General features: G+C 38.6%; 1 protein-coding gene across 6 annotated transcripts; it reads left to right on the top strand.

The window, feature by feature from the left end:
- The first annotated feature begins 43253 nt into the window (after positions 1–43253).
- LOC104095393 (pentatricopeptide repeat-containing protein At1g74630) lies at positions 43254–48289 on the top strand. Of its 6 annotated transcripts, none has more exons than XM_033655898.2 (3): positions 43254–46660; positions 47002–47164; positions 47493–48289. In XM_033655898.2, exon 1 carries the CDS (start codon positions 43337–43339, stop codon positions 45269–45271), a length of 1935 nt encoding a protein of 644 aa, XP_033511789.1. In that variant the 5' UTR covers positions 43254–43336; the 3' UTR covers positions 45272–46660; positions 47002–47164; positions 47493–48289. The 6 variants fall into 6 exon arrangements, with proteins under 6 accessions (XP_033511789.1, XP_009599818.1, XP_018626025.1 ...); XM_009601523.4 differs by having other exon boundaries at positions 43254–45456; positions 46519–46660; positions 47002–48204; XM_018770509.3 differs by having other exon boundaries at positions 43254–45456; positions 45547–46660; positions 47002–48204.
- Positions 48290–72089: the final 23800 nt, after the last annotated feature.

Below are 72089 nucleotides of genomic sequence, written 5' to 3'. Positions count from 1 at the left end.
AGTTTTTAAATCCTCCAACTTCTATATTTTGCGCCGAAACGTATCAAATCAATCCGGAATGACTTCAAATTTTACACACAAGTCATAATTGACTTAATGGAGCTATTCCCATTTCCGAAATCAAAATCCGACCTCGTTATCAAAAATTCACCCTTCAGTCGGACTTTTCCAAAATCTTTTATTTTCTAACTTTCGCCAAAATGTGTCGAATTGTCCTACGGACTTCCAAATTCAAATCCGAACATACGCCTAAGTCCGAAATCATCATACGAAGCTATTGCCATTCTCGAAATTCTATTTCGGAGTCGTTTGCTCAAAAGTCAACTCTTCGGTCAACTTTTTCCATTTAAGCTTCTAAATAAGAATTGCTCTTTTAATTAAATTTTGAATCTTTAGTAAATCAACTCGACCACACCCGCGGGTCATAATACATATTGTGAAGCTGTTCGAGACCTTAAGCCACTGAACGGGGCGTTAATTCTTAAAACGACAAGTCGGATAGTTACAAAAACTCTCTGAAATCTCTTCTCTAATTATTTTTTACCTTCCTCTTAATTTTGTTTTCTTCTCTCAAATATCGTTCCCTTTTATTTTCTGTTTCAACTGTCTCCTTTTCAAAATATTGGTCTCCATTCCCTTTATGTGAATATGTGTGTATTTATATATAGATGTGTGTGTGCAGATGACCGTGTGTGTGTGCGCAATGAGGTGAGACGTGTGAGAGACATGAAGTGGGGAGTTGGGAAAAGATGAGAATCAGACCTTTTTATTTTACCAAACTTTATCTATTTTTTACGTAAGTTTACTTCATTTTGTGTTCTTCCTTTTTTTTTTTAAAGATACATTAAATTATGAAGATAAGAAGATTAACCAATATTTCTTACAATATAGGAAAACTATATGTTACATGTACTTTAAAAGATACTAAGAAAGATTTTATAGCTTACTCATTAAAATTCTAATTAAAAGACAGCAAATATTTTTTGTAAAATTTCTTTTTCTCTTTATAAATAAAAATAAAATTTGTACTATAAGTATGTGAATATTTTTGTAATTTTTTTTAATTAAATTAAATTTGTTTTTTAATAAAACCTATTAAGAGTAAGATAAAAGTTTAAAATATTAAAACTAGACCTAAAAGAAATATTTACACTAAAATAGTATAGAATTTGGGTGTGGTTAAAAATTAGTTGCTCAGAGCATGCCCCTCTTTGCTTGGAAACATAAAAAGTTTTCAAGCAAAGAAATGGAACAAGGTGACTGATTTTTTACCTCACTATTATTTAACAAGGAAAAGAAGATAAAAGAAAGAGATGTGACCGAGCCTTGGTTTTAGGCAGCCTATATATCCCGGGTTATAAGGGAATCAGGTCATGTGTAGTTCAAGTGAAAGAAGAGTGATGGAGTATGCTTAGAGGGAGAGTCGAGTGAAGTTCCGTCGAGGTTCTGATCCGCGGTTCTTACTATTACATCAAAATGAAAAGAAGATAACATACTCTTGAAATCTAAGAGTTAACAAAATGCCTATCTTAATGCCATTTGAAGTCTTATTTTGATTTTTGACTTGTTTCCCCCATTGACTTTAGACTAAAACTTGATCCCCTTGATGCAACAGACTATGAAATATTCTTACAGCTTGTTCCTTGATCAGATGATAAGAGGATGGATCTTGAGACTCTATGTCTTCGCATGCATGCATTATGTTAAAGCTGGTTGCGACTGGTATTTGAGATCAAACGTTCCACTTTCTATGGCGAGAGCTTGGATCTTATTTTTGCACATCCAGTCCGTACTTTTCAGAAAAACATGCAAGACATCAAAAACAAACAAAACGAACAAAATTTTTCTGGCCTAGTTTGCACTAGAATTATTTTGTGAGTTATTGAAAATACAATAAACTATCTTTCTATTGCAAAATAAAGAATTGAAAAAGTTTTTTTTTATTTTATAATATTTTATAATAGAGAATGTCGTACCCTATGTTAACAAGAAGGAAGGCAACCAGGGGATGTAGTACCATGCGTTGACAATAAGATGAGGCTCGTGGTAGTCTAGGATGCTATTAGGGAATGCCGTACCCTATGTTTGCAATAAAAAATGCAACCAGGGGATGTAGTACCCTGTGTTGGCAATAAGATGAGGCTCGAGGCACTCTGGGGTGCTACTAGAGAATGTCGTACCCTATGTTTGCAGCAAGAAATGCAACCAGGGGATATAGTACCATGTGTTGGCAATAAGGTGAGGCTCTTGGTACTCTAGAATGCTATTAGGGAATGTCGTACCCTATATTTGCAACAAGAAATGCAACAAGGGGATGTAGTACCATGTGTTGGCAATAAGATGAGGCTCGAGGCACTCTGGGGTGCTACTAGGGAATGCCTTACCCTATGTTTGCAACAAGAAATGCAACCAGGGGATGTAGTACCTTGTGTTGGCAACAAGATGAGCCTCTTGGCACTCTGGGGTGCTACTAGGGAATGTCGTACCCTATGTTTGCAACAATAAATGCAACCAGGGGATTTAGTACCCTGTGTTGGCAATAAGGTGAGGCTCTTGGCACTCTGGGATGCTACTAGGGAATGTCGTACCCTATGTTTGCAACAAAAAATACAACCAGGGGATGTAGTACCCTGTGTTGGCAATAAGGTGAGGCTCTTGGTACTCTGGAATGCTACTAGGGAATGTCGTACCCTATGTTTGCAACAAGAAATGCAACCAGGGAATATACTACCCTGTGTTGGCAATAAGATGAGGCTTGTGGCACTCTGGGATGCTACTAGGGAATGCCGTACCCTATATTGGCAGAAAGGAATGCATCCAGGGGGTGTAGTACCCTGTGTTAAAGATAGGGTATTGGTTCCCTAAAATGAAACTAAAAATAAAATGATTACATGTATATTGGAAGAAAATCAAGGATTTGAGAACTTCACTTGGTGGTGTTCGTCCTTTCACGAACTGTTTCCTACAATTGTTTTGTTCCTATTCTGAACAAAGAAAGAATCGTTAGTTTTAAATTGGAGGTCGGTTTGTGGCCTTGATTATTTCGATCTCTTGTTCTCGTCTCATCGTCTTCTCAACTGCAACTGATTATTTCCTGAATACCAACTCCATTTCTAACCCCGGAGAACCTTTGGCATTTCCAAACTTTGCCATGACGGTTGGTCGTGTGGGACTTAACCTTTTTCAACTTTATTTTTTCTTTGTGGGCATTTTTCTTTTGGCTTCTTTCAAAGTTTTCCATTTCAAAGCATCGGGAAATCATGGCCAGTCAGGGTCGACTTGATGCCCTTGCTGAGGCTGGGCACCTTTTGAATATATCAGCTCGCCTCAAATGAGAACCCTGTAAATCGGTTTTGTCGTCTTTTCTTTGCCTTATTTTTTAAACAAAGTTAGAACGAAAGGTATTAAAAGAAATATAAAACAATGGAATAGAGAATGAGTTTAAAACAAAAGGTGTCCCTTTCAGGGAATATAAAGACGGAAACTTATCTGGGAGTACATGCGGACTTCAGTGAACATGACATGCCTTTTGGATTGGATAGTTGATCTGTGTAAACTATTCGACTCTTAGAAACTCATCACAACGTTTGACTTGAAACCGAAAAATCTTGCTCAGGACTGTGTTGATGCCATGGCTGCGTGGTTCCTCTTTTCGATCAACAATTCCCTTTGTGGGTTTTCACTAGATGATCTCTCTCATTTCTCTTCTCGCCATCGCTTTATAGCGCCCTTTGCGGGTTTTCACTAACAAGACTCTCTCATTTTTATTTTCTCTATTCACCATCGCCCTACAGTGCCCATGAGAGTTTTCACCAATAGGACTCTCTCATTTTATTTCTCTAATTTGGTTGCATCGGATCCTAGTAATCGTATCCTCCAACTCTTGAACATTCTCGCCAATTGATCGGAAGGACTTGAAAGGATTTGGGTAAAAAGAATTTGGATTGAATTATAACTTTGGACCTTTCAAGCGAAATAATCGCCGTACCATTGTGACATATGTCCTAGTTTTCACTTTTTGGGGAATGTGGATTTTTATTTTGGTGTAACCGAACCCTAGATTGAGGCTGCCTACGTATCCTTTCGGAATCAGGTCGAACGTAGTTCAATTAACTTGAACTTGTTTTGATTCTTGTTTTGTTTTCTTCTGTTTTGTTTTCTTTTGATTCTTTTCTTTTTTCTCCTTTGTTTTTTCTTCTTTCTCTCTTTTTTTTTGTTTTTTTTTTCTTTTATATTATTTTTTTTCTTTTTGTTTTTCTTTTTCTTTCTCATTACATACAAGGTTCTAAAGAGGGTGGCCAAGGAAAAAGTATCCGGCTCAAAGGGTTAGCAAAGGGTTAATAGTATTTGGGTACTGATAATGAAAGCCTTCGTCATCCCAATTAGAGAGCATTAAAGTTGTGTAAAGGATCAAACATAGTACCTTTTGACCGCTTTTGCATTGACAGTTGTATCGGGAACACTTCCTTCGATGTCTCCCAAAATACAGTACTCCCTTTGGCAACACTCTTGTTACAACGTATGGACCATCCAATTCGGAGCAAATTTTCCTTTAGCTTCCTCGTGATGCGGAAGAATACGCCTCAATACGAGTTGCCTACTTTAAATTTCTTGGGCCGCACTTTCTTGTTGTAGGCACAGGCCATTCTTTGTTGGTACAACTGTCTATGGAAACCTGCAGCCAATCGCTTTTCATCAACCAAAGTGAATTGCTCCAATCGGGTCTTGACCCAATCTTCACCCTCGAACTCGGTTTCAACAATGATTCGAAGAGAGGGAATTTCAACTTCTAATGATATCACGGCATCAGTGCCATAAACCAATCAAGTAAGGGCGATTTTTGTTTGTACTTGGTTTAGGCTTGTTGTCCTTTCTTTGTTATTTTCTTCCAAGCCTTATCTTCGACACATTATACTTCTTGATTTATTATTTCAAGGTCTAACATCATTTTAGGATCTAAGCATGAAATCTGCAAGCATGTCATGCTATTAAAATATGCATTAACAAAACTGAAAAGAGAATAAGAAAGGTGACAAGATTTATAAAAGAGACATTTATGGATAATGAAATATTAATTTTATTTATTTGAATATTTTTAAATATATATATATATATAAGGGTCTACATCAGAAAGTAAGAAAATAAAGTAAAATATCTTGATTACACCCTAAAATAATTCGAACGCAGAAAGGACAGCAAGACCGACTACCGAGATTCCCATCTGACGAAGAACTTTTCATGGCTTGGCGACCATTTTAGATTTCTCTTTTGTCGCGACAATGGCTACAATAGATTTTAGTGCCGGATCAAGCTCTTCAACTACCATTTTGAGGGTCCAACAGTCCTCTGTATCATGTCCCACTGCTACATAGTAGTATTCACATCTAGCATCAGCTTGGTGCGAGGAGGACTCAGGATTTGGCCGGTTCGGGGCCACTGGCTGCAGCAGACCTAGCCCGATTAGCTTTTGAAACAAACTTGAATATGATTCACCAATACGGATGAAATGATTCCTTATGATGGGCTCTCTTGGGTGAGGATTGTATTGGGGAACATTTGGTTGGGGATTAAATGAAGCTTGGTATGGACGGGCTTTTCTGGGAGGTGGAGCTCGGCTTTGGGTATAATGTAGTGGCCGCGTGTAAGGTTGCGTATTCATCACCGCATAGAGAGGCAGTGCCATGACATAAGCAGCATCTTGATGGGATAACAGTGTTGTGGGACCTTAGGAAGCATATATGATTGGTTGAATGACCTACGGGTCCCTCTCGAGCTCAAAGCCATCATGGCTCCCTCTTCCCTCCTGTTTCTATTCATCAAACCCCCCGAACCATTCTAAACGGTCTGTGATGTGGCCTTAAAGGCAACATGACTCAATATTTGGCACGTTTTTAAATCATTTTCGACCATCTCCCCAATTTTGATAGCCTCAGTGAACAGATTACATATAACGGACATCATATTGTGGAAGTAGTCCACCTCTTAGGCCTGTAGGAAGACCGTAACCATTTTTGCTTCATCCATTGGAAGCTTTACCCTGACGTCTTGCTTGCGCCATTTGACAGTATTCACGGAGACTTTACGTTGTTTTCTTTTTCAAATTGCACAAAGAGTTCTCTTTTTGTATTTTTTCATTCTTTCTTCTTTTTTTTTCGTTGTTTTTCGCTCTTTGATTTTTTTTGTTATTTTTGTCACTCCTTTCTTTCTTTTTATTTCTTCTCTCTTTTTCACACAGTTTATTTGATGGCAATGATCTAATCCTATGGGGATTGCCTACGTATCATGACGTCGCATGAATCAGATCTTACGTAGTTCGGGAGGATCAGGAATGAAGTAAATAAACTAACTCTCTCTTCTTTTTTTCTGAAAGAAAGAACTCTAAAGAAGATAGAACATATTTTTGAATTTTTAAATTTGATGTCTCGAAGAAAAATTTTCTAAAGAAGGAATTAAATAAAAATATTTTTGGATTTTTGAAAATTGAGGGCCGGAACCGATAAGGTTTGCCTACATATCTCACATCCGGTGAGAATCAGACCCGCGTAGTTCAGTTAAAACAATTAAATAAATATTTTGAAAATTGTGATTTTACACACCAGAACCCTTTAATTTTTTTTTAATTTTTTTAAAGAAAATGGGTACTTTATGAAAATTTTGAGACAATTTTCTCTTTTTCTCTCCTCTGTTCAATCAAATTATCCTAAAGCCGGTCAACATTTGAGTAAAGCCTACCAAATAATGTTACATATAGCACAGAAAAAATGAATATGTTGGTTTGAAAAATTGGTACATGTCCTAGACAAGCCCGACCCTTGCGCCGAGTCGCGCTAAGTCCAATGCACATGATGCACATAAAGCGTAGCCTACTAGGGATATTCATTGCTTGTGGCTTGTTCTTCTAAGTTTTCAAACCCTAAAGGAGATGGTATCTAGACCTAGCTTACCCGGGCGGACGACCCGGACCGAGGAGCGTCACCAGTAGTAGAACAACACTGGCTAGCTAACGGCTCTCCCACCTACACATGTGTGACAAAATCCTTCACCAGAAGCTGGTAGGCTAACTGGCTTTATCTCAAGACAGAAATTTTGTGATGCTGGTAGGCAAACACAACATAACTACCTATCAGAAGACTCAGAGGGGTGCGAGAGAGGATACAATTTATATCACAGTTGAAATAAATATTAAAGCGGTAAATAAGCGACAAATAGCACATTAGGCTCCCTAACACAATAATATCCAAAACATGATAAAAGCTAAACAAGAATCAATGTACAAAGCTCGAATTCTTATTAATTATCCCCAGCAGAGTCGCCAGAGCTGTTACACCTCTTTTTTCCCGCAACCCTTATTACGATGTTGAGTTAGAAGAGTTTTTCCAATTAAAGTGACGTTTTAAAAAGAGAATATTTATTATTTAGAGCCGCTACTTGGAATTGAGTTTTGGTGTTCCAAGTCACCCGTTATTTCAATCCCTTATCAAATGGAAGGTTTGACTCCTTATTTATGGTCTACGAAAACAGAAAATCGAGTAAGGAATTTTGTTGACTGAGGGGAAGGTGTGAGGCATCCCTCGAGTCCCGTAGTTCTAGCACGGTCATTTTATTGACTCATGTCCGGCTTAAATCAGTTCTTGGCTATTCTTGTATTTTATTGGTTATGGCTTGTCTATTACCACTTAATTCATTATTATATTTTATTAACTATTTTCACCAAGATGCAATACGCACACAAGGTATTCTTCTTTGAAGTTGGATGTTAAACCAAGGTATGGGAATGTACACATGGTTAAAACATAATTATTTTAAAGTCATTTTTTAATTTATTTATTTAATAAGTAATCAAAACTAACAATAGAACAAATATAAATATACAACCTCCCAATACTGGTAGTACTGAGTCACGAATTCTAACTGAATACATGAAATGATCACGAGGACAGAATATACAATATTGTTTGATTACAATTTGTCACGACCCAACTTGTCATGACCCAAAAGCCCACCACAGGCGTCGTGATGGCACCTAGTCTCTAAGACTAGGTAAGCCGATTTCAATTACATTTTAAAGCCATTTTTTAAAAAATTTATTTATTTAATAAGTAATCAAAACTAACAGCGGAAGAAATATGAATATACAACCTCCCAAGATTGGTAGTACTGAGTCACGAACTCTAACTGAATACATGGAATGATCACGAGGACCGAATATACAATACTGTTTGATTACAAATTAACAGTACAATGTAATGAAAAGACTCCAAGGGACTGCGACGATCAAGCAGCTCTACCTTGAATCTTTACGATCCCGCTTTAACTCTGCTCAAGTACGATATCTCCAATACCTGGATCTACACAAAAATGTGCAAAAGTGTAGTATGAGCACACCACGGTCGGTGCCCAGTAAGTATCAAGAATAACCTCAATGGAGTAGAGACGAGGAGCAGTCAAGACACTCACTAGTCTAATAACCTATGCAATATAATATACAAAATTGTCACAACCCAAAATCCAACTAGTCGTGATGGCACCTAACCCAACCCGTTAGGTAAGCCAATTACCAACTATCCAATTTCAATAATAATTATTAAAGAAATTTAAGTGAATAAAGGTCTTAATCTTGTACAATCCCCAAGAACTGGTAGTACAAAACATGAGCTTCTAAGAATAGAGTATACAAAGAGGAAATCAAATAAATACATAGTCTGTTTAAATAGTACATAAACAGAGCTTTTATTAAATCTAAGGCTACCCTGAACAAGAGGCAGCTACAACAGGAACGCAGGTACATCGTCAAGTCCTGCAACCAACAAGCACATCAACAACAATAGCCAACATCTGCACGCAATGTGCAGAAGTATAGTATCATTACAACCGACCCCATGAACTGAGTAAGTAACAAACCTAGCCGTAGGTTGAAAGTAGTGACGAGCTTCCACCAAGGTCGGGTCCAAAACTAATAGTCCACTACAATCCATAACAACATAAAGCAAATAATACCAAAAGTAACTTAGGGATAAAATACTCATCCAAATAATGATTTCAAAAAAAAAAAGTTCTTTCTTTCAAATACATCAGTGAAAACCCAAATCATTTACCGAAGTTGCCAATAATATGAATAGTTTGAAAACAATAAATTTCTCCAAAAATCTTTTCAATAGTAAATAGGATGTTTCATTTTCCTTCCGAATAACCCGTATAAAAAAATACATCACTATGCCTATATACCATGTGTGCATGCCAATGCGATGCAACTCAGTGAAAACAAATCATAAACAGCCCCTCATGCAAAACAACACTCATATACAACCCCTCGGGCATACCTCACAATCACTCTTGCCACTCGGGCATTGTAATGACCCAATCGGTCATTTTGACTTTTAGAACCCCGTTCCCCTAAATAAAACTCCCTACATGTGCTTATAATAAATTATGACTTATGGGGATGGTTGGTTCGGGATTTGGAAGTGTTTGGGTTGAAATCGGAACACTTGGTTCCTTAAGTTGGATTTAAAAGGCCAAGTTTGACTACGGTCAACATTTTGAGAAACGACATCGGAATAGAATTCTAATGATTCTAACAGCTCCGTATGGCGATTTTGGACTTAGGAGCGTGTTTGAAATTTTATTTGGAAGTCCATAGTTAAATAAGCTTGAAATGGCTAAAATAGGAATTTAAGCTCGGAAGTTTGATCGGGGAGTTGACTTTTTGATATGGGAGTCGGAATCCAATTCTGAAAATTTTCATAGCTCCGTTATATCATTTATGTCTTGTGTGCAAAATTTGAGGTCAATCGGAGTTGATTTGATAGGTTTCGACATCGAAGTAGAAGTTGGAAATTTTAAGTTTCATTAAGCTTGAATTAGAGCATAATTCATGGTTTTAGCATCGTTTTAGGTGATTTGAGGTTTCAAATAAAATCGTATGACATTTTAGGACTTGTTGGTATATTTGGTTGAGGTCCCGAGGGCCTCAGGTGAGTTTCGGATGGTTAACGGATCAAAAGTTGGACGTAAAAAGCTGCTGCAATTTTTCCTTCTGCTGGATATTCTGGGTTGTGATCGAGCCCAAGATCGAGCCCAGATATCGAGCCCAGGGTCGACGGCCTGAGTCGAAGCCAGGGACGAAGCTCAATATGGAAGCCACGATCGAAGGTCCATTTCGAGGGCCATGATTGAAGGCAAGGCTCGAGGGCCAGGATCAAGACCCACGATCGAGTGTCACGATCGAAGTCCCAGGCTCGATGACATGATAGAGGCCATGACCGAGTCCCAAGCTCGAGGCCATGATCGAGTCCCAGGCTCAAGGCCATGATCGAGTCCCAGGCTCGAGGGCTACGATCGAGGCCCAATTCCGAAGGCTGCCTGGGCAGTTTATAAAAGAGGACATTCGTCCCATTTGCCATTTTTGACGAACTTGAGCTTGAGCAGAGGCGACTTTTGATAGATTTTCAAGGGAAAAATATTGGGGTAAGTTATTCTAACTCGGATTTGGTCTACATATACAAGTATATCATTGTTTTCACCATAAATTAGTGTTTTGAGATTTAAATTTGTGAAAATTTTAGAAATCTCATATAAATGAATTTTTGAGATTTCAGTATCGATTCGGAATCGAATTTGAGTGAAACTGGTATGGTTGGACTCGTAATTGAATGGGTTGTTGGATTTCATAACTTTTTCCATATTCCGAGATGTGGGCCCCACTGACAAATTTTTAATTAATTTCTGGATTTTTATTGAAAATGTAGTATTTCCTTATAGAATTGATTCCTATAAATTTAGTGATTATATCGAATATTTTTGATTAGATTCGAGCCAATTGAAGTTGGATAATCGAGGAAAAGGCCTACTAATGGATTAAATTGTAGCAAGACGAAATAAGTCTCTTGTTTAATCTTGTGAGGGGGAAATTACCCCATAGGTGATTAAATTAAATAATTGTTGCTAATTGTGGGGGCTACGTACGCACGAGGTGACGAGAGTCCGTGCGTAGCTACTATTAATGCTAAAGTCCGGGTAGTTTAGGACTCAAGAGCATGAATTACTTGTGTAAATGGTAGTCTTTACTTAATTAAATTATTTGATATATTTATATATATGTTGTGAATTGTTAGATAAAAATATTAAAGGATGAAAATCTCATATGCTTGAATTTCTGTTTAAATTAATTAATTTTTAAGAGAAATTGTTCTTCCTCCTCAATTTATCTTATAATAAATATACTCTCATTCCGGAGGTACATAAGAAAATATCCTCCTTTCTTGTGGAGCGGGCCGAACGCCTCGACAGGATAGATGCATCTATAGATCGTGTCGCACGTCCCTCAGTAGTGTACACGAAACTCTGGATCGGGCCGTACGACCTCGGCAGAAATCGTGCTTAATAATAATAATTACACGATACTTTGATAGTTTATTTTAGCTTGTGAAGCTAATTGAAATTTGGAAATTATTGGAATTTAAAGAATTTATTTATCTCTGTTTGTTAAGGAAATTATTGTTATTTCTGTAAATGAGGCTAATTGATAAATTGGAAATTTATGGGAATTGAAGGAATTTAATTATTTCTGCTGGTTAAAGAAAATCATTGTAAATTCTATAAATCATGTTGATCTAGATATTGCTATTTTTATTTCATTTATTATTATTGACTCTTAGTGAGTGTGAGAGTCGGCCATCTCGTCTCTACCTCTTCGAGATTAGGCTTGATACTTACTGGGTACACGTTATTTTCGTACTCATGCTACACTTGCTGCATATTTTATTGTGCAGGTACATATATGTCTAGCGACCTTGTGAGCGTAGAGGTGTGGTTACAAATGTGGGTACCTAAGTGAGCTGCATTCTATATTACAATCTGCAGCCAACAGAGTCTCCTTTAGAGATATTATATTTTTCTGTCTAATTTATATTCTGGACATATGTTGTATTTTAAATTTTAATTCCCTAGTAAATGCTCATGTACTTGTGACACCGGGTTTTGGGAATGATTGTGAGTTGTTTAGAAATTTAGTTGCTAATAATATTTATCATTTACTCTATGAGTTTTATTTTTATTATTTCATTAAAGAAATTTTGATTTTAAATCCATTAAAATGGGTAATTAAGCTAAGTATGTATTGTTGGCTTGCCTGACAGTGGTGTCCGGCGCCATCACGACCTTTAATGGATTTTAGGTCGTGACACGCATACCTCACAATCACTCTTGGCACTCGGGTATACCTCACAATCACTCATGCCTCCCAGTCACTCAGCACTCGGTACTCGGCACTCGCACTCAGTAGGTACCTGCGCTCACTGGGGGTGTGTACAGACTCCGGAGGGGTTCCTTCAGCCCAAGCGCTATAATCTGCACGGACAACTCACGTGCTATAATAATAAAGTATGCTACAGGCGGGCATCCCCGATCCACACTCATCCTCATAATCAAGCCCTCGGCCTCACTCAGTCATCAATCTCTCTAGTCTCTTGTGCTAACAATGTCATGAAAAATAGCCCAAAAATGATGATATGATGTATCAATAAATAACAATAGAGAATGAGATATGATATGCAATGAAATGAATGTGACTGAGTATGAATTTTCAATTTAAAACAAATAATTCACATCAATATGACCTCTGGGGGTCCCAATAATACTGGCACATAGCCTCAACATGATTTTTAATATGCTTTTCAGCTCAATATCTTTAACTCATAAAACTGCATGGAAAATGCCAAGATTATTTAACTACAAATTCCTCAGAAATAATTATATCACAATTTCTATGGTGCACTCCCACACGTCCATCACCTAGCATGTGCGTCACCTCCCAACAATTCACAAAATATATATATTCAGGGTTCATACCCTCAACTCCAAGATTAGAAGAGTTACTTACCTCGAACAAGCCAAATCCAATATCGAGCAAGCTAAGCAATGCTCCAGAAATTCCATTCTGCGCGTATCAACTTCCAAACGGCTCGAATCTAGTAACAATTAATTTGATTCAGCCCACAAATATTATAGGAATTAATTCCATATCAAAATACTAACATTTTCAAAAAATCCGAAATTACGCCCCAAAAATTACTTGTGGGGCCCACGTCTCGAAATCCAACGAAACTCACAAAATACGACAACCCATCCAATTATAAGTTCAACCATACTAATTTCACTCAAATCCAACTCCAAATTAGTATTCAAACTTGAAAAAATCATTTTGTGACATTATAGAAATTTCCTTCTATTTCTTTTGAAGATTCAATAATCTTACATCAACAATGAAGATTAATTCATGGAATATAATCACAAGGGAGTTAATAACACTTACCCTAAGTTGTGTGGAAAATTTCCTCTCCAAACGTGCCCAACCCGAGCTCCAAAATCCAAAAATGGGTGAAAATGTTGAACCCTCGAATTTTAAGGTTCTGCCCTAGCGATTTCCGAACCTGCGAACAAGATTTGCGCACCTGCGCCTCCGCTTGTGCGAGCAAAACGTTGCATTTGCGGACTCCACTCACCTGCCCAGTTTCCGCTTCTGCGCGCATCCATCTGCATCTGCGCTCACGCAGGTGCGGAATTTTCCCTCGCACCTACGACCAATGCCTCACAGCCCTCTGCCCACATTTGCGCTCCTTCTCCCGCAGGTGCGATTCCGCACCTGCGAAGCATCTTCCGCACCTGCGCACCTCGCTTCAGCGCACCCCTGCTCGCACTTGCGAGCTCGCACCTGTGACTACTTTTCCGCAGGTGCGATTACACCAGAAGGCTTCAGTTCCCGCAGTCTTCCAAATTCAAAAATAAATCCGCTAACCATCTGAAACTCACCCGAGGCCCTCGGGTCCCCGTCCGAACATATCAAGAAGTTCCATAACATAACACGGACCTACTCGAGTCCTCAAATCATACCTAAGGACCTCAAAAATACGAACTACGCACGGATTCAAACCTAATAAATTTTTAAATTCTACAAACGACGCCGAAACCTATCAAATCACATCTGATTGACCTCAAATTTTTGCACACATGTCACATTTCACATTACAGACCTATTCAAATTTCCGTAATCAGATTCTGACCCCTATATCAAAAAGTCAAACCCCCGGTCAAACTTCTCAAAAATTCAACTTTGGGCGACTCAAGCCAAATTCCACTACGGACCTCCAAATAATTTTTCGGACATGCTCCCAAGTCCAAAATCACCATACGGAGCTATTGGAATCATCACTTTTCGAATCCGAGGTCGTTTACACATAAGTCCGCATCCTGTCACTATTTTAACTTAAGTTTTAAACCTTGGAAATAAGTGTTCCAATTCCTTCCAAAACCTCACTGGACCCGAACCAATTACCCCGGCAATTCACACAACAACTGTAAAGTACAGTTTGAGAAGTAAATGGGGAAACAGGGTTGTAATACTCAAAACGACCGGCCGGGTCGTTACATTCTCCCCCACTTAAACATATGTTCGTCCTCGAACGTGCCAAGAGTTGTTTCCAAGCCATCAAATCACTGTTTCATCTTACCACATACGTACCCGGGGGTGAACCCACGTCACCCTATCCCACATAGGCTTGACTACACAATGCAACTGAAAATCATTAATTTAACCTTAGCCCATAAACCTTGGATTTTAATTTCCAACCTTTAAAATTTCTTTCAAGACACAAATCTTACATTTACACACCGTATAAGTTCGAACAAGTTGCATCGAGCTATAACTATAACCATGGATATAATCAACCAACATATTACACAACTCGCATGCTCGTAGCACCATTCCTGATCGCAGTAACTACTCCAAAACCAACTGCATACTAGTATTAAACCCATATCGAACCATACCTCATCCCAAAACCTTCGTACACTGCTGATAATAAAAGAAACATGCGAAATTTCATGACCACTTACAAGATCAACAAGTCACGGAGCCCTCTCGCCCCAACCAGAACCATAATCCATTTCTGAGCTGACTTTCAATATTATACTCTCGGATTTACCGAAATCAAACCTAATAGTACCCATTCTAGGTCCAATGACCTTATATTACTAAACACAACTGTTCCATAGGCATGCCTCACCAATATAACTCAGAGCCACAACTCGTGCCATCCGTGCACCAATACGCAACAATTCAAATGTACCCAGTCATGGAAAAATGACTCAAATGAGAGAACTGCCCCGCCAGATTAACAAGTACTGCCACAACGAAACGCTGAAAATTCATCATACACCGTAGAACCATCACCCGATTCTAACACGAGGTTCATGTTATATACTCCGAGCCACCCTGCTCCACAAAAATACCACACAAAACCTGAAAGGACATAATTATTGTGCTATCAATCATGCAATACCCAAGTACTTATCGCACTCAAATTCCGCTATAAAGCTCAAATAGAACCGCACCATATGTGCACATAACCAATTAATCACAACTCCTCGTAGAATAAAGGAGTAACTCACAGATCATTTGAGAACACGAATAAGTTCAACATCAACCGGATGACATATCCCTCAATAATAGCAGTATGGAGCCAACCATTCTGGCTCGTTGTAGAATACACATCTTAATTGGGCCTACCTATGGACCCCCAAATCAACTCGGGTTACCCACAAATAGATAAAGATTCCCTCCGAAAATCCATAATGACTGAATCATAATACATACTATCATGTGGATAGCTTCGGCCACGACCTCATAGTCCACCGCCATGAAACAATCTACTCCTGACAACTCCTAGTCTCCAAATCCATAGAACACACGCACCACCATTTTTGGTCCCATCTCCACCGCCTGAATGTTTAACACACCTCTCATACATGATCATCCCACGAGGAATATTTCTAAAATTCTTATGTGCCACAAGGAAAAGATTTAGACATCAGCAGTCGATCAACCAGGAAAATGTCGCAATACCTATGAAATATCCATAATTCAAAACATAGTGCGCCTTCTGAAATGTACACTCTGCTCACGCAATACCAAATAGTTATAGCATTCATCTAATCAACGAAAACCATTCATGCCCTCTAAGAATTTATGACCTCCCCTTCAAAGCCAAACCATGACCTTGTACACTCCAACCTTAATCCCACATAACACACTGCATCTATCTTGCCCTTATGTGAAAAGCATAAGAATCTTATTATCAACTTTGAGTCACCAATAATTTACATACCCACGTTTCTCTTGCTTCTTTCTAGGAGAAAATCACAATACACAACACGCTTCCCCATATCGGTAGAAAAGTATCCGGCTCAAGCCATCCAGAGTACTTTGGAATCCATTTGCACATAATCAAGCCCTTAGAACTAAATTCCTCTAACTCGACCAATCCTCTTAGGTCGCCAAGTCCAGGTGTATTGCCACAAGGCACCTGTAGAAAACCCCCACATCATAAGCACCCAAAGAACCGATCATATCCATTACCATACTGATCCAACCTACTACCCAGTTGTCCTATTTTCTCTGAGTCCCTTCCGAATTTGTCTTCAGATTGATACTTCTTTTTGCTAAAATACCATGATCTTTGACCACAACTCACCCTACAAACCTTAGCATAGAACCACAATGCCTTACGGCCCATAAGCAACTGTATTCTTCTTAAGCACCTTCAAAATACCACAACTATAACACTCACTCTGAGAATACCTTATGTGAATTTGAAATGGTTCTTCTTACCTTCCTTATGCTAAAATGTAGAATCCCTTAGTCATACAGAACTTTCGTAAGTCCAGGCACCATCAAATATAAATCTCAGGTTTTATCGATACACAAGTCCGGAGAACTTCTCAATTGCTATATAGAATTCTCAAACCCACTAGAATTCTCTCGGAAGTCACCCACTTTGCTCAAATCTAAATTGCACCGCCCAAATGGGCCAAAAGACACATGCCCCATTAGCACAACAACACTCAAAGAAGTAACTCTATTCTAATACCCTTAATCAAATTCATACTCTGTGCGTACTACATATTTTGAAAATAACAACTCACTCATCCCGCGAATTTCATTTACTCATACGTGCAATATAATCCTTAACCAGGAATTTCCTTATTCGAGTCATCCTCGATCTCAACTTCTGCAAGTCATAGCTAACCCACAAGTATACCTCAAACCAAAATTAAAATTTAACACCTAACCATGAAATCAAATTGTCAATAGCGGACTCCCCTATTTGGCTCAAAGCCATAGATTAAAACATTCCATAACTCACAATACCAATACTCTCTTACTACCATAATGTCATAGTCAGTCCAACGAAACTTCTTCCCTAGTTCATACAACGCTAATCATAAAAATACCTCAATCATCCGCTAAGCTCGTATTCATCCTCTTAACACACAAGTCAACTTTCTCAACCAAATTCGAATTCAAATCTCCACACATACACCCCACTGGCAGAAAAGAAACCCTCCACTTATATTACAAGGAACACACCTACGTAGATTACTCTCCAGGAGATAACCCACCTCCCTAGCTTCAAATTGGCATCTTGTTATATCTTTTCGTAGCCACAATTTCTACGCAATCACTAAATCTTTCTGAGTCCAAACTCGTTAACCAGACCTGAGAGTTTAATTTGTCCCACAATTTAAACACGTGAAAGATCTTTCAAAATATTCACACTCAAGACTGTACGTCACATCAAATCAAAAATCAAGCATCCAATGGCCTTCCTTTTAAATATGAAGCAAACACTTCTCGTTATGTTCAAATCATCTTAACACATCCCGCGGTCACATCATACCCATCATACCGCCATTTCACCGCTCATCGAGCCACAAATTTCACTGTAGGGTCATCACCAGACATATAAGTCCAATTGTACGAGTTACAACTAAAGCTACCAAGCTTAAGTTGTGGTCTAACCATGGCCTCAAGTCCTCCAGACTGGCCCACCACCAAAACACAGAATACTCACCTCGAACCTCGTTCATAGAATCATAAGCCGGTGATGCACAGCTGATACCGAGCGCTCATGCGCACATATGAATACGTGGAAGAAATTCAAAGAGTTTATGTCTCAAGCTGAATCAATCTTGCATGATAAGGAAAGAAAGATGGGAAGTATATATCCTAAATGCCCTGTAGCCTCTCAAAGATAAGTATGGACGTCATCATACCGATCCGCAAGACTCTACTAGACGCTTGCTCATGACTTGTAGAACTTATGATCCTAGAGCTCTGATACCACCTTGTAACGACCCAAAATCCAACTAGTCGTGATGGCACCTAACTCAACCCGTTAGGTAAGCCAATTACCAACTATCCAATTTCAATAATAATTATTAAAGCAATTTAAGTGAATAGGTCTTAATCTTGTACAATCCCCAAGAACTGGTAGTACAAATCATGAGCTTCTAAGAATAAAGTATACAAAGCGGAAATGAAATAAATACATAGTCTGTTTGAATAGTACATAAACAGAGCTTTTATAACATCTAAGGCTACCCTGAACAAGAGGCAGCTACAATAGGAATGCAGGTACATCTTCAAGTCCTGCAACCATCGAGCACAGCAACAACAACAACCAACATCTGCACACAATGTGCAGAAGTGTAGTATCAGTACAACAGAACCCATGTACTGAGTAAGTAACAAACCTAGCCGTAGGTTGAAAGTAGTGACGAGCTTCCATCAAGGTCGGGTCTAAAACCAATAGTCCATAACAACATAAAGCAAATAATACCAGAAGTAACTCAGGGATAAAATACTCAACCAAATAATGATTTCAAAAAATAAATAGTAGTTCTTTCTTTCAAATACATCAGTGAAAACCCAAATCGTTTGCCGAAGTTGCCAATAATATGAATAGTTTGAAAACAATAAATTTCTCAAAAAATCTTTTCAATAATAAATAGGATTTTTCATTTTCCTTCCGAATAACCCGGATAAAACAAATGCATCACTATGCCTGTATGTCATGTGTGCATGCCAATGCGATGCAACTCAGTGAAAACAAATCATAACCAGCCCCTCGGTCATACCTCACAATCACTCTTGCCACTCGGGCATACCTCACAATCACTCTTGCCACTCGGGGCATACCTCACAATCACTCATGGCTCCCAGTCACTCAGCACTCGCACTCAGTAGGTACCTGCACTCACTGGGGGTGTGTACAAACTCCGGAGGGGATCCTTCAGCCCAAGTGTTATAATCTGCACAGACAACTCACGTGCTATAATAATAAAGTATGATGCAGGCGGGCAGCCCTGATCCACACTCATCCTCACAATCAGGCCCTCGGCCTCACTCAGTCATCAATCTCTCCAGTCTCTCGGGCTAACAATGACATGAAAAATAGCCCAAAAATGATGATATGTTGTATCAATAAATAACAACTAAGACTGAGATATGATATGCAATGAAATGAATGTGACTGAGTATGAATTTTCAATTTAAAACAAATAATTCACAACAATATGACCTCTGGGGGTCCCAATAATACCAGCACATAGCGTCAACATGATTTTTAATATGCTTTTCAGCTCAATATCTTTAACTCATAAAACTGCATGAAAAATGCCAAGATTATTTAACTACAAATTCCTCAGAAATAATTATGTCACAATTTCTATAGTGCACGTCCACACGCCCATCACCTAGTATGTGCGTCACCTCCCAACAATTCACAAAATATAAATATTCAGGGTTCATACCCTCAACTCCAAGATTAGAAGAGTTACTTACCTCGAACAAGACAAATCCAATATCGAGCAAGCTAAGCAATGCTCCAGAAATTCCATTCTGCGCGTATCAACTTCCAAACGGCTTGAATCTAGTAACAATTAATTTGATTCAGCCCACAAATATTATAGGAATTAATTCCATATCAAAATACTAATAGTTTCCAAAAATCCGAAATTGCGCCCCAAAAATCACCCGTGGGGCCCATGTCTCGAAATCCGACAAAACTTACAAAATACGATAACCCATCCAATTACAAGTTTAACCATACTAATTTCACTCAAATCCGACTCCAAATCGGTATTCAAACTTGAAAAATTCGTTTTGTGACATTATAGAAATTTCCTTCTATTTCTTTTGAAGATTCAATAATCTTACACCAACAATGAAGATTAATTCATGGAATATAATCACAAGGGAGTTAAGAACACTTACCCCAAGTTGTGTGGAAAATTTCCTCTCCAAAATCGCCCAACCCGAGCTCCAAAATCCGAAAATGGGTGAAAATGTTGAACCCTCAAATTTTAAGGTTCTGCCCCAGCGGTTTCCGCACCTGCGGACAAGATTTGCGCACCTGCGCCTCTGCTTGTGCGATCAAAACGTCGCATTTGCGGACTCCACTAGCCTACCAGTTTCCGCTTCTGCGCGTATCCGTCCGCATCTGCGCTCACGCCGGTGCGGAATTTTCCCTCGCACCTGCGACCTATGCCTCACAGCCCTCTGCCCGCATATGCGCTCCTTCTTGCGCATGCGAAGCATCTTCCGCACCTGCGCACCTCGCTTCAGTGCACCCCTTCTCGCACTTGCAAGCTTGCACCTGCGACTACTTTTCGTAGGTGCAATTACACTAGAAGGCTTCAGTTCCAACAGTCTTCCAAATTCAAAAATCAATCTGTTAACCATCCAAAACTCACCCGAGGCCATCGGGTCCCCGTCCGAATATACCAACGAGTTCCATAACATAACACGGACCTACTCGAGTCCTCAAATCATACCTAACAACCTCAAAAATACGAACTACACATGGATTCAAGCCTAATAAATTTCTAAATTTCCAAATTCTACAAACTCACCCAACCCGAGCTCCAAAATCCGAAAATGGGTGAAAATGTTAAACCCTCAAATTTTAAGGTTCTGCCCCAGCGATTTTCGCACCTGCAAACAAGATTTGCGCACCTGCGCCTCCGCTTGTGCGAGCAAAACGTCGCATTTGTGGACTCCACTCGCCTGCCCAGTTTCCACTTCTGCGCGCATCCGTCTGCATCTGCGCTCACGCAGGTGCGGAATTTTCCCTCGCACCTATGACCAATGCCTCACAACCCTCTGCCTGCATCTGCGCTCCTTCTCGCGCAGGTGCGATTCCGCACCTGCGAAGCATCTTCCGCACCTGCGCACCTCGCTTCAGCGCACCCCTGCTCGCACTTGCGAGCTCGCACCTGTGACTACTTTTCCGCAGGTGCGATTACACCAGAAGGCTTCAGTTTCCGCAGTCTTCCAAATTCAAAAATAAATCCGTTAACCATCCGAAACTTACCCGAGGCCCTCGGGTCCCCGTCCGAACATACCAAGAAGTTCCATAACATAACACGGACCTACTCGAGTCCTCAAATCATACCTAACAACCTCAAAAATACAAACTACACACGGATTCAAGCCTAATAAATTTCCAAATTCTACAAATGACGCCGAAACCTATTAAATCACGTCCGATTGGCCTCAAATTTTTTCACACAGGTCACATTTCACATTACAGACCTATTCAAATTTCCGTAATCGGATTCCAACCCCAATATCAAAAAGTCAAACCCCCGGTCAAACTTCCCAAAAATTCAACTTTCGGCAAATCAAGGCAAATTCCACTACGGACCTCCAAATAATTTTCTTGACACGCTCCTAAGTCCAAAATCACCATACGGAGCTATTGGAATAATCAAAATTCGAATCCGAGGTTGTTTACACATAAGTCCGCATCCGGTCACTATTTTAACTTAAGCTTTAAACCTTGGAACTAAGTGTTCCAATTCCTTCCAAAATCTCACTGGACCCGAACCAATTACCCCGGCAATTCACACAACAGCTGTAAAGTACAGTTTGAGAAGTAAATGGGAAAACGGGGTTGTAATACTCAAAACGACCGGCCGGGTCGTTACAAAAATAATAGAAGACAAATAACAATAATAGCAACATCAAACAACCGGTGATATGAACAGTAATACAACAAGAACACCATTAATATCGCTCAATAACAAATGAATACAAGTACACCCAATTAAATCAAATTCTACAAATAAATGTCTTTCACATTTAATTCTTCCAATAAATCTTTTCAAATATAAGTTTCTCAAATAAATATCTTTTAAATACAATTCTTTCAATAAATCTTTCGAAGTACAAATCCTTCCAAATAAATATTTGGAATATAATTCTTTCAATCAAGAAGTCACCCCGTGACACCTCATTTCATAATCTTAAAAATACGGGCCTTAGCCTATTTTTATATTTCTAAGGCACCTTGTGCCTATAATTAGATCATCAAATTTCCCGAGCACCTAGTACCCTCATTTCATTTCACAACTGTACGAACAATTCACGTGCCAATATTCTCATTATTTACTCACAGCACCACGTGCCCATATTTTATTTTATAATCCGCATGGCAATAGCTACAGGCTCTCAATTTAAACATAAATCAGATTGATATCAATTTACCAACAACAAGACAAATAGCACAAGGTATAAAAATAAACACAAGAAAATCACAACATCACATGAAAATCACCAACACCACAACTCCACATCAGTGTTTTAAAAGGCGGGGGCGTGAGGCAGAGTGTTTTACTTGATATGGGGCGAGGCGTAAGCCGCCTATCTCTACTACTCGTTGAAATGGAGTATCAATTTGCAACTCTCGAGCCATGCATATTTTAATATCATAATCGAGCCCCTCAATGAATCTAAGGACCCGCTCTCTGATTGTAGGAACCAAGATAGGTGCATGACGGGCTAACCCACTGAACCTGATAGCATATTCTGACACTGTCATAGTGCCCTGACACAACCATTCAAACTCTGTGTGCCATGCATCTCGAAGAGTCTAGGGAACAAACTCTTTCAAGAACATTTCCAAAAATTGAGCCCAAGTTGGTGGTGTTGCATCGGTTGGTATACCTTCTTCATAGATTTGCCACCACTGATATGCTGCGCCTGGCAGTTGAAATATAGTAAAGGCAACTCCACTCACTTCCACAATACCCATGGTGCGGAGAATATGGTGACAATTTTCTAGAAATCCTTGGGCATCCTCTGTAGTTGTGCCATTGAAAGTAGGTGGACTATACCTCTTAAACCTCTCAAGTCTCTTTTGTTCTTCTTCTGATGCTTCTGGCCTGACCTCAGGCTGAACCAGAATAACAGGTTGTACCGGTACTACACCTGAAATCTGACCAACGTGAACTTGTTGCTTTGAAGTTGTGGTAGGAGTTTGAGCTACTCCCCCAATCTGCGAAATATTTGGTACAACAGAGATCAACCCCGCCTGAGTTAATGTTCCAAACATACTCAGGAAATGTTCTAAGGTGTCTTGAAGTCCGGGGGTAACAACAGGTGTTTCTGGTACCTGTCCCCCAACTGGAGCTATTGGTGGCTCCTCAACTGTTGTTCTGACAGGTGCTCTAGTCGCAGCACGTGCCTTTCCTCGACCTCTACCTCAGCCTATACCTCGGCCCCGGCCTCTTGCAGTCCTAGAAGTATGTGTGGATTCCTGCTCAGCTAACCCAGTAGCATGTGTCCTCACCATCTGTAAGAGAATGGAGATACAAAGGTTCAAATTCCATATTCAACAAATTCCGCACGACATGAATGAAAGAAATGGAAATTTCCTAATAGTTCTGTAGCCTCTCGAAGATAAGTACAGACGTCTCCATACCAATCTGCAAGACTCTACTAGACTCGTTCGTGACTCGTGGAACCTATGAACCTAGAGCTCTGATACCAACTTGTCATGACACAAAAGCCCACCACAGGCGTCGTGATGGCACCTAGTCTCTAAGACTAGGTAAGCCGATTTCAATTACATTTTAAAGCCATTTTTAAAAAAGATTTATTTACTTAATAAGTAATCAAAACTAACAGTGGAACAAATATGAATATACAACCTCCCAAGACTGGTAGTACTGAATCACGAACTCTAACTGAATACATGGAATGATCACGAGGACTGAATATACAATACTGTTTGATTACAAATTAACAGTACAATGAAATGAAAAGACTCCAAGGAACTACGACGATCAAGCAGCTCTACCTTGAATTCTTACGATCCCGCTTTAACTCTGCTCAAGTCCGATATCTCCAATACCTCGATCCGTACAAAAATGTACAAAAGTGTAGTATTAGTATACCACGGTCGGTACCCAGTAAATATCAAGACTAACCTCAGTGGAGTAGAGACGAGGTACAGTCAAGACACTCACTAGTCTAATAACCTGTGCAATATAATATACAAAATAATAGAAGACAAATAACAATAATAGCAACATCAAACAACTGGTGATATGCATAGTAATACAACAAGAATACCATTAATATCGCTCAATAAATAATGAATACAAGTACACCCAATTAAATCAAATTCTCCAAATAAATGTCTTTCACATATAATTCTTCCAATAAATCTTTTCAAATATAATTTTCTCAAATAAATATCTTTTTAAATACAATTCTTTCAACAAATTTTTCTAAGTACAAATCCTTCCAAATAAATATTTTGAATATAATTCTTTCAATCAAGAAGTCACCCCGTGACACCTCATTTCATAATCTTAAAAATACGGGTCTCGGCCCATTTTTATATTTTCAAGGCACCTCGTGCCTATAATTAGATCATCAAATTTCCAGAGCACCTCGTACCCTCATTTCATATCACAACTGCACGGACAATTCACGTGCCAATATCCTCATTATTTACTCACGGCACCTCGTGCCCATATTTTATTTTATAATCCGCATGGCAATAACCACAGGCTCTCAATTTCAACATAAATAAAATTGATATCAATTTACCAACAGCAAGACAAATTACACAAGGTATAAAAATAAACATAAGAAAATCACAACATCACATGAAAATCACCAACACCGCAACTCTACATCATCACATATCGTTCCTGACAAATAGCCACCCTTATCGCTCCTATTGCCACCCTTATCGCTCCTATAGCCACCCTTATCGCTCCGCCCAGACCATATTCCAACAAACACTACCACAGTGAAATGCCAACCATATACCCACATAATATCAACGGTAAAATGCCACCCTTATATCCTCAAAATAATAATTAACACAACCCAACAATTTACATGGGAAATATCACGGCAACATAACAAAATCAATTTGTATCACAATTTGTCCAATGGCCACAACCAAATTCCAAAGCTACAACCAAGTCAATTAATTTCATAACAAATAGCCAAAAGCTCCACACAATGTGTACGACACCCAAAAACAATCAATAGAGATAGAAATTACTTAACATAAAACAAAGTCTTCATTAAATTTAAATTTTCAATAATTATATAAATACCTCTTCTTAAGCTCATTTAATTAATTATTTGCAGAGGAAAAATCCATAATAAAATTAAATTACAATAATTATCAAACCAACAAATTCACGAAATTACATAAATAATCAGGTAACAATCACATCAAAATATCATATAACAACAGATTCAACAACAACAAGGATTTAGGCACGACAAATAAATGATTAAATATATACCAACAATTATCCAATTTACCACACAATATTCTCAAGACTTTAACTCAATAAAAGTTACACATATAAGCCGAGTGCGTACTCATCACCTCGCGTACACGACTTTTCATATTTCATAAATGGCACATAAGACTCGATGCCTAAGGGGTAATTCTCCTACTCGAGGTTACGAAAGACACTTACTTTTTTGAAGTTATGCCGATATTCCAAAATCGCCTTCTAGCTTGAATTGACCGCTGGACCACTCAAATCTAACCAAATTAATTGTATAACTTCATTAAAATTCATCAAAAATAATTTCGGATAATAATACGTCGACTTAAAATTATATTCCAAAAAGTCAACAAAAGTCAACGTGGGGCCCATCTCTCAGAACCCGATATAATATTTAAGAAATCCGAACACCCATTCCAATACGATTTCAACCATACCAATTTTATCGAATTCCAATAACAACTCGACCTCCAAATCTTAAAGTTTTGTTTTTGGAAGATTTTGCAAAAAATCTTGATTTTTTCCATTTAAATCTGAATTAAATGATAAATATAATCACGGATTCATGAAATATAAACACTTTAGGATATAGAATACTTACCCAAGTCAAAGTCGTGAAGAACTCCTCCAAAATCGCCCAAAAACCGAGCTCCAAAATCTCAATCGAAAATGATAAAGTGACTGATTTTTAGTCCTTATGTTGCTGCCTAGTTTCGCACCAAATTAATCCATAATGACTTCAAATTTTGCACACAAGTCATAATTGACTTAATGGCGCTATTCCCATTTCTGAAATCTAAATCCGACCTCATTATCAAAAATTCACCCTTCGGTCGGACTTATTCAAAATTTTATATTTTCCAACTTTCGCCAAAATGTGTCGAATTGTCCTACGTACTTCCAAATTCAAATCCGAACATACGCCTAAGTCCGAAATCATTATATAAAACTATTTCCATCCTCAAAATTCTATTTCGGGGTCGTTTGCTCAAAAGTCAACTCTTCGATCAACTCTTTCCATTTAAGCTTCTAAATAAGAATTGCTCTTTTAATTAAATTTCGAATCTTTAGTAAATCAACTCGACCACACCTGCAGGTCATAATACATATTGCGAAACTGTTCGAAACCTTAATCCACTTAACGGGGCGTTAATTCTTAAAACGACAAGTCGGGTCGTACAAAAACTCTCTGAAATCTCTTCTCTAATTATTTTTTCCCTTCCTCTTAATTTTGTTCTCTTCTCTCAAATCTCGTTCCCTTTTCTTTTCTGTTTCAACTGTCTCCTTTTCAAAATATTGGCCTCCCCCTTCCTTTTATGTGAATGTGTGTGTACTTATATATAGATGTGTGTGTGTGCAATGAGGTGAGACGTGTGAGAGACGTGAAGTGGAGAGTTGGGAAAAGATGAGAATCTGACCTTTTTGTTTTACCAAACTTTATCTATTTTTTACGTAAGTTTACTTCATTTTGTGTTCTTCCTTTTTTTTTTTAAAAGATACATTAAATCATGAAGATAAGAAGATTAACCAATATTTCTTACAATATAGGAAAACTATATATTTACATGTACTTTAAAAGATACTAAGAAAGATTATATAGCTTACTCATTAAAATTCTAATTAAAAGAAAGCAAATATGTTTTGTAAAATTTCTTTTTCTCTTTATAAATAAAAATGAAATTTGTACTATAAGTATGTGAATATTTTTGTAATTTTTTTAAATTTAATTATTTTTTTTAATAAAACCTATTAAGAGTAAGATAAAAGTTTAAAATATTAAAATTGGACATAAAAGAAATATTTACACTAAAATAGTATAGAATTTGGGTGTAGTCAAAAATTAGTTGTTCACATTTGGTTGTTTGAATTTGATTATACTTTGGCATATAGAAATTGGAAAGTGTATGCAGTGGCTTAATTATTGGTATCAACCGTGGTCGTAGGTGTAGTGTATAAAATCGCAAAATGCTCTTCCATACATGGTATCTTATGTTGCATTGGTTGGATTATCAAGGTTTTAGATTTCCCGAGGACGAGCAAGAGCTTAAGTGTGGGGTGGTTAAGGGATTATTGAAATTTTTTTTATATGATTTCCTAGAAGAGTTTTGATTAGAAGTGTAAAAAGATTAATTGAAAGAGGATATATAGGAAACTATAGAAATAAAGTCGGTAGTCCTTTTCCTTTTTTATTTGAGCTATACAAATTTTTATCTTATATGAATCCTTTGCTTTTATGAATCATATTATATAGACAAACACTTTTTTTCATGCCCCAATTTCACCTATAGGTCGTGATGGCGCCCAACACTACAGCTAGGCAAGCCAACTTAATAAATTAAGCATATATTGACAAAATTTAAAACCAAGAAAATAATAAAACACCAAATTCTACCAATGTGTGTGCCAAGACCTGGTGTCACAAGTGTATGAGCATCTAGTAGATTATATAAAACCTCAAATACTGTCTGAAATAAAAATAGACAGAATGAAAAATACAAGGAGAGACACTAGTAGCTGCAGAACGGATCAGAAAGGCAGCTCACCACTATGCCCCTAGATAACGTGGGTGTAATACGATAGGTCCCCCACTAGTACTTGCCTCAAGTCCTGCACAAAAACAGTACAGAAAGTGTAGTATGAGTACGTAAACAACATGTACCCAGTAAGTATCAAGCCTAATCTCAAAGTGGTAGAGACAAGATGGCCGACTTTGACACTCATTATGGGTCAATAATAATAATTGAAATACACCTAGGATATTTAAATCATCATGGTTTACAGAATTTAAAATAATTTACTTAATCAGCGAAAATAATCAAATTCCTTCAAATGCAACAATTCTCAATATATTAATTAAATTCCTTCAATTCAAATAACTTCCAATTTATCAATTAAATATCATTTACAGGAATAACAATTAATTCTTTAACAAGCAAGATTAATAATTCATTAAATTTCAAGGATTTTTCAATTTATCAATTAGCTTCGCAAGCTGAAATAAACTATTAAAGTAACGTATAATTATTACTATTAAGTACGATTTCTGCCGAGGACGTACGACCCGATCCAGAGTGTCGTGTACACTGCCGAGGTAAGTACGACGCAATCCATAGATGCATCTATCCTGACGAGGCGTTCGGCCCGCTCCACAAGAAAGGAGGACATTTTCTTATGTACCTCCGGAAGGAGAGTATATTTATTATAAGATAAATTCGGGAGGAAGAACAATTTTTTTTAACAATTAATTAATTTAAACAAAAAATCAAGCATATGAGATTTCCATCCTTTATTATCTTTATCTAACAATTCACAATATATTCATATATATCAATTAATATTAATTAAATAAAGAATACAATTTACACAAGTAATTCATGCTTTGAGTCCTAAACTACCCGGACTTTAGCATTAATAGTAGCTACGCACGGACTCTCGTCACCTCGTGCATTCGTAGCCCCCGCAATTAGCAATAATTATTCAATTTAATCCCTATGGGGTAATTTTCCCCTCACAAGATTTAGACAAGAGACTTACCTCGTCTCAAAGTTCACTTTCCGATTATCGCGTCGCGTAAAATTCTCGATTCAATGCCGAAAAATGCGAAACTATCCAAAAGTTATATAAAATAATTAATATATGTTCAAAATTTTGAAATTCATCTATTAAATAAATTACCCTATACAAAATGGTAAAATTCCTAAAATTCACTCCGAGCCCACGTGCTCGTATTCTGGAACATTTTGGATAAAAACGTTACCCAAAATCTAGAGAACTTGAATATATAATTTCTACCCAATTCCATAACTATTTTCGTGGTTAAAATCTCACTTTTATAAGAATCTAGGTTTTTCGTATAAATCTTTGATTTTTAAGATTTACTAGTTATAATCTACTTATAAACTATGTATTTAACTCAAGGGGGTGTGGAATTAACTTACCTCCAAGTTGTTAGTTGAAATCTCCTCTCAAAAAGCTCCAAAATCGCCCAAGAATGGAAGAAAATGGGCAAAAATGGTGAATTCGCGTTCTTTTAAGCTTTCTTCCAAATAGGTCTTTTGCACCTGCGGCTTCCGCACCTGCAGAAAATCCTTGCAGGTGTGAGTCTCACTAGCCTTGGCCAAACCCGCATCTGCACACACTACTTCACACATGCGTGATCGTAGGTGCGCCAAAATTCCGCATCTGCGGCGATGGCCTCCCCTTCCCTTTTCCGCTTCTGCGAAGAAATCTCGCATCTACGAGTTTCACGCCTGCGAGCTTCTATCACATCTGCAAATGTCGTACCTGCGACTGGCCAAGCGCAGGTGCAATTCTAACAGTAGCTGGGAGCTTCAGTTTTGGCTCCCAACTTCCAACTTGGTCTGAGCCTCGTCCGATTGACACTCGGGGGCCCCGGGACCCTGCCCGAACATACCAAAAGGTTTGAAATCATAAAACGGACTTGCTCGAACTCTCGGAACGTGTAAAACAACATCAAATCTAAGAATCATACCCTAAACCAAATTGATTCAAACTTAAGAATTTCAAGTTCTTCAATTTACTTCCAATGCGTTGAAATATACTTAAACTACTCGGAATGACACGAAAATTTGCGTGCAAGTCTTAAATCACTATATGGAATTATTCCCAAACTCGGAATTCCAAACGGACTTTAATTACTCAAAATCCTATTCCAAACCAAATTTAAAGAATTTTAAACCTTCAAATAGTTGATTTTTACTATTAAGCGTCAAACGCTCCCGGATTATCCAAAACCCGTTTCGGAAATACGCCCAAGTCCAAAATCATCATACGAACCTATTGGAACCGTCAAATCCCGATTCTGGGGTCGTTTTCTCAAAATATTGACCAAAGTCAAACTTGGCCTTTTTAAGGCTAACTTAAGAAACCAAGTATTCCGATTTCAACCCAAACGCTTCCAAATTCCGAACCAACCATCCCCGCAAGTCATAAATTAATAAAAGCATGTTCGGGGAGTTTTATTTTAGGGAACGGGTTTCTAAAAGTTAAAATGACTGATTGGGTCATTACATTCTCCACCTCTTAAACAAACGTTCGTCCTCGAACGGGTTTAGAATAATACTTGGAGTGCTAAATAAGTGTGGATATTTGCTCCGCATGTCCTCCTCGGCCTCCCAAGTCGCTTTCTCGACTGGTTGCCCCCTCCACTAGACCTTTACTGCAAAATTCCTCTTGGACCTCAACTGGCGAACTTGTTTATCAACAATGGGAAATGGCTCTTCTTCATAACCCAAACTCTTATCTAGCTGAACTTTGCTGAAGTCCAACACATGTGATAGGTCAGCATGATACTTCCGGAGCATAGATACATGGAAAACCGGATGAACTCCCGATAGACTGGGAGGAAATGCAAGCTCATAAGCAACTTCCCCAACTCGTCTCAATACCTCAAATGGGCCTATTAACCTTGGACTCAACTTGCCCTTCTTCCCGAATCTCATAATCCCCTTCATCGGCGAAACCTTCAAGGGAACTTTTTCACCTACCATAAAGGATAAATCAAGAGCTTTCTGATCAGCGTAACTCTTCTATCTAGATTATGCTGTACGAAGTCGCTCCTGAATCAACTTCACCTTTTCCAAGGCATCCTTTACCAAATCAGTACCATATAACTTAGCCTCACCGGGCTCAAACTATCCGATAGGTGAACGACATCGATGACCATATAAAGCCTCAAATGGAACCATCTCGATGCTGGATTGGTAACTGTTATTATAAGCAAACTCGGCCAAGGGCAGGAAATGATCCCACTGACCTCCAAAGTCAATCACACATGACCTGAGCATATCCTCCAAAATCTGAACTGTCTGCTCTGACTGCCCATCGGTCTGCAGATGAAAGGCTGTGCTGAGCTCTACACGAGTCCTTAATTCACTCTGTACTGCTCTCCATAAATGTGAAGTAAAATGAGGGCCTCTATCTGATATGATGGAAATTGGCACACCGTGCAACTGAACTATCTCCTAAATATAAATCTGGGCCAACCTCTCTAAAGTATACGTAGTCACAACAGGAATAAAATGTGCCGACTTGGTCAACCTATCAACAATCACCCAAACTGCATCAAACTTCCTCAAGGTCCGCGGCAACCCAACTACAAAGTCCATAGTGATATGTTCCCATTTCCATTCCGGTATAGTCATCTGCTGAAGTAGGCCACCTGACCTCTGGTGCTCATATTTTACTTGCTGGCAATTTAGACACCTAGCTACATACTCAACTATGTCCTTTTTCATTCATCGCCACCAATAATGCTGCCTCAAGTCACGATACATCTTCGTAGTACCTAGATGAATAGAGTACCGAAAACTGTGTGCCTCCTCCAGGATCTTTTTCCTCAGTTCATCCATATTAGGAACACACAGATGATCTTGGAGTCGCAAAACACCATCCGCACCAATAGTAACTTCCTTTTCAACACCTCGTAGTACTATTTCTCGAAGAACCATTAAGTGTGGTTCATCATACTCGCGAGCCTTGATCTTCTCAAATAGTGAAGACTGAGCTATGACACATGTAAGAACTTGGCTGGGCTCTAAAATATCTAGTCACACAAGTCTGTTGGCCAAGGACTAGATATCCAAAGCTAATGGCCTCTCTTCTGCTGAAATGAAAGCCAAACTACCCATACTTTCCGCCTTTCTACTCAAGTGTAACGACCCAGCCGGTCATTTTGAGAATTTAAGCTCCGTTCAGCTGCATAAGGTCTTGAACAGCTTCATATTAGGTGTATTTACTTGCGTACGTGGTTGAATTCAGTTACCGGATGATCTGGAGTGATTTGGAACACTTAGTCCCTAAAACGGAAGCTTAAATCTTAGGATTTTGACCGTAGTCAGAGCTGTGTGAAGATGACTCCAGAATGGAGTTCTGTCGGTTCTGTTAGCTCCGCTGGGTGATTTTGGACTTAGGAGCGTATCCAAACTGTGGATTTGAGGTCTGTAGCTGATTTAGATTTGAAATGGCAAAAGTTAAATTTTTAGAGATTTTGACCGGAAGTGGACTTTTTGATATCGGGGTCGAAATGTGATTTCGAGAGTTGGAGAAGCTCCGTTATGTTATTTGGGACTTGCTTGCTAAATTTGACATCATTCCGAGTTGGTTAGATTGGTTTCGGCACGAGTTTTCAAAGTTGGAAGTTTTGGAAGTTCATAAGTTCGATTCGTGGTGCGATTTGTATTTTTGGCGTTGTCTGATGTGATTTGATACCTCGAGCGAGTCCGTGTTAGGTTATGAGACTTGTTGGTATGTTTAGACGGGGTCCCGGGGGCCTCGGGTGAGTTTCGAATGGACTACGGGTCATTTCCCCCTATTTTGAACTGTTGTTATCTATCATCTGGTTTCTTTCATCGCGTTCGCGTCCTTGCCTTCGCGTTTACGTAGTGTAATTTTGGAGGGTGAAATACTTCCTCTTCGCATTCGCAGTCACCCTCTCGCGTTCGCGAAGTTCTGCCACCCCCTTCTTCGCGTTCGCATTCCCTATCTCGCGTTCGCGAAGTGCAAACCAGGCCCTGGGCACTGGTGATCATTTTCCTCTTCGCGTTCGCATGTCGCTTACGCGTTCGCGTAGCTATTCCATTACACTCTTCGCGTTCGCATACTACTTCATGCGTTCGCGAAGAGCAGTTGTTGGGCCATCATATTTTCCTCTCCGCGTCCGCGAACGTGTTGTCGCGTTCGCGAAGAACAACTGGGGAGCTTTTGTTGGGCCATCCCTTTCTCCACGTGCGCGATGCAGAAAACACTTGGGCAGAATATAAAGTCCTTTATTCCAAGGGTTTGCCATTTTCACCATTTTTGGAGTTCTAGAGCTCGGTTTTGAGCGATTCTTTGTAGGTTTTTCAAGCAAGTCGATTGGGTAAGTGTTCTTCACCTAGGATTTATTATATTCCGTGATTTTATCTTTGTTTTTATTATTTATTTTGTGCTTTGAGTTGACAAAAATGTTGGCTTTTGAAAAAAAATTCAAAATGAAAAATCATGATTTGAGGGACGAAATGGTATCGGAATTTGATAATTTTTGTATGATTGGACTCATATCGGAATGAGTGTTCGGGTTTTGTAAAAATTTTCGGGTTCCAAGGTGTGGGCTCAGGGGTCGACTTTTGTATCGATTTTTAGATTTTGATAAAGATTGAGACTTTATAATCCGAAAGTCTCTTATGAGTTTTATTTGTGCTTTGAAGTTATTTTGATTAGATTTGAGCCGTCCGGAGGTCATTTCACCTGAGAAGTTCATTTTTGAGTATCGGTTTGTCTTCTTTGAGGTAAGTACCTTGCCTAACCTTGTGGGGGGAACTACCCCTTAGGATTTAAGTCATCTATGTTGATTGTAGTCTGTGTACGCGAGGTGACGAGTGCGTGCTCAGACTTATTTGTGGAAAGTTGGCCTTTTAGGGTTCTTATGTCCTTATATTCACTATGTATGATGTTGTTTTTGATAAGTTTGAATTCCAATTTGCTAGTTTCACCTCTACATGCTTTGATTAGAGATAATTGCTTTAGGATTCACTCTTATTGTCTATTGACCCTTATTCGATTTAACCAAAGATTTTACCTCTTCTAGTGTCGTGCTATATTTTTCATAACTGTTTATTTTTAATTGAAATCATTATTTTCTCATCCTACAATTGTTTAGTCTTAATTAGAGTTATGATTATCTTCCGCTGCTTATCCTTACTTGAATTGTTGAATATTTCTCGTAATTGCTCAACCTCAAAAGGAGTTTAGATAACCTATATCTTAGTTGATATGCCATTATTTGGAACTATTTGACTCGTGTTGACTTCTTATTGTTGACTTGAATATTGTGGAATTGTTGCTACATTTTTGTTTTATTTTCCTTTGTTAAGTTGTTCTCCTTGTGCCTAGCATTCTTTACTGTGGTTATTCCTTGTGAATGAGTTCTAACGTTCTTGTGATTTAAATTCTTGAGTTGATTTGCTCGTCGGACTTTGCATTTCTATCATTGTTGATTTTGTACTCATTGTGGTGATGTACGAGGTTTCTGTCATGTTATAGTTGTTATCTATGTTGTTTGCGCTGCATATTTAAATTAGGACTACGGACGTATTACGGGAGATCCCCCAACACTCCATATTTAAATTGGGACTACAGACGTATTCCGGGAGATCCCCCTGTCTTACATATTTAAATTGGGACTACGGACGTATTCCGGGCGATCCCCCAGCACTGCATATTTAAATTGGGACTACGGACATATTTCGGGAGATCCCCCTGTCTTGCATATTTACTTTGGGACTACGAACGTATTCCGAGAGATCCCCCTGTCTTGCGTATTTACTTTGGGACTACGGGCGTATTTCGGGAGATCCACCTGTCTTGCATATTTACTTTGGGACTACGAACGTATTTCGGGAGATCCCCCTGTCTTGCATATTTATTTTGGGACTACGGACGTATTCTAGGAGATCCCCCTATCTTGCATATTTACTTTGGGACTACGGACGTATTTCAGGAGATCCCCCAGCACTGCATATTTATTTTGGGACTACAGACATATTTCGGGAGATCCCCAACACTGCATATTTATTTTGGGACTACGGACGTATTCCGGGAGATTCCCCTCCCTCCCCCCCCAATGCATAATTAATTCGGGACTACGGGATGGTATCCCAGTAGATTTCCCCTGTGGTTATATCTGTGTTCGGAGCTACTAATCTTCTATGTATAGGTGTCACAGGGTGACTTATACTCGAAGGATATTACTTGAAAAGTTTATATTTGAAAAGTATTTATCTTGAAGGAACTATGTTTGAAGATATTTATTTGAAAGGGTTATACTTGAAAAGTATTTATCTTGAAAGAACTATGTTTGAAGGCTAATTATTTGAAAAGTTTATATTTGAAAGGTTTTATTTTGAAAGAACTATGTTTGAAAGATATTTATTTGAAGGAAGTATATTTCAAAAATAATTTCTTATTGGAAAGGATTATATTCTAAATAACTCAATTTAAAAACTTACGGGTGAAAATTTACACTTGAAAGATTTGACTAATTTATTGGGGTTGTTGGTTGAGACCTGATGTGAAAACTATTGCAGCTGGTGAGTTTCTACTTGCCTTTACTGTATTGTGATTTTTGGATTTGGGTAGTGTTTTCGTTCATTCTTCTATTTCTTATTCTGGTGTTCCGCTGTTACATACTATTTTTCCTTCCTTGTTGCAGTTGCTATGTCGTTAGCCATATCACGGGGTCCTTTGATAGATGTCATGTTTTGTCATCTTTATACTTATGCTTGTTCAGTTTATTAGACCAGTGGGTGTCTTGACTAGTCCTCGTCACTACTTCACCGAAGTTAGTCTTGATACTTACTGGGCACTGCTGTGGTGTGCTCATGCTACTCTTCTGCACAATTTTTTTTTTGTTTTTTTGCAGACCCAGGTATTTGTTCGTTAGCTAGTTGTGTGGACTGTTGCTGCGGAGACTCAAGGTAAACATGCCGCTGCGTTCGCAGGTTTCGGAGTCACCTTCAATACACTGTATGCATCCCCAAAAAGGAAGGTAACACTAACACTGGTGTTGTAGTCAATGCTGTCTTGAGCTTCTGAAAGCTTGACTCATAATCATCGGACCATCGGAACTGAACACCCTTCTGGGTTAATTTGGTCAAAGGTGCTGCAATAGATGAAAAACCTTCCACAAACCGACGATAATAACCTGCTAAACCCAAAAAAAATCCTGATCTCAGTCGCCGAAGTGGGACGATGCCAATTCTAAACTGCCTCAATCTTTTTGGGATCAACCTTAATACCATCACCCGATACAATATGTCCCAAAAATGCTACAGACTCAAGCCAGAACTCACATTTAGAGAACTTAGCATATAGCTTTTGTTCCCGCAATGTCTGAAGCACTACTCTTATATGCTGCTCATGTTCCTCCTTACTGCGTGAGTAGATCAAAATGCCATCAATGAAGACAATGACAAACGAATCAATATATGGCCTGAATACCCTGTTCATCAGATCCATAAACGCTGCCGGGGCATTAGTCAAACCGAAAGACATTACCAGAAACTCATAATGACCATATCTAGTACGGAAAGCAGTTTTCGGAACATCCGAAGCTTGAATCTTCAACTGATGATACCGCAACCTCAAGTCGATCTTAGAGAACACCCTAGCACCATGCAACTAGTCAAATAGATCATCAATACGTGGCAACAGGTACTTGTTCGTAATAGTGACTTTGTTCAATTGGCGATAATCAATACACATCCGCATTGTTCCATCCTTCTTTTTCACAAATAATACCGGTGCACCCCAAGGCGATACACTCGGTCTGACGAACCCTTTGGCTAGTAACTCTTCAAGTTGTTCTTTCAATTCTTTCGGAGCCATATGATACGGTGGGATAGATATAGGCTGGGTATCTGGAGCCAAGTCAATACAAAAATCAATATCACGATCAGGTGGCATACCTGGAAGATCTGAAGGAAATACATTGGAGAACTCCCAAATTACTGGCACTGAATCAATAGCCGGAGTCTCTGTAGTAGTATCCCGAACATAGGCTAGATAAGCCAAACAACCCTTCTCAACCATGTGTTGAGCCTTTATAAAAGAAATAACCCGATTAAATGAACTAACCGACGAACCCTTCCACTCCGGCCTAGGCAAATATGGAATAGCCAAGGTAACAGTTTTGGCATGACAATCTAGAATAAGATGATATGGAGATAACTAGTCCATACCCAGAATAATTTCAAAATCGATCATCTCGAGCAATAAGAGATCTGCTCTAGTTTCATAACCACAGAATGTAATAATATAAGATCGGTAGATCCGGTTCACAATAACAGAATCGCCTATAGGAGTGGACACATAAACAGGAGTACTCAAGGACTCATGAGAAACACCCAGGAATGGAGCAAATAGAGATGACACATATGAATACGTGGATCCTGGATCAAATAATATTGAGGCATCTTTGCCGTAAACAGAAATAATACCTATAATCACAGCATCTGAGGCCTCTGCATCTGGTCTAGCCGAAAAAGCATAGAACCGAGTTGGAGCGCCAACTAGTTGGCCTCTGCCCGGTTGACCTCCACCTCTAGGACGACCCCTACCCACCTGTCCTCCACCTTTTGGTGGTCGGACTACTGGTGGAGCAACTGGTCCGGTAAGCATAGGCTGCTGACCCTGCTGTACTGGTCTACCCCGAAGCCTGGGGCAAAACCTCCGCATGTGACCGGGATCCCCGCACTCGTAACAACTCTGCGATGCGATGGGCTGCTGACTAAGTGTCTGGCCCTGGGAAACTGAATACCCACATTGGAGGACCCTGAATAGATGGTGGGCGGTAGAAACTCTCTGGTATAGCACTGAGATAAGGTCGCACTGGAGTACCTCGAGGAGGTGGTGGTTCTGGAAATGGGGGTCTGCTGGACTGCCCCCTCACGAACTGACCTCTGCCCCCAGACGGAGCACCTCTAAACTCTCCAGAGTACCTGAACTGCTTATCTCTCATAATCTGCTCTCGGCTACACTGACGCATACCCTCAATCCTATGGGCTATCTCCACAACTCGCTCATAAGAAGTACCCATCTCAACCTCTCGAGCCATAGTGGCCTGAATACCAGTATGTAAACCGGCTACAAACCTCTGCACTCTCTCCGCCTCAGTAGGGAGTATCATAAGTACATGGCGAGATATTTCAGAAAACCTCGCCTCATAATCAGTCACTAACATCTGACCTTGCTGAAGCTGCTCAAACTGAAACTGCAACTCTTCCCTTTGGGAGGGTGGAATATACATGTCCAGGAAGATACGGGTGAACCTGTCCCAAGTCATGGGAGGAGAATCTGTTGGTCTGCCAAGAACATAAGACTGCCACCATCTACAGGCTCTGCCCTCTAGTTGAAAAGTAGCGAAGTCAATCCCATGAGATTCCAATATCCTCATGTTATGTAGTCTGTCCCTGCAACGATCAATGAAGTCATGTGGATCCTCATGTCGCTCACCCCCGAAAACAAGAGGATGTAGTCTAGTCCATCGGTCCAATAATTTTTGAGGATCGGCGGCTACAGCTGGCCTGGGCTCCACCCACGGGTAGTGCACCTTGGGTCTGATATACAACAGTTGTCTGTCCATGAGCCTACGTGGTAGGGGTATGTCCTCCCCCGCCCGCCTGAGATGTGGCTGGGTCTACCAGAAATAAACCGGCCTGAGTCATATTGTCCATGAACCACATCATACGACCCATGACATCCTGAAATCTCGGTGCAGATATGAAATCCACCGGAGCTGGCTCTGCCACAGGCACCTCATCCTGTTCCTCAACAATAGGGTTCTATGCTGAACCCATTGGCGGCATTACTGGAACAGTCCTGGGACGTCCTCGCCCTCTACCATGGGCTGGAGCCCTCCCTCGGCCTCTAGCAACTGGGGGAGTAGCTCTTCCCTGGCCTGGAACCTCATTCGAGCGCGTTCTCACCATCTGAGAGAGAATAAGAGAAGGATATTTAGAACTACATCAATTTCACGATGGAATATGAAGAAAGGTAATTTCCTAACACCCTATAGCCTCTCGAAGATAAGTACAGACGTCTCCGTACCGATCCGCAAGACTCTATTAGGCCTACTCATAACTTGTGAGACCTACGTGAACCTAGTGCTATGATACCATGTTGTCACGCCCCAATTTCACCTATAGGCCGTGATGACGCCCAACACTACAGTTAGGCAAGCCAACTTAATAAATTAAGCATATATTGACAAAATTTAAAATCAAAAAAATAATAAAATACCAAATTCTACCAATGTGTGTGTCAAGACCTGGTGTCACAAGTGTATGAGCATCTAGTAGATTATATAAAACCTCAAATACTGTCTGAAATAAAAATAGACAGAATGAAAAATACAAGGAGAGACACTAGTAGCTGCAGAACGGATCAGAAAGGCAGCTCACCACTATGCCCCTAGATAACGTGGGTGTAAGACGATAGGTCCCCCACTGGTACTTGTCTCAAGTCCTGCAAGTGTAGTATGAGTACGTAAACAACGTGTACCCAGTAAGTATCAAGCCTAATCTCGAAGTGGTAGAGACGAGATGGCCGACTTTGACACTCACCATGGGTTAATAATAATAATAATTGAATACAACTAGGATATTTAAATCAGCATGGTTTACAGAATTTAAAATAATTTACTTAATCAGCGAAAATAATCAAATTCCTTCAAATGCAATAATTCTCAATATATTAATTAAATTCTTTTAATTCAAAGTGGGTTGCTCTGATGGTAAGCACCCTCCACTTCTAACCAAGAGGTTGTGAAGTCCGAGTCACCCCAAGAGCAAGGTGGGGAGTTGTTGGAGGGAAGGATGCCGAGGGTCATTTGGAAACAGCCTCTCTACCCCAGGGTAGGGGTAAGGTCTGCGTACACACTACCCTCTCCAGACCCCACTAGTGGGATTATACTGGGTTGTTGTTGTTGTTGTTGTTGTTGTTGTTGTTGTTGTTGTTGTTGTTGTAATTCAAATAACTTCTAATTTATCAATTAAATATCATTTACATGAATAACAATTAATTCTTTAACAAGCAAGATTAATAATTCATTAAATTTTAAGGATTTTTCAATTTATCAATTAGCTTCGCAAGCTGAAATAAACTATTAAAGTATCGTATAATTATTATTATTATTAAGCACGATTTCTGACGAGGACGTACGGCCTGATCCAGAGTGTCGTGTTCACTGCCGAGGGATGTGCGACACGATCCATAGATGCATCTATCCTGCCGAGGCATTCGGCCCGCTCCACAAGAAAGGGGGACATTTTCTTATGTACCTCCGAAGGGAGAGTATATTTATTATAAGATAAATTCGTGAGAAAAAATAATTTCTTTTAACAATTAATTAATTTAAACAGAAAATCAAGCATATGAGATTTCCATCCTTTAATATATTTATCTAACAATTCACAATATATTCATATATATTAATTAATATTAATTAAATAAATAATATAATTTACACAAGTAATTCATGCTTTGAATCCTAAACTACCTAGACTTTAGCATTAATAGTAGCTACGCACGGACTCTCGTCACCTCGTACGTACATAGTCCCCGCAATTAGCAACAATTATTCAATTTAATCCCTATGGGATAATTTCTCCCTCACAAGATTAGACAAGAGACTTACCTCGTCTCAAAATTCACTTTCCGATTATCGCGTCGCGTAAAATTCTTGATTCAATGCCGAAAAATCCGAAACTATCCAAAAGTTATATAAAATAATTAATATATGTTCAAAAATTCGAAATTCATCTATTAAATAAATTACCCTATCCAAAATGGTAAAATTCCTAAATTTTACCCCGAGCCCACGTGCTCGGATTCTGAAAATTTTTAGATGAAAACGTTATCCAAAATCTCAAGAACTTGAATATATAATTTCTACCCAATTCCATAACTATTTTCGTGGTTAAAATCTCACTTTTATAAGAATCTAGGTTTTTCATCTAAATCTTTGATTTTTAAGATTTACTAATTATAATCTACTTATAATCTATGTATTTAACTCAAGGAGGTGTAGAATTAACTTACCTCCAAGTTGTTAGTTGAAATCTCCTCTCAAAAATCTCCAAAATCGCCCAAGAATAGAAGAAAATGGGCAAAAATGGTGAATTCCCGTTCTTTTAAGCTTTCTTCCAAACAAGTCTTTCGCACCTGCGGACAGTGTACCTACCTGCGGCTTCCGCACCTGCGGAAAATCCTCGCAGGTGCGAGTCTCACTAGCCTTGGCCAAACCCGCATCTGCGCACACTGCTTCGCACATGCGCGATCGTAGGTGCGCCAAAATTCCGCATTTGCGGCGATGGCCTCCCCTTCCCTTTTCCGCTTCTGCGAAAAAATCTCCCATCTGCGAGTTCTGCGCTTGAGAGCTTCTGTCGCATCTGCGAATGTCGCACCTGCGACTGGCCAAGCGCAGGTGCAATTCTGACAGTAACTGGGAGCTTCAGTTTTGGCTCCCAACTTCCAACTTGGTCCAAGCCTCGTCCGATTGACACTCGGGGCCTCTAGGACCCCGCCCGAACATACCAACAGGTTTGAAATCATAAAACGGACTTGCTCGAACTCTCGGAACGTGTAAAACAACATCAAATCTAAGAATCATACCCTAAACCAAATTGATTCAAACATAAGAATTTCAAGTTCTTCAATTTACTCCCAATGCGCCGAAATATACTTAAACTACTCGGAATGACACGAAAATTTGCGTGCAAGTCTTAAATCACTATACGGAACTATTCTCAAACTCGGAATTCCAAACTGACTTTAATTACTCAAAATCCTACTCCAAACCAAATTTAAAGAATTTTAAACCTTCAAATAGTTGATTATTACTATTAAGCGTCAAACGCTCCCGGGTTATCCAAAACCCGTTTCGGACATACGCCCAAGTCCAAAATCATCATACGAACCTAATGGAACCGTCAAATCCCGATTCCGGGGTCGTTTTCTCAAAATGTTGACCGAAGTCTAACTTAAGGAACCAAGTGTTCCGATTTCAACCCAAACGCTTCCAAATTCCGAACGAACCATCCCCGCAAGTCATAAATTAATAAAAGCATGTTCGGAGAGTTTTATTTTAGGGAACGGATTTCTAAAAGTTAAAATGATCGGTTGGGTCATTACACTTTTATAGGATTTTGTTTGCAAATAATCACCATTATCAATGGAACATAATCGAATAGATTGGAGCTTTATATTTTCAAGGAACATAATATTTCTAAATTATATTCAATTGGCCAAAAGAAGCTGCTTTATAATTTTATCGTACCTTTCTAAGCTATGATTTAATCCATATTAATTCTGATGCAAAGAAAAAATAATACTACTTGTTGTACGCATAAGCCAATAGTATGCCATGTTCGGTTTATCTTCAGGAATAACTATTTTTCTCTAAGTCTTCAATATAAATCTAAGTCTAATAGCCTATTTGGCCACACTTCTTTTAAGGCAAAAAATATTTTTTTTGGTCAAAAATACTTTTCTTTTCTTCTAAAATTAAGGTGTTTGGCCAAGTTTTTAAAAGGAAAAAAAAGTGCTTTTGAGGAGAAGCAGAAGTTGTTTTAGAGAAGCGAAAAAAAAAATAGTTTCTCTCTAAAAACACTCGTTTGAAAATTACTTTTGAGAAAAATACACTTAGAAGTAGTTTTTTAAAACTTGGCCAAACATTAATTGATGTTCAGAAGTGTTTTTCAAATTAATTAGTTAAATACAAACTGTTTCTCACCAAAAGTTCTCAAAAACACTTTTGGCTTCTCAAAATAAGCGGATTTTTGCAGTTTAGCCAAACGGGCTATATAAGTGTAAGTGTGAGATATTTTACTAGTATCAATGCTTGAACTAATACTTTATTTTCAATATATTAGAAGTATTCTTTCAACATATTGTTTAAGTTTTTTTTATTTTTATTTTTATCTAGTGAACTTTTTATCTGAATCAACAACATTAATGATATCTTTTAGACACTAGATTGTATTAGTAAGATTTTCAATTATGGGGATTTTTTTGCTATATTTACAAGTTAAATATCAGTTTTTTATTGTTCCGTTTTTCTACATTAGAGTCACATAGAAAGTTGAGCTCGGGTCACTCTAAGATAGCAATTATGATAATATTCTTTCTGTCCATTCTTATGTATAAGAAAGAATCTAGACTAATTTTAGATTTATGATATTTAATCTTATTTTGATTTTATTAGTTTTATTTACGAGTAACTTATTTTTGGGGACAATAGAGGGGCAAATATGACCTGTAGTAGCATCGTGTCGTTTGCCTTTCTGAAAGGCTATACTTTTCGCTCCAAAAAGTTTGAAATGAAGTTCAAAAAATGAACAGTGCAGCAGAAAATCTCTGCCTTTCTCTATTAAGCAACTGCAGAACTCTCCGAAACCTCAAGCAAATCCACGCCTTCGTTTACAAATCCGGCCTCGAAACCGACCCATTAATCTCCGCAAAAATCCTACTTATTTCCGCCGTTCAAATCTCCGACGCTATTGATTACGCTCGCCGTCTCTTCATCCACAACCCAAACCCAGATGTGTTCATGTACAACAGCCTCATCCGAGGTGAATCCGAGTCAGACTCACCCAATAACTCCGTCAGCTCGTTCGCTCGCATGCTACGAGAATCATATTCCCCTCCGGATAGTTTCTCTTTCGCTTTTGCACTCAAAGCAGCGGCGAATTTGCGGTGTTTGAAAACTGGGTTTCAGCTGCATTGTCAAGCTATGGTTCGTGGACTCGATACCCATCTCTTCGTTGGGACTACATTGGTTAGTATGTATGGGGAATGTGGATTTGTTGTGTTTGCTCGGAAGGTGTTTGATGAAATGAATGAACCAAATGTCGTGGCGTGGAATGCGATAATTACAGCATATTTTCGTGGGAATGATTTGAGTGGTGCAGATAGACTGTTTGGTTTAATTCCGTGCAGGGACTTGACTACTTGGAATGTGATGCTAGCGGGGCATACTAAAGCAGGGGATCTTGAGCGTGCGAAGGGGTTGTTCTTGCGGATGCCGAGTAGAGATGATGTTTCTTGGAGTACTATGATTGTTGGATTTGCTCGTAATGGATACTTTGATGAGGCGCTTTGGGTTTTCAGGGAGTTGGTTGGGAGTGGAAATAGGTCGAATGAAGTGAGCTTGACGGGTGTTTTATCTGCGTGTGCTCAAGCTGGGGCATTTGAGTTTGGGAAAATTTTGCATGCATTTATAGAGAAAATGGGGTTTGCTTGGATTAGTTCTGTGAACAATGCACTTTTGGATACTTATTCCAAGTGTGGAAATGTGTTGATGGCTCGTCTTGTCTTTGAGAGAATGCCTGGGAAGAAAAGCATTGTTTCCTGGACTTCTATGATTGCAGGGCTTGCAATGCAAGGATATGGTGAAGAGGCGATAAAACTTTTTCACAAGATGGAAGAATCTGGGACCAGACCTGACGAGATCACTTTTATTTCGATCCTTTATGCATGTAGTCATGCTGGTTTACTTGAAAGAGGTCATGAGATTTTTAGTAAAATGACAGGAATTTATAACATTGAACCAACGATTGAGCATTATGGTTGTATGGTTGATTTGTATGGCAGGGCTGGTCAGCTTCATAAGGCATATAATTTTGTGGTTCAAATGCCAGTACCACCCAATGCCATTATTTGGCGCACACTTCTTGGGGCTTGCAGCTTTTTTGGTGACATTGAATTGGCCGAGCAAGTAAAGAAAAGACTCTCTGAGTTGGATCCAGACAACTCTGGTGACCATGTTTTGTTGTCGAACATTTATGCAGTTGCAGGGAAATGGAAGGATGTTGATACGGTGAGGAGATTAATGGCTGAGAAGAATATGAAGAAAACTCCTGGTTGGAGCATGATTGAAGTAGACAAGGTCATGTACAGTTTTGTTGCAGGGGATAAACTAAATGACATTACTGAAGAGGCTTATAATAAGCTAAGTGAGATAACATTAAAACTTAAAGTAGAAGGTGGTTATGTTCCAGAGGTAGGCAGTGTTTTGCATGATATAGAAGAGGAAGAAAAGGAAGATACACTGTCTAAGCACAGCGAGAAACTTGCTGTTGCTTTTGGAATGGCAAGGTTATGTAAGGGAAGAACCATACGAATTGTAAAGAATTTAAGAGTGTGCAAAGATTGTCATAGTTTTATGAAGTCGATATCTAAAGTCTACGAATTGGATATTGTGGTTAGGGATAGAAGTCGGTTTCATTCTTTCAAAGAAGGTTCTTGCTCTTGCAGAGATTATTGGTGACTGATGATTGATGGTCCGATCAAATTGGTAACACTCCCATTTTCAGGGTAAACAACATTGACTGTGAATAAAGGACCCACATTATGGATGCTGTGGAGTGCTCCATTCTAGCCATTGCAACGAAAGAATATGGAAAAGAAGCAATCCAATCACAGATGGAATTTTTGCTCCTTCCAGCTCCTCAGGTCTGCTATATGAGGATTCTGCTTATTTAATAACTGAGGCGTAATGGCACTGAGATTGTGGAGCATTAATTTGATTTTTGCTTTATGCAGCATGTCTGTTCACTTCTGGAGCCACATCTTTTATTGCTGAATATGCTAGGTTATTAATCAGGTCACAGATGCAAATGAAAATAGTGTGAGGGAGACTACTTAATCGTATGGCATTGTTGATAGTATTAGATTGGTATGCAGTACATTTTTATGAGTGAAAGGCATAAATGTCTGTTTTTCAAACTGCAAAGTATCAGGAAAATATGGCTAAAACCAAAATGTGTCACAGGTTTGTAATTTTTTCTTTGCAAAATGGTCTTGTTTGCATACCCGAGGTCACTGCTGCTTATTATCCTTCTATTTTTATTGAGGAATTGAACGACAAGACATACATTGCAATAGGAGTTCTGGGACCAGGAACAAAAGAAACATAGTTGGGAAACAGTCCATATGTATAATTTTCTGAATAAAAATTTAAAGACAAATTTCGACCAATTAGCAAGTCCATTTTCACTTTCTTTTATCTTTTACTATAACATAAAGACCAAAATTGGAAATTCTTGTTCCTTTCTTCCCATTTGACTTATGATTCTTGTGTCATGAGCAATATAACTGCAGTCATGATCCATCCCCTCCCTCTTGTCTTGTCACAGGTAATTTAACCAATTTGTCAGTGCCTGAAGTTTCATAGAAGCTGATCTATAATGATGTATCATTGTTTTGGATTGCTTGATTCTAAAATTCAAATTCCTGAATGGTTTTATAATGATTCTCTTCTAAATCAAGCACAGCACTACACCTCTTGGTTTTTCGCTTGGAAAGTTTCTTTTGAAGTTTGTCCAAAAGGTTGTGCCTTGTTCTGCTGGTAATTTTGTCCTCTTTTTCTGCAATGTATCTGTTGTTAATGGCTCACTTTATGCCACTTCTGCACTAGATTATGCTTGTCCAAATTCGTTGGTAGTTTCAGACCGCTCCATTTCTATTGGGGGTATAGGAGTGCGCTTTGCTAATACTTTCAAACAAATGAATCAGATGAGAGATGATATAATGCTGCTATAGAAGCAGTTCGTGTTGCAGAAAAGGGCTTGCTAAGCCTGCTGCTATTTGCTCCCATCTAGGTGCTCCACCTCTGACCTCCTATTGGTTTTGGAAGATATTCTAATAGGGAAGCAAGGTGAGCCTAGATCTTTCCCGACATTGCTCCTTCTCAATCTTGTTCAATAGAAATCTCAACAGCTAGCTCTGTGATGCCTGCTGGCCTAAGATCAACATAGATAATAAAAGGACAACACGATTGTGAAGTGCCTGAACTAGTCTATGTTCAATAATTTTTTATTCTCGTCGAATTAGAAGCCAATTGTAGATTCTGCTGCATATTATCCATTGGATAAAATATATGTTTTGACTGCTAGAACATCCAACTTCCGAGTCAGAAATTTTCATATTGAATAGGATTTTCTCCACATTTGCAAATGCTATTAACCTTTTTGTTTGATTGATTATGTGTTATTGCAGGTACGGTCTGCTAAGAGGGACACTAAGGGACCAACTACTCTCCTGCTGTGGCTGGTGAAACTCATGGAAGAGCCATCAATCATGGTAATTGTGTGCCCCGGGGATTCATTCTTTCCCACATAATAGAATGAAAGGTTACGATGCCCAATCACTCAAAGCCATTGTGAGTCAAGGAGATCTTCTCTACAATATGTAGTCCTTTAACAAAAGCTTAATAGTTATTGAGGAGTACTGAGATTCAACGAGCTAGGCCAAGTGTCTGTTCGTGAGCGGGGGAAGTGAAACACAGTAAGGGAGTGGGATAAACTTCTTTTTATATCACTTAAGAACCTGACTAGGAACAAAGAAGACCGGGCTAAAAGAGATTTCACTTTAGGCGATTCAATTGGACTTTTCTATCAAGATACTTAAATGTCTTTGTTTGGATGATATAAAATAGTATATGTTAGCAATGAGAAGGAAATTGTGACTCCCAATATCATTGAGCGCAGATATGCACTTATGGAGCGGCTAGTTGGTTGCCTGCGTTCTTGCTGGTTTCTTGACTGGTTTACTTGACCCAATAAAGTGGGATTTGTCCAATTTTTGTCGAGGTGGATAGTTGGATACTGGTTCTTATTCTGGAAATTGTAGGTTCTCAAAAGAGGTCAAAAGCAGAAGTAAAAGCTCTCAGGGAGACCAATGGGGTGAGCAACTATGTTGAAATGCCTGGTGCTGCTCTCTTTCCCCAAGAGGGCGATCCTGAGATAGGTGCAGATCAGCTCTTCAGTTTCTACAAGAGAAATTTGAGCTATAATCCTACAATGATTGTCAGCTCCAAGTCCTTAACACAGTACTGATGAAGAGGTCAGTGGCTAACATGATAGTTCTGTTGATCTTGAGCAATGTGCAAAAACATATCACTATTAATGGAGTTCTACCTCGTTAAGTCCTTCCTAAGATAAGAGAAAGTTTGAGTATGAAAACCATTATAAGACTTGATACTTATTTAATCTCCAATTGCAATCCCTAAGTCTACATCAGAGATGCATTATACTTTTGTAACTTTGCAGGGATTTTGTGAGGTAATAAGTATTCTATTTGATCTTTAGGGGCTTGATATAATGAGGTGTCTCCTGTATGATCCTTCAGTTGATCAGCTCCACTAGCACTGAAAAATTATGTTAGATTTGGCTAGCAACAAGGAGAAACTGTTTGCAGATAGTAAGCCTTCTTGATATCATGTGCAGTGAGTTGATTTTAAGCATTCTTGCTGTCATATGTTATATTTGTCTTTATTCTTATTATACCCTTATCGCTTTCTAATTTAGTTCCTGAAGAACTAATTTGCACTACTGATATTAAGCTTAGTTAGTATCCGTGTGGTTGGCAGAAGTTGCATTCATTAACAGCATGTATAAGATGCTTGAATCCATATAAGCACACGGATTTATGAATACATGTCGAAAGATGAGGTTTCAATCTAGCTATTTAGAACTTAGTCGGTGGAAACGACTTCAGTGCAAATTTTATGGGGCTGGGATCAATCAATTAAATGAAAAATATATATGATGGGAAGGAGGGAAAGAGACTGAAAGGTTCCTATATGAAGTATGCTATTTTCTTGCTTTGCTGAGGACTCTCAATATATAATTCAGCTCTCTGATTAGCTTAGTTGTTGAATTTGAGGGAATTCTGATGAACAATTAGTCAAAGGGTAAGGGTAGGAGGAATGGAATAGGCTATATGCTCGGTGGAGTTCCTATGCTATTTTATTACTCAAAAACAATTTAGCGTATGAATCTATAATGACCTCTGATATTGGAGAAGCTAAAGTGCATAAATTGGGACTTGGACATGATAGATAATGGGCATTATACTTGACTCTGATTTGTAAAAAACTACTGTAAATGTGAGAAAGCTACTTTCGCCTCACTAATTAAGGGCCCTTGTCCCCCGGTATGGGAAAAATGTTCTACGAGAAGTAGGTGAATCCCTCACTTTTGTCAATGCAATACAACATTTTAGGATCTTGGTGGGAGGGGGAGGGAGCAGGAGGAAAGAAAAAGAAATTAGATCTTCCATCCCAGTTGGTATTCTTTGAAGTTAAAAAGCATCAGCATTTCATATTTAGACTTCTATTTTCTTTTATTTTCATCTTTTTTTTTTTGAAATATTTTGGAGGCATGATTATTTATATATTTTCTCAAAATGCTTAATGCTTATCACATAGTGTTAAATGATTCCAGTCTGGATATAACAGTTCTGTTACGTACTTCTATTGTTCCTACGTTAGGGGACTACTAGTTTTTGGACACGCTCGTTGCACGTGTACCCTAACAATGAGTAAACAATTTTAAAAGATCATAAAAATATTATTATTTAGTAATATATTTTAATTATAAACTAAATAAATTTAAAAAGAGTAAGTTTTATGAACGACGGTCTTATTAGTTAGCGCAATAAAAAAAGAAATTCTGCCCTATATGCATCCTCAATGACTTACTGCAATTTCAGTGTATAAGTTATGCATTTTGTTTTTTTGGAAAAGGAATGCAAATAGAATATTATTACTATATTCTTGTCAATGGTGCATTATATTTTGAGGAAATGAATAATCCTTCTGCCTTTCGTGTTAGATGAGAACACTGAAGAACAAATACCATTATGTTGCTAGTACACTTTAGAACTTAACCTAGAAAATAACTATTGATTTTGATGAAAATTCAAGCCCGTAGAATTCATGATGGATAAGGCTGGCAAGTGGGCCGGTCCAGGATCGCGGCCCATATGGGTAGTGGGCCTAAATGGGCTGAACCGTTTAAGACCGGAATCGGGGGAGGTGGGCCTGGCAAGTGAGCCGGTCCTTAGCCTGAGGTCCGCGAGACCAGACCATTTGGGACCGTGACCGGATCGGTCCTAGCGGGCCTAAACGGTCCCAACGGCCATAATTATTTTTAAAAAAATCTGCCCATTTGGGCATTTAAAATTTAGCCGTTTCCTCTGTCAAAATAGCCATTTAACCCCCCAACTTTGTTTTAACCCCAAATTTTTTATAATTACACCTTTTTCCAATTTTCAACTATAATATCCCATCATTCTTTCATTTTTCTCACAAAATTATCAATCTCTCTACATCTCTCTTATATTATGATCCAAAAAAAGATCGGGAAGAATTGGCAAAAATGGTTACTGTTATGTGCTTACCCTATAATTGATTTAACATCCTAAATTTTAATATTTAATATTTAATATTTAATATCGAATATAGCTTATATATATATTTTATAACGTATTGCTTTGAATATTTCTTAACAATATTTTTGTCTTTAAATTTGAATTAAAAAATTTAGGTCACAATTCTATAATATAATTTACAAGAATTTGCCTTAGATATTTTTATTACTATTTTTTCTCTAACTTCTATAAAATTTTAAAAATAATTAGAAAGTATCTATTGGGCCCACTTAGGCCCTACTTGGGCCCACTTAACCCGGGACTGTTAGTTCGTGGTCCCGGTCCCGGGCCGGTTCCAATAAGTAACCCGCAAAACCCGAAACCACTTAGGACCGGACCCGGCCCACATGCCACCCTTAATGATGGATGACAAAAGTGCATATTGAAGTAGGATTCAAAATATTAAAATTCAATGAAATTTGTAAGATACTTTACAACAATATAAAAAAATATTACTTATCCTAAGTAAGAAGATTAAGTGTGGTAGGAAGTGGAGAGTTAGATTCACTCTCTTGTGATTTTTGACTTTACCTCCTATTAATGCCATAAAATAAAGTAATAGAGAGATCAATACTTCCTACTGAAAACAGTAGCAATCATTTCCAAGACTAAATATGCATAGAAAGTAATATCGAGTTTCATCGATATAGATACGAAAATATATTCAAGAAGAGGAGCAGATATAAAATAAGCAAGACACTTACAAAAGTACATTAACAAATAAGAAATAAATTTACCTGTGAAGATTAATTTTTTGTGTGTTCATAAGACGAATATCAACTCAGGCCAATAGGCGGTAGCAAATGATAAACATGTATAATGAGTCAAAAGAATAATATTAGTACGAAAAGAAATATTTCATAATTAAACTACAAAAAATAATTTTATCAAGAAAATATTTTCACATAAATATTGTCTTCCATACCAAACAGGAAAAAGGAAACCAAAAGAATATTTGGGAGCGAAAAACAAAAGAAAACAGAGGAAAAAATGAAAATAAACAAAAGAAAAAGACCGAATCATTCTATGCCCCTATCAATTTTCAATGCTTACTTTTGTTATTTGAAAAACATGGTTTACATTTCTATGATTGCATTTCAGACAATGGACAATCCATGGAAAAGTTGTAAAAGGTGACCTTATTTGTAGGCTTTTTATTTGTAAGCTTTGTTGGCATATTTGGAACCTTTTATTTAAGGCCTTGTTGGTAAATAAATGGCTTTATATTTTGAGAGGATGTGGCCAATTGTTGGCCAAGTATTTCTTTCTTCTCTTCCTATATAATGAGGACTCTCTACTCATTTGGAAACACACCAACAAGACTTGAGTCTTCATTTCTTGTTTCTTCCTTTCTTCCTTTATTAAGAGTGTTTTGTATGAGAGTTAGTGTTGGGAAGCACTTGTGTGAACCCTTTCTTTGGAGTGATCTTGTGAGGTTATTCCCTTAGGGTATTTGGGATTAATTAGAGTATTTACTCTAATTTTGTACTCTCTTTTGTACTCTTATTGTTATAGTAAATTGCCCCTCTCCGCTTTTGGACGTAGGTCACTTTGACCGAACCACGTTAAATTTGTGTCTTCTTTATATTCTTTAATTGCCGTTGTTATCAACTTCTATTGTCTTTGTTATTGTCATTATACCGTTGTTTGGCTAAATTCCGCACTACCCGAGTTCCCGATCCTAACAAATTGGTATCAGAGCCGGATCTAACCGGGTTTACTTCAATAGCCAAAATGACTCTAACAAAGACCTATGTTGAGAAATTTGATCGAAGTGCAAACTTCGGAATGTGGCAATTAAAGATGGAAGCTATCCTAATTCAGGTTGGCATAGACTTGGCATTGCAAGGAAAGGAGAAGAAGCCGGATAAAATGACGGATGAGGAATTTGCAGTCATAGACAAAAGGGCAAAAGCAGGTATCATTTTAAATCTCTCAAATGAGGTTTTACGTGAAGTTTCTGTAGAAACCACAGCCAAAGGCATGTGAAAAAAATTGAAAACCTTATATATGAAGAGGACGGTGGAAAATAGACTTTACTTGAAGAAGAAACTTTATACAATTCGTATGGGTGAAGGTACCTCTATTCTCTCTCATCTTGACACCTTTGATTCCATTCTTATGGATTTGAGTAATATAGATGCTGAAATTAAAGATGAGGATCAAGTCGTGTTATTGCTTTGTTCTCTACCCCCATCTTTTAAGCATATAAGAGATACTATGCTTTATGCAAATGATAATATCTCTTATAAGGATATTAAATCTATCTTAAAATCAAAAGAACAGATAAATAGTGATATTAGTGGGGAAGCTAGTGGAACTCAAGCGGAAGTTGGCTTGTTTGTTATGGTGCAAATTCGACTCTATATCCAGATATAATAATTTACAGTGTCGCTATTGTCATAAGAAATGTCACAATATCTCTGAATGCTATAAATTGAAAAATAAAGAAAAGCATAAAGAAAGAAAATATGAGCACAAAAATGCTGACATCGCCGAAGCTAGTGTAGCAACTGATGAGATTGAGGGAACTATATTTTTAGTAACTAAAACTAGTTTCAGATTAGACAATGAGTGGATTTTAGATTCCGGTTGTTCATATCATATGTGTCCTAGCAGGGACTTGTTTTCTACATATGATTTAGTTGCAGGTGGAGTTGTCCAACTAGGTAACAATGTTACTTGTAACGTTATTGGCAAAGGTACAATTCGGTTCAGAATGCACGATGATGTGGTGAGAACTCTCACCGATATTAGATATGTTCCTGAGTTGAAGAAAAATCTCATATCTTTGGGCACTTTAGAATCCCTTGGGTGCAAATTCACTAGTGAAGGTGGAATTTTAAAAGTTTTTCAAGATGCTCTTGTGATCATAAAAGCACACAGATCTGGTTCGTTATATACTTTATTGGGCTCCACTGTTATAGGCCCTACTGCAGTTTCGGTATCAGACAACTTGTCTGATTTTGATGGCATTAAATTTTGACATATACCCATTGGGGCTTTTGCGGAGAAGGTGAAGCAAATTTACTATATCAGCCAAAATTAGGCCAAGGTGGAGATTTATAAAATGTGGCATTATTTTTAGGCTTTTTATTTGTAAGCCTTGTTGGCACATTTGGAGCCTTTTATTTAAGGCCTTGTTGGCCAAATAAATGGCCTTGTATTTTGAGAGGATGCGGCCAATTGTTGGCCAAGCATTTCTTTCTTCTCTTCCTATATAATGAGGACTCTCTACTTATTTGGAAACACACCAACAAGACTTGAGTCTTCATTTCTTGTTTCTTCCTTTCTTCCTTTATTAAGAGTGTTTTGTATGAGAGTTAGTGTTGAGAAGCACTTGTGTGAACCCTTTCTTTGGAGTGATCTTGTGAGGTTATTCCCTTAGGGTATTTGGGATTAATTAGAGTATTTACACTAATTTTGTACTCTCTTTTGTACTCTTATTGTTATAGTAAATTGCCCCTCTCCGCTTGTGGACGTAGGTCACTTTGACCGAACCACGTTAAATTTGTGTCTTCTTTATATTCTTTAATTGCCGTTGTTATCAACTTCAATTGTCTTTGTTATTGTCATTATATCGTTGTTTGGCTAAATTCCGCACTACCCGGACTCCCGATCCTAACAAAAGTTTTTTACAATAATTGTACGTCTGTGCCTATAAATCAAGAAGAACATCTAAAAATGAGCTAAAATCTCAAAATTTACGCTGGAGAAAACACAAAGGTCTAAAGGAGAATGTGGCAATGTAATTATAAAAGGCCAAATTGGAAGAAAGGATATACGTAACGTACATGTAAGAATTTCATACGTTTTTTCTTTGGAAAATGAAAAGGTTCTTAATGCATGTATCATAATAATTGCTCTTAATATTTTTAGATAAGTTTTAAAATGTAAAATTTGTGTAGCGTCCATTTTTGTACATTTATATTGAAGGAAACAAATAAAATGTTACTTTTAGGTAGAAGGTAAATTAGTCACTTAGGTTTTGAAGGATACTTTAGTAAAATAACATCACCTAAAGATTTTCACACTTATAATATAGTATGATCATTTTAACAGAGATGATTGTATCCCTTCCGTTTAGGGAATCATGTCTTCTCATTTTATAGGCAAGGGAAAAGGCCAGATGTATTTATCTGAGACTCTTGCCATTTCTTCTTTATAGTGAGCGGTGACTGTATGCGTGTGAAATGCCATTTTTTATGGCAGGTAACTTTGACTTTTTTCACTTATCATTATTTTCTGATTAAGTTGATTAGCAATTGACTTCATTTGGTTAGATATTGTTCCTTGTTATGCTTGATAATACACCATATTGATAACTCTATCATGTGATGTGATGCCCTACAGATATGATTAAATCTTAAGGGGTTGTTTGGTATGCGGAAAAAGATGAGATAAGGTATGAGATTAAATTTATAACATTTTTGGTTGGCGTTATAAATTTATCACGCCAACCAAACTTGATATAAATTTAATCTCAATCTTAATAGAGGATATCCCATATTATCCCACTCTATTCCATCAAACTTGGGATTATATTATTCCATCTCCTAGGTGAGATAAATTAGTCCAGGAATTATAATCCCGAAATAATTTAATTCGCGTACCAAACGACTACTGAAAACCTTGTTTATACCACCGTACTTAGGATAAGATAATCTGGTGTTGAATGCCAGGACATGAATTAGTAAGTGTAATCAAGTTGTTGAAATTTGATTGAAATTTTGGAGAGGGTGATGGATGATGTTGTACCTCCTCAGGGAAACAGGCTGGGATGCTGGGAGAAAAATGTAGTCCCCACAGAAGAGGTATTTCTCCATGCGCTAATAAATGAGTACCAAATCTTTGAAGTTAGAAGCATTGCTGTGACATTATTTTAACTTTTAAGATATGTTACCTTGATTGGCGCCTTATGTGAAGCAACGTGTACTTGAAAATTTAAGTTTAGCTATTGACTATGCTTGAAACAGATAAAACTAATTTTAATCTGAACGGATAGACGTCAAGATTTGAATTTAATGTAGTTATAAATGATTTTATGAAAATATGAACCTAAAATGTCTCATCCATATAAAACAGCATCAATTATATTACGCATGGTAGATTTTCCTTTTTAGAGGATTAGTGGATGGCGCGAGGGAGCAGGAAGAGTCACCTCAGATTATCTTGTGTTAAAAAGAAATCAACTGACTCATTATACAAATTACTCATTTAAAACTTAGTATCTTAAACGAATTACAATTCCGAACTCAAAAATTTTAAATTCTTGTTTCGTCTCTGCTTGCAATGAGTGTTTAAATTCAATATCGTACGCCACATCCAAAGAAGGCTCCAGCTACCTTTGTGTCGGCGCCGAAGGTAGAAGGATTGAATAGCAGCAGTACTGTTGCACTTGTATGTAGCAAGTAGAATATTCCAAGTAGTGAGGACATAAGTTGCTTCTTTCCTGTGCTATGGAGAAATTTCATTTGACAATAGTCAAGAGTACAAAATTGTGATGCTTATGTTAGTAATCCTGTGTTCAAAAATCAATACCAAAATAACAACAAACTAAAAATATAATAGTAAATATCGTTAGCCAAAACATCGTCACTGCCACTCCGGTCCTTAGTCCCGACCTACTATCCTCCCATGTCCTTACTTATTTCGTCTCATATAATGTTGTTTGCCTAAATTATATATTTTTCAAAAATATTTTCTGCTAGCTAACAAAATATCGGAAAATAAGTAAGAAAATCACTTATTTTCTAAAAAAACATTTTTCAAGGAAAATATTTTCATTCAAAACACACCCTACACCCAGTGAAATTAACAAGTTGCTGCTCCCTACTATATTTGGAAGCGTTTCAAAATTGTTGGTCCATAGAAGGTGGCAGTTTGTATTCTTGCTTGCTAGGTTTAAAGTGTTACTCCTTCCTCCGAGAAAATGATGGAACTAAAGATATGAAGGTTTACAATTACAGATAGAGTAGTTATGTGAAAATTCATGACTTTCTGCTAGAACCTCATATATATATATATATATATATATATATATATATATATATATATATATATATATATATAGTTGAATTTATAAGTAGTTCTAAGGATATGTGATATAGCTTGACATAAATCGTACGGAGAAGTGGAGATGTTTAGATTCTTGGCTATAACAACGGGATATAAATTATTGAACAAGAAGAGTGAGTATGCTGAGTAAAACAAGCTCAAAAGATTTATTCTTCAATAAATAAAAGTAGCATTTTCTTACAATGTGTCCACCCTATTTGTGCTTACAAGGATTCCCCCCTTTATAGTAGAGGGATCTTACTTTATTTATAATAAAAAATATATAGTGGAGAATCCATGATGAATTGTCTCTTCCTCGATTCCTGCCAAGATTCTCTCCCTTAGTGCGGTTGCAACGGCTCCTGTCTGCGAGCTCGATACTGGCTCGAGCTCGGTATTGGGTCGAGCCCTCGGCCTTGGTTCGAGTTCGATATTTAGGGTGAGTGTCAATCGGTCTGTGCATCTCCGACAACCTTCACGTTACCTTGCGGTTCGATATGGTCATGGGCTTGATAATGATACCGAGCCGATTCCTCGATCGGTCTTGGAGCTCGAAGCTTGTTTGTACTATCCTCGGAACTCTTCTCGAGCTCTCACTTCGATCGCTTACCATTCGAACTCGATCAAACGTACGGAGGCCAAAATCTATTTTGACCGTATACAGATAGTCCCCTCGTTTCTCAGGAAGAATGTGGTGAGAAGCTAAGCTGACGTTTTCACTGTGCTCGATCATGACGTATGTGATAGCTGTCCCGTCGATTTAGTCTTTCAAGGTATTTAATGCATGTCAGACGGTGGTCGGACACCGCTGATACTGAACCGCCACGGTATAAACCTATAAATAACCATTCCATTTATCATTTACCACTTTTACATCTTCAATCTCCCAAATTTTCTTACTTTTTCTGCCTCTATTTCGCCGCTTGTAGAGCCACCTTCATCAGCGTTTGGCACCATCAACCTTTAATCTTCCTTTGCTTTTCTTTCTCTTACATCAATGGCAAAAACTTCAAAAACCGTACCTTAGAAGGAGAAAGCTTCCTCTTTACGGCCGACCGGCGATAAGGCGTCGGTGGAGCCACCTCCCTACGAGTATGTTCCTGCCCGTGTACTCTGAAGATCGATTTTAAGGTTGAAAATCCTTCGTCGGTTCCGGGTCGATGTGAGCATGTGTCGATGTACATGTGCTCGATAACAGAGGGCCATCTCGAGGTTGTGAGGAAAGACTGTAACTGGGGTCCCGAGGTTGTGTTGCAAATTCCCTCTCCCAAAGAGAGCGTCATCACTCATGTGAAGGGGTTTTTAAGTGTTTATACTTACCCCTTCATGTCGTGTCCCGTCGACTCAGTGATAATTGATTTTGCAAAAGATATCAGGTCACCCTCGGTCAAATTCATCCTTCTCTATAGCGTATAGTAATCTTACTTTGCTTCTTCTCCAACAAGGTCGGGGGGACTGGATTTCACCCTAAATCATCTCATACGATTGTATCGGCCTCAAATCTTTCGAGGACTAATCAGGCTTCATCGTCGGGCATCGAAAGCTTTAATGTCAAGCATCGACGAAGACAAGGATCGGGGTTGGATGGGCCGTTATATTCGGGTGAGGACCCATGACCTCATTCTGGAAGATAAGATGTTGTTCCCCGAGGAATGGAATTTTGACCGTAAGTGCTTTTCATAAGGCGTTGCTTTTTGTATCTTTCTCTGATTCTATCTGATATCTTTCTTCGATATACAGCTGCCCCTTGGATGCCACAAGCGGTACCCGACCTCGAGGATTGGGTTCAGAAGTTAGCCTCGACTTCCTCTTATGCCGAACGCGCTTGGCGTGATTTGGCAAAAGGTAGATGGGAGGCCAAGAATCACGGTAAGGGTCACTTCTCATGTTCTTCGAAATGTTTTTTATGCTCCATTCGTTACCGATTTCCTTTCATGCAGGTGTAACCAAGGATGCCATTTTGAGGCCTTCGAGTGGTAAGGAAGGAACCAAATCCCCGGTCCCGAAACCGGGGAAAGATAATAAGCGAAAAGCTGTCTCTCGGTCAAAGGACCCCAAGCCCAAAACTCGAAGGGTGAGGAGGAAGGCAATCGCTCTTTCGACGGACTCGGTCCAACGACTGAGAAAAGAAGAAGAAGAAGAAGATGATGCTTTGGCTTTGGTGATCCAATCTACTAAAGCTATCAAGGTCGCCAGACCTTCTGAGCTGATGACGGCTATACCGGTCGGGGTCGGTTCCGATACCCCGAGTCTCGATCAGGGCGTCCCGAGCGATTCGCTTGGGACTATGATAGTGGGTCATTTGCCTTCTCTTCCGACATTTTCTAAGGAGGCGTTAAAGGAAGCTCGAGAATTGAAGACCCCCGATATGGGCGGAGGCTCTAGTGTGGGGGACCCTTTTCGGGATTGCTTTACTGGAGTCGATGATGCCTCCGATATTAGTGACGCTTCTCTTCTCCTAGAAGAGGCCCAACGTTTCATTTCTCGGGTAATGATTTTACTGTGCTTGGTTTCTTCGTTCTTTTCTAAACTTGACTTGTGTTTTTCCCTACTGTGCAGGCCATTAGCAAGTTTAGAGTCGACCTTAGCCAGTGTGAGGTCAAGCTTCAGAAGGTCTCGGGGGAGAGAGATTCTCTGCGGCTTCTTTGCAGCCAAAATGACAAGGTTATAAAAGACCTCCAAGCAGATTTGGCTAAGGCTCGTGAAGAAGAGGCCGAACTAGATAAGCAGGTGAGCCTCGTTCTGTTAGAGTATGGGTTTGACCCAACTATGTAAGCTAACCCTCCGTTATCTTAGCTGCAGCAAAAGTTTGAAAAGATCGGGTTGCTTCGGGAAGAAGTCGATCAAATCAAGGCCGAATGTGACCGGTGGAAGGAGACTATCGACCGCCAGGCTGCAGAAAAAGAAACCATCTTAGCCAAATTATTATCGGCCGATGTTCAGCTTCGAAGCGTCAAACAAAAAGATTCGGCTCAGGCCAAGAGGATCGAGGAGCTTGAAACAAGGCTTGTTGAGGCCAAGGCGGAGGTTGAGTTGTTGAAAGTCATGGCGGACAAGTCCATTGCCGTGTATCGGGCCGATGCTGAGGCTGCTCAAATGGAGGCAAGAGAGGCAGCGGATACTGCCGACACTCGAGCACATTGGGTTGCCGAACTTGCTAAGTGTCGGTCTCGAAGGGAGACCCTCGAGGAGATACACGCTCGAGGTTTCGACCTTGCTGAAGAGATAAAAAGGGCTAAAGAACTTGAAGCTGATGCTGCAGCCTTGGCTTCTGATGGCGATGGTGATGATGATGATGATGATGGTAGCAAGAGCGGGTCCGAAGATGGGGGGAGCCCGGTAGAGAAGAGACCACTCTCGATGATAACCTAGAAGCTTAGCCCTTAGCTTCTTCTATGTTGCATTTATTTATGTAAACCATCTTTGTATATCTATATAAATATCTTTTTCTTTACTGGCTTGCTTTGTGAAGATTTCATTCATGCCTTGCGGATGTTTTCATGAGGATTTAGGTGATTTCATCGAATTCGGCCTTCGTAGCCTTTATGGCCGAGTGAGTGTTTGCTCGAGCTCGAAATAAAAGTAGCCCACAGGATTAGTGGTCGAGTGGGCGCTTGCCCGAACTCGAAAAATAAAAGTAGCCCACAGGCTTAGTAATCGAGTGAATGTTTCGAACTAGAAGTAAGATAGCCCTTAGGCTTTGATAATTGAATGAGTGATTGTTTCAAACTCGAACTCAAAGTATATTAGCCCGTAGACTTTTATGATCGAGTGAGTGATTGCTCGGACTCGAAGTAAAATAGCCCTTAGGCTTTAATAATTAAGTGAGTGATTGTTTTTGAACTCGAACTCAAAATATCTTAGCCCGTAGGCTTTTTATGACCGAGTGAGTGATTGCTCGAACTCGAAGTAAGATAGCCCTTAGGCTTTAATAATTGAGTGAGTGATTGTTTCGAACTCGAACTCAGAGTATCGTAGCCCGTAGGCCTTTTATGATTGAGTGAGTGATTGCTCAAACTCGAAGTAAGATAGTCCTTAGGCTTTAATAATTGAGTGAGTGATTGTTTCGAACTCGAACTCAAAATATCTTAGCCCGTAGGCCTTTATGATCGAGTGAGCGATTTCTCGAACTCGAAGTAAGATAACCCTTAGGATTTAATAACTGAGTGAGTGATTGTTTCAAACTCGAACTCAGAATATATTAGCCCGTAGGCCTTTATGATCGAGTGAGTGATTGCTCGAACTCGAAGTAAGATAGCCCTTAGGTTTTAATAATTGAGTGAGTGATTGTTTCGAACTCGAACTCAGAATATCTTAGCCCGTAGGCCTTTATGGCCGAGTGAGTGGTTGCCCGAACTCGAAGTAAGATAGCCCTTAGGCTTTAATAATTGAGTGAGTGATTGTTTCGAACTCGAACTCAGAGTATCGTAGCCCGTAGGCCTTTTATGATTGAGTGAGTGATTGCTCGAACTCGAAGTAAGATAGCCCTTAGGCTTTAATAGTTGAGTGAATCATTGTTTCGAACTCGAACTCAAAATATCTTAGCCCGTAGGCCTTTTATGATCGCTTGTATCAAAAATCCCTTTGATAGTGGTTGGCCTTTAAGCCTGTTTGAATCATGAAGCAGGAAAATCTTTTCAAAGTGTGAGATATCTGAAAAAGAAGTTCTCCTTTATAAGTCATTACACATGTGTTTGTAACTTGTGCCAGAGTTCGAGCAAAACTACGTGGGCATGGTTCGTTTTGACCATTTGCCCCTTACACTTTTCTCTATCGAGACACTGTTCGACATGAATTTGATATGGAGCAACTTTCTTGTGCCGAACTTGATTTATTTGATTGGTAACCCCCCAGTATTCGAGGTTGATTACGAAGGAGCCTCGGATACTATTGATTTGTCCTCGGGTAGTACATAGTTGTTGTCTCGTTAAAAACCTTTCCGAAAAAACCCATTTGGGATAAAAGCCGAACTTAAGGGAAAAAGAGTACAACGAGTGCTTTGAAACCAGAGGTCTTGATGTTTTTCGTCAAATTCCTGCAATGAGTTAGTGTCGAATATACGTATATAGACGATAGAGAAGAGAAAATCATACCTTAACAGTAATATCGTTTGAGAAGCGATATGTTCCAATTGTTTGGTAATGATTTTCCATCCATTGCTCCAAGTTTATAAGACCCTTTCCCGACTATATCGAGGACTTGATAGGGTCCTTCCCAATTTGGGCCGAGCTTCCCTTCATTAGGATCTCGAGTGTTGACAGTGACCTTCCTTAGGACCAAGTCCCCGGTCTTGAAATGGCGGAGGTTGGTTCTTCTGACCCTATTTTGAGAAGTTTAGTTACTTCATCCTTTACAAATGCGTGTTTTACCTTGGACTGAGGTCTTCTTTTTTGCTTCACCGATTTGAACCTAGGGTCCAAGCTCAGCTGATGCGTTGTTATCGACGGTGGAATCCCTACCATGTCTAAATGGGACCAAGCAAAACTGTCTATGTTATCGATAAGAAATTGAATAAGTTTTTCCCTGAGTTCGGGGGTCAATCCCGTTCCAGGTATACCTTTCTCTCGAGCAGATATTCGATTAATATAACCTGCTCCAGTTCTTCGATCGTAGATTACCAGAGCGTCGTTGTGAGGTTGAGAGATGCCCTCGGCTTCTTCAATTCCAAATGACAAAGTGCCCTCGGGTACATAACCTCGAGTTCGTTTTTCCCCTGTGGCCGGTATCTTGCCGTACTTGAGCACGGGTCCATATGGAGTATCGACCCCACCGATGATCATATGAATGATATGCAGAGGTTCCTCTTGTTTATCTTTTTTGCTGGCATCACTTTCTCTTAAGTGATTCTTAGCTCTGTCACTGAGGAACTCTCGAAGGTGGCCCTCATCAAATAGGCGGGCTACCTCTTCTCTTAATTGTCTGCAATCCTCGGTTCTGTGGCCATGCATACCATGATACTTGCACATCGAATTTGGGCTCCTTTGGGAAGGGTCGGTTTGCATGGGTCAGGGCCACCTAGTATCTTTGATTCTTCCGATCGCCGATACAATGCTGGATGCGTCGACACTGAAATTATACTCCAATAGCCAAGGTGCCTCTATAGGATCGCCATATTTATCGAAGCCACTCTTGCTCATAAGCCCTCAAGAATTTTGTCCTCGACCACTTCTTCGATTGTTCCGAATGGAATTGTGCGCTGAGCCGTTGTTCATTCGATCTGCGACGTACGGTTGATATCGGTCTCTGTTCGACCTTCGTTCTCTATCGATATCTCTCTGGTTTTTAATAGCCGTCATGTTCTGATGCATGGATCCGGAAGGAGCTCCCAACTGGTCGTCTTCGACCCTAATTTTTGACTGATATCTGTTGTGTACATCCGCCCAAGTCATTGCTGGATACTCGATCAAATTTTTCTTCAGCCGACGTGATGCTATTGAACTTTGCTCGTTCAACCCTTAGGTGAATGCTTGGACGGCCCAGTCGTCTGTGACCGGTGGCAATTCCATGCGTTCCATTTGAAATTGGGACACGAACTCCCTCAGCATTTCATTACCCCTTTGCTTTACTTTGAAGAGGTCCGATTTCCTTGTTGCAACCTTTATGGCACCAGCATGTGCCTTTACAAATGAATCCGCTAACATGGCAAAAGAATCGATGGAATTTGGTGGCAAATTATGATACCAAATCATCGCTCCCTTCAAGAGGGTCTCTCAGAATTTTTTCAATAACACGTATTCGATATGGTCGTCTTCCAAATCGTTACCCTTGATGGCACACGTGTAAGAGGTGACATGTTCGTTGGGATCAGTCGTACCGTTATATTTGGGAATTTCGGGCATACGAAATTTTTTGGGGATTGGTCTTGGGGCTGCACTCGAGAGAAAAGGCTTTTGAATGAATTTCTTCGAATTCAGCCCTTTTATCATTGGTGGAGCTCCCGGGATCTGATCGACCCTGGAATTATATGTTTCTACTTTTTTATCGTTGGCTTCGACTCGTTTTGTGAGTTCTTCGAGCAATTTAGTAATTTCGGGAGTAGTCCCCGATTCTTGCTCGTTTGACTTCACTATGGATGGCTCCGTTCTGTGGGTGATTTCTCGAAGCAGATCGGGCTCCGGCCTGCTTTGTACCTGAGTTTGGCTCTGCAACTGATCTATCGCTATTTGCTGGGCTTGTAACATCTTGAAGATCATCCGTAAGCTGGCTCCGATCTCCTCCACATTATGGGTGTCTCGAGCTACGGATCGAGTTTCGCCCTGAATGCTTTTCTTCGATTCGCAATATTGGTTCGCCTCAAGAGCCACTTGTGAATTGACATCCAGCGGGACTTCGACTCGAGCTTCAGTGACGTCGTTAAATGGCCTTCTGGCCCTGGGTATCAAGTTGTCGGTTTCGTCTTGAAGGCCGGCTTCGTGGTCGATAGGTAAAGCCATCAATCGAGGGTTTGCCATTGCTGATTTGAAGTTGTAAACTGGTGTGTATTGCAGATTTGTATCAAACAACCACTGTTACGCTTAGCCCCACGGTGGGCGCCAAACTGTTTACCCGAAAATCGAATATAGTTGAATTTATAAGTAGTTCTAAGGATATGTGATATAGCTTGACATAAATCGTACGTAGAAGTGAAGATGTTTAGATTCTTGGCTATAACAACGAGATATAAATTATTGAACCAAGAAGAGTGAGTATGCTGAGTAAAACAAGCTCAAAAGATTTATTCTTCAATAAATAGAAGTAGCCTTTTCTTACAATGTGTCCACCCTCTTTGTGCTTACAAGGATTCCCCTCCTTTATAGTAGAGAGATCTTACTTTATTTATAATAAAAAATATATAGTGTAGAACCCGTGATGAATTGTCTCTTCCTCGATTCCTGCCAAGATTTTCTCCCCTAGTGCGGTTGCAACGGCTCCTGTCTGCGAGCTCGATACTGGCTCGAGCTCGGTATTGGGTCGAGCCCTCGGCCTTGGTTCGAGTTCGACATTCGGGATGAGTGTTAATCGGTCTGTGCATCTCCGACAACCTTCACGTTGCCTTGCGGTTCGATTTGGTCATGTGCTTGATAATGATACCGAGCCGATTCCTCGATCGGTCTTGGAGCTCGAGGCTTGTTTTTACTATCTTCGGAACTCGTCTCGAGCTCTCACGTCGATCGCTTACCATTCAAACTCGATCAAACGTACGGAGGCCGAAATCTATTTCGACCGTATATATATATATATATATATATATATATATATATCAAAATCCACTCTCAATTTAGAACTCATGGTGTCTAAATTTTAAATTCACTACCGGAGAAATGTAACTTTCAATGTGAATTAAAATATCAGTTTCTTAATTAGGAAAAAAGTTAATTTGAATGTTAAAAATCTACATAATAAGTGGAGTACTAAAAATCATAATATTGGAAAATATTCTAGTCTTGAATCTTGATTAATGGTACTATGGTTGTAGTTCATATTTCCAGAACAGAGAATATATACTGCTAAAGAATTATCGGCTCTAATGAAGTCTTGTAGTACTATAGAACTGAATTTACAGGACCGTGTTGAAATTTGGTATGCTAATATTGTCGTGCATTGTGACCCATTTCAAGTACCAAACATGACCCATCGTTAGACCATTTTCCAACAAAGGAAAGCATTAAGTCAAGACAGCCTGCCTTCAAGTAAATAGAAGACCCTCATTAACCAAAGTCAAGTCTCGACACTCGCACCATTTTTGTGGCGGCGAATCCAAAATCCAAATGCAAGTTAGCGGTTTTGACAAAAGCCAGAGTTTTGAAATCAAATCTTCTAAAATTCAACTGAACTCCGAATTGTAATATAAATATATATATGTAAAACACAAGCATCAAATGAAATATTCTTTCAATTCACAACCTACAACGACTCAAAATTCTGAATCCTCCATAATTCTCCCACATCTGTTGTTCTTCCACGTGTGATGGGCCCCAGGTCTAATGTTTGTTGGTGGGCTCCAAGACAAGCCCAATCAGGCTTTAAGTGGCCCATCTTAAATCCATGTGTTTGTCTAACAGCCGCACAGGTTTCTCTTCTTTGTTGCCATGTCTGCAAATTTGTTTGTGGAATAACTGAGAGGGTCTTTCAATGTTTCAAATCCAGCACCATTGCAATGCAGGAAATGGTTTCCCATTGTTATAGAAAATTATAAAAGAATGAGGAATTTTATTGACTATTGGTGATGAAAATATAACTCTCTCTATAATCTGAATTGTGATCATGTCGAATTGTCACTATTGTGATTGTAACAGCTAAAGGACCGTTGGTAAGTTGAATTCAAAACAGGTGAAATTTGCCTTATGCAAATGTCATATCGCAATGGAAGGAAAAAGTCAGAAGCGTAAGTTCAGACTTTAACAATTGAGGTGCCAAAAAAGCCTTAAGGCTCTGCCCGTAGGGATGGGGCAAACTTCAGGGAGAACACTGAGCCCCTGGTCGAATTGGAGAGGAGTTTGCTATGAAAAATTATGCATATTTCATATCGAGATGTGTGAGAAAAGTTAAGATGAGTTTAAGATTCGGTTCTTTTAGATGCCTTTTGAGTTAAAGCCCAAGGGACCAAATCTTTAGTTCTTTCACGTTTAGCCCTATTGTTATTTCGTTAGATTGCTATGTTATTTACCAAATGCCATTAATTCAGGCTTCAAGCAGACATACACATTACTTGACACAGACATACAGTATTTAAAGCTAACTTTTCTTAATACCTTTGGTGATAAATATTACCAATTCATAGCAGATTCCTTACTCTATGGGCTCGAAATAATCCATAAACTTGTTAGATTTGAATCTTTAAATTGATTGCCTTAGAGAGAATATTTTGATGACCAGTAGCTCATAAGTTTGATTGTGATGTACGAGTTTGAATTTTGGTGGCTCATAGTCATTACAGTCAAATAGGATCATCTGTGCTTGTTGTTAATTATGCTAGAACAATTTTGGAATTTATTTTTTGTTCATGTCCAAATTCTACTGCTTGATCATATATATCTACATCCAAAAAGCAATAATATAAATGACTACTTTTGACATTAACACGTAAAAGAGTATGACAATTGTAATGTCACTTAACTGACAGATGTAGCAGCTCTAGTTAGCTTAACTTAATCATAGCAGTTATTGATTAGTTCGTTAACTCATGTAGTTAGTCGGTTAGCTCAGCTCGGTCCTTTAAATGGTTAGCATCTCTTGCACCCTATTTTGCACTAGACAAAACAAGATTCAACTTGTGATTTCTCTGTTGTTGATAAAAGAGAATCGCCATCTAATATTTAAAGGTATACTAGAGTACCTATTTAGTTACTAAGTCATGTTCCTTATAAGTCTGCAAACCGGTGAGATTATGAGTAAGAGTTCTTGTTCTTATAAGGGAAAGGTACTAGACACCCCTTAAAATCTACATGAGGTAGCTCCATAGGAGTTAGACTAATTTTAAAGGATCAATTATTTGTACTATGCTTGATTACTATTTAAAAGTACGGCTTACTGTATATCTAAGGGAGAGTATATAAAGGGGATGTGAGACTTAAAAGGAATGTGAATTTATAAAGGAGTTTAGAGATATGTTAAAAAAGTTCTGAAATAGGTATGTAAGTGGTCTATATTTTATAAGGCTTGTAGAATGAGGTTAAGTTATGAAAACAGTCGATGGTGTTCATATAACTCTAAAAGGTCTTTGTAAGAAGGTGAACCTGAATGTACCTTGATTTCTAAAATTTGAAGAGAAATGGTCTTTTAAAAATTCATTTGGGTGATGGTACTTCACTTTTTATAAAAAAATCTTATTTATCTCTTGATAGTAAAGAGGACGATTCTTTTCTGATTTTTTCTTTTTGAAAACGGGACTGCTGTATTGACTAGATTCTGGGCTTCATTTTTCTTTAAAGAAAAGGCAAGTGAGCGAGAACAGAGTAAAGAGATGAGTAAATTATAATTAGCGAAGTGATGGTTAATTGTTAACTAATTCCTTTTAAATCCTAAATTATTTAAGGCTTGCCTATGTTTCATATGAAATTAAAGCATGAAGATAAAGTACGTAATCTAATATATGAGTGTTATATACATGATAACAAAAATACGGCAAAAGCAACAAAGTAATAGATAAAAGGTAATAAAGCAGTAAACTAGATTAACGAAGCAATATATAATAACGAAAAGAATTGAGGGAAAGAGGACTGGACTCTGGTAATTGGGCCTCAAGAAGGCAGGCCCAACAGTAGAGATATGCGGCTACAGCTGATTTTGGACTCTCCAAACGTGACAAGGCTGGGATTGAGCCTGAGTTCCTTAGGAACTTAGCTTGCCCAAAAGAGAAAGAAAGTCATTAGATGTATATTCCATATTTTCGGCATATTTAATCATGCATGAAACATATATAAACAGATGACTGGAACCATATTAAAACATCAATAGTCTAACACTACGAGAAATTATATTAATGTGGTAGTTATATATGACAAATAATTTATATTAAAAATCTTTTATTTTCATTAAACACTAAACCCCTAAGGAACCAAAAGTGTCAATGAATAAAGGGCTAAAGAGGGAGTTCTACTCAAGGTCGATGCCCCCTTTGAATCTCCCGACACTTCAAAGTTTCCAATGGACGCAAGGCCTAGGGCAATGCTTGTGCCGGGGAGAGCAGCCCAACCTAGAGTCAAACTCCATTCCCAAATACCCTTAACTACTAACGACTTATTTTCCCTATGGGTTTGAGTGCCAATGAGGCTCTTTCAATGTAAACTAAGTGCTACAATATCACTTACCACAAATGTATACTTTCCTTCCTAATAGAATAACATAAGGGCACACATACTACATTTGATACCAAATAAAGAATACATATCAGGTAAATCTAAAGGTCAGGCTTTCGATCACATATAAGAGAGAAACAGAAACATCATAACATACAATTAAATGGTCTAATCATTAAGAAAAATATATTAAAAAGGAAAGTGAGTAATACAGAGTTCATATATGCAGCAAATGCTCCTACCCTAACAGACTAATGATGCAATGATTAGTTTTCTACTACCACATGCATGGGTTAGCAACATTACTTGGAATTTCAAGAGATTTTAATAAAGGTTCAGAAAAATAGTCATAACTAACACCTTTTACATAAGTTACCAAAGATATCAGAAACATGACCAAACTCTCAACATGACTGCAGGTTCACCGATTTGAACATAGAATCCCTAAGGGCTCAACAGAATCATATTCCTAACAGTATTAGTCTCGAACAAGCCATCATGTTCAGACAATATCAAACAGAGACTTCTTTCAAGGTTTAAGAATCAGATTGACAATAAGGAAAAGGCTGGGTAGTTCAGGACAAAGCACGAGATCAGGAGTGAAACATAGAGCATACAATATACAGTCAGTTATGTATGAAAACTTCAAATGAAGTTATGACTTCATATAGAAAGTGGAGCTTTGCACATTATAGAATCAAGTTAAACATGCCATGAAGGGAGAGGGGTTATAGATAAAGAGAATATAACACCAGAACAAGTTTACCTTAGTGTATAGTCTAGATTATCATCTAAATGTAAAGTAATCATACTCAACTTTAACAATCACCACTTGATTAACAAGAATAACTAGGTCATACTTTTAGGGAAGAAAACTTGATGATAACTGCATATAAGCTTCACAAAGCCAACAATAACTTAAAGAAGTTAAAGACAGGGAAGTACTACACCTAAATAGGTGCTGGCTTAAATATGCAACTGAGGGTTGCATCTAAACATGAGACATCTAAATTTAACTTAACAGCAACCAACAGTCAACTCTAACAAAACATGTTCAAACAAGACTATTTCAACAGATGCAACCAATAGTTAGATGAAATTATGAGAATGCCATGGTGATAACCCAAAAAATTACCTTCAGAGTTAACAGATACAAGTATAGAGAAGAAGATCATATAAGCACTTAGATTTTTCATGCTACAGTTAAATGGTAGGTGATATGAACTTATGAACATTCAGATTCATTTCAGTTATGATTATCAAATAATAAACTCGACCACAAGACAAACAAAATACAGAGAAGCAACATATAAATGTAAAGGTCACTGTAGAATCATCAATTAAAGGCTATGAAGTTTATGTAAGTATGAACAATCATTCGAGGCACATTACCACTTTAGTAATGCAGATTATTTAGACTCGGAAATGAAAGTCATCAAGAATCACATAATAGTTTGATAAATTACTAATTAAACACTCAAGAGACAGGACATGTGATCATAGACAAACAACATATTGTCACAAATGGAAGATAAACATTTCCATGCTAATGGTAAGCATGATAAATAACTATAATTCACAAAAAACAAACAACATATCCATAATGCTCATATAAGATGATTAAAAGAGAGAAATTAGGAATGCACTGACCTTTTCGAGGACAACATACCAAACAAAGATCTCTCTTAGTTGCTTAAGACCCCAAAAACTTCAAGCTCTAAGCAACGGTAGTACTCAAAAACGAAAAGGGAAAACAGTAATGTAACCTATGTTTTTGATCTCAGAATTGCTCTTAAGTGATTGTGTAGATATTTTCAGTGTTAGGTCGTGTTTTTGGTGAGAACATTAAAGGCTCTATTTATAGTGCAATTTAAGGCTCTTAGGGTTTCACAGATTCAAAGCAATAGTAGAAAGTGACGCGTGGTAGATGATGATAGCAAGATTGAGTAAAATTCAGAAAGAAATAAAGGGGAAAAAATGTTGAGATTACCTGAGAAGAGGAATCAACCGTTGAAGGCAAAGAACAAACGGACAAATCCTAAAACCCAGCGGTCACTGCGTTTGACCTATGGGTACAGAATTTTCCTGAAAAAACTCTAAATAAGCTCTATGCATGCTCCTATTTGACGGAGCATTAGAGGAATTGAACGTTTTGAAGTTTCATGTTTAAGCTAGGGTTCCAAATTTTAGGCGTTTTCAAATTAAATAACAAAAATGGGAAGAAATCAGTAGGATTCGCGGCTAGGGAAGACAAAAGGGATGATTTGGTTGTCGGTTTGTATACCTTGCACAGATTTGTGCAAGGTCTCTTGACTGATGAGCATGGAGGGTTTGAGAGATTACAGAGGAAAAGAGGAAAGAGAGGCGACTGGTCAAATGGGAAATGAGTAAGGTTTTGGGGTGTCTTAGAGTTGAAATTGGGAGATTGGATTCGGGCCATTGGATCATTTGATCAACGACTCTAGTTTTTAGGGAGATGAAGATTTTATAAAATGTTAAAAATGCTAAAATCGACGACCGCTGGATCTCTCTGATCAGACGTTTGAGATTAAATCTTAATAAGTTTAAAGAATAATAAGGAAATGGGGATTAGACACGGATCATTGATGAGATAGATTAACGGTCCAGATTCATTGTGCCTTCATTGTGAGTGAGAGAGGTGGGTGATGTGGCAAGTGCTGATTGTTTAGGGAGAGGGACGCAGATCGCCATAGTGGACTAGAGGGGTTGCTTGGACTAGGTCATTTCGGATTGGGCTTGGTCATTTGGGCCAAAATTAATTTAAAGAATAGCCACTTTATGTTTAGATTGAGAATTGCAATTATAGCCTTTAGCCTCTTTTGATTTCCTTTATAATTAAATTAAATAAGCTTAATAATGTTTAATAAAATATGGTAAAATTATTATTATATATACTAATAATTACTTTAATTAATTATTTATAAAATACTTTGTTTTTTTTCTAAATTGCAACATTAATTTCGAATTTCATATAATAATCTAATTAACTAGAAATTAAAGTGTAATTTATCAAATTAATTATAGAACCTATGTAATGTATATATAAGAATTATTTTAATAATTTTAAAAAATGGTAAATCTATTTGTAATTACATAATGTTAATACTATGCGATTAATTTTAAAAACTAATACATAATTAATTTGTAAAATAAGTATTTGTTACTAGAAAAAATATTTATTGTAAATTATAAAGTAAAAATAAATTAATTTTAAAAGGGAGGGTCAAAATTGGCCGTCAACAACTGCCCTCTTTGACCGGAGCCGATGAAAGAGTTTTCGGGCAAAGAAATTAAACCAAAGCCAATTTTGTCCCGACTTTAGGCATGTATTGCAGGAGCAACATGAAGATTGTGAATTGCAGGATTGAGTTAAGGAAGAATCTAGGAAGATTTTTGGGAAAATGTTTGGAGATATTGGGGTCGAATTCTGGTTTTGAATTACTTACATACCTCGGGCTTAACTAGGATCAGGCCTCATGTAGTTCTGGAGTGAGGATTTTGGGGAAGCGGAACTCGCAGGTATTGCCCCAGTATCATGTTATGACGATACGGCGATACGGAGGATTTGGCACCCATGATAGCTTGAGTTTTGCGGCTTGATTTTGAAGGATTTGAAAATTTTGAGTTTCATTGATCGTCTTGAACTTGGATCTTAGGCCTGCTAATGGGTTGGCTGTCCCCATAGCATTGTGGTTCGGTCTGCTGCTAATAAAAGTTCCACGCTGCGGTGTTTGTTCCTATAAAACAAATAAAATACACGTATACCAATATATTGTAATGCAGAATATATTAAGATGCGATGTAGATGATGCAGGAATGACGATGCCTGGCTGCCGGTGAGCCGTTATTTGGGATCGAGATGATAGGATACTTGATCTTGACTCTATTTGTTAGCCGGTCTGTGTATCGTTCCGCAGTTGTCGAAGCATTTGAAAATTGTATCCTCTTGTTGGGAGAGCTTGAGTGATAGAGTGCATCTCCGCTTGTCGGGAGAGCTTTGCAATGAGCAATGTCTCT

This window comes from Nicotiana tomentosiformis, chromosome 10 (genome assembly GCF_000390325.3).
Source record: "Nicotiana tomentosiformis chromosome 10, ASM39032v3, whole genome shotgun sequence".
Taxonomy (NCBI): domain Eukaryota; kingdom Viridiplantae; phylum Streptophyta; class Magnoliopsida; order Solanales; family Solanaceae; genus Nicotiana; species Nicotiana tomentosiformis.
This window is presented reverse-complemented; position numbering and strand designations above follow the sequence as displayed.

What these genes read in the sequence shown, in the direction of transcription:
- LOC104095393 (XM_033655898.2), top strand. Translation starts at nt 43,337, where the DNA reads ATGAACAGTGCAGCAGAAAATCTCTGCCTTTCTCTATTAAGCAACTGC.